The 72,089-nt window shown below is 34.7% G+C and overlaps 4 protein-coding genes and 2 pseudogenes across 5 annotated transcripts in view; 2 read left to right on the forward strand and 4 right to left on the reverse strand.

Moving 5' to 3' along the window:
- Positions 1–1,454: 1,454 nt before the first annotated feature.
- On the reverse strand, positions 1,455–8,778 carry LOC138900887 (eukaryotic peptide chain release factor subunit 1-3-like; annotated as a pseudogene).
- Positions 8,779–12,233: 3,455 nt separating this feature from the next.
- Positions 12,234–13,405, reverse strand: LOC138901005 (eukaryotic peptide chain release factor subunit 1-1-like; annotated as a pseudogene).
- A 2,705-nt stretch (positions 13,406–16,110) lies between these two features.
- LOC104104737 (autophagy-related protein 18b) lies at positions 16,111–22,985 on the reverse strand. The gene is made up of 11 exons (XM_009612888.4): positions 22,776–22,985; positions 22,588–22,661; positions 21,503–21,576; positions 21,290–21,399; positions 20,488–20,579; positions 20,002–20,114; positions 19,685–19,804; positions 18,933–19,078; positions 17,789–17,899; positions 17,236–17,301; positions 16,111–16,620 (listed from the first exon to the last, which is right to left on the reverse strand). The coding sequence occupies exons 1-11, from the start codon at positions 22,832–22,834 to the stop codon at positions 16,485–16,487; spliced, it is 1,101 nt and encodes a 366-aa protein (XP_009611183.1). The 5' UTR covers positions 22,835–22,985; the 3' UTR covers positions 16,111–16,484.
- Positions 22,986–27,456: 4,471 nt separating this feature from the next.
- On the reverse strand, positions 27,457–33,563 carry LOC104104738 (probable LRR receptor-like serine/threonine-protein kinase At4g30520). The gene is made up of 11 exons (XM_009612889.4): positions 33,302–33,563; positions 33,063–33,195; positions 32,486–32,557; positions 32,241–32,384; positions 31,431–31,502; positions 31,158–31,217; positions 30,822–30,919; positions 30,602–30,736; positions 30,169–30,513; positions 28,858–29,237; positions 27,457–28,070 (listed from the first exon to the last, which is right to left on the reverse strand). Exons 1-11 carry the CDS (start codon positions 33,381–33,383, stop codon positions 27,720–27,722), a joined length of 1,872 nt encoding a protein of 623 aa, XP_009611184.1. The 5' UTR covers positions 33,384–33,563; the 3' UTR covers positions 27,457–27,719.
- A 23,317-nt stretch (positions 33,564–56,880) lies between these two features.
- Positions 56,881–59,256, forward strand: LOC104110545 (S-adenosylmethionine decarboxylase proenzyme-like). 2 transcript variants are annotated; one of them, XM_009620066.4, is made up of 3 exons: positions 56,881–57,032; positions 57,169–57,332; positions 57,761–59,256. In XM_009620066.4, exon 3 carries the CDS (start codon positions 57,877–57,879, stop codon positions 59,005–59,007), a length of 1,131 nt encoding a protein of 376 aa, XP_009618361.1. In that variant the 5' UTR covers positions 56,881–57,032; positions 57,169–57,332; positions 57,761–57,876; the 3' UTR covers positions 59,008–59,256. The 2 variants fall into 2 exon arrangements, with proteins under 2 accessions (XP_009618361.1, XP_009618362.2); XM_009620067.4 differs by having other exon boundaries at positions 56,889–56,995.
- Positions 59,257–63,726: 4,470 nt separating this feature from the next.
- LOC104110543 (oxysterol-binding protein-related protein 1B-like) overlaps positions 63,727–72,089 on the forward strand; it is a 10,399-nt gene continuing 2,036 nt past the window's right edge. The window contains exons 1-8 of the mRNA XM_009620065.4: positions 63,727–64,524; positions 65,628–65,984; positions 68,083–68,182; positions 68,312–68,751; positions 69,342–69,497; positions 70,198–70,365; positions 70,443–70,583; positions 71,779–72,009. Of these exons, the coding sequence (XP_009618360.1) occupies positions 64,009–64,524; positions 65,628–65,984; positions 68,083–68,182; positions 68,312–68,751; positions 69,342–69,497; positions 70,198–70,365; positions 70,443–70,583; positions 71,779–72,009 (2,109 nt within the window). The 5' untranslated portion in view covers positions 63,727–64,008. The remainder of the gene's footprint in view (positions 64,525–65,627; positions 65,985–68,082; positions 68,183–68,311; positions 68,752–69,341; positions 69,498–70,197; positions 70,366–70,442; positions 70,584–71,778; positions 72,010–72,089) is intronic.

A 72,089-nucleotide genomic window follows, 5' to 3' on the forward strand; every position in this document is an offset into this window, starting at 1 on the left:
TAACTTAGGAATTGTTCGAACTTGTCTTCTTGGTGATAGTGAACAATTGTAGCTAAACTTTAGTTCTCTGTGGGATTCGACTCCGGACTTTTAGACCGGATTATATTTGCAGCGACCGCTTATCCTTTTTAGGACTAGAATTGGGCGTGATCAGAATCCCACCTTCTGAAAGAGTCGAGATATCCAATGATGAGCGATGAGCATCTATCTGCATCTTTTATAAGGGTAATCGAGATAAGATTATTCACTTTGTTCTGTATGAACCGATTGGATATTTAGGGAACAACACTTACATTACACTGATAGCCCCGTGCACAAACCATCTCGCATTCACGCTGGATCCGGGGAAGAACCGCACCCAAGGGGCGTGATGTAGAAAGTCTACCCTAATGCAAATATTAGTAGCTGCTTCCACGGCTAGAAACAATAGTAACCATAGTATACCTAAACAGTCCAATATCCCAATGATACTGTACTTGTATTGGTCAATCTCAAGAACCAGCAGTCATTCAGATCACACAATACTGAATCATAATGCATATAAGTTTAGAACTCCCATATTACTGACTACATTACATACTACTGACGTCAATGAAATCATACTGCATATTAATTAAAACTTCTTGCTTCCTAGATAACATGATACTACTACTACTTAACAATTAGACTACTCGAAGGCAGGGTCGGATTTAGGGGGCGGAAGGGGTTCATCCGAACCCCCTTCGTCGAAAAATTACACTATATATATAAGGTAAAATCTGTTTTTTACCTCTATATATTAAGTTTTGAATCCCTTTGACATAGCTCAAAAGTGTAGTTTAGTGGTCAAGGGGGTTCAAAACCTTTGTAAGGTCATAGGTTCAATTCCTACTAGTTACAATCTTTTTTAACTTTTTTCTTTTTGAACCCCCTTAGCCATGATCCTGCCTCCGCCACTGTTCGAAGAAGCATAGCGTAAAGCTCCCAATCAACTCCAAAGGAACAGATTAAGTTCTTGATTATCTGGTAAACCGCTATATGGATCTTGTCTCCGTTCTTTCAGCAAACACGCCACTTGAGGGATGAACATGACCTTCAGATTGCTCAGACAAACGTGAAGAAATTACTCGCAACTTCATTTCTTCATGCCGATCATCCATCTAGTAAACCACGAAAAAAGAAAAGATTATTAGAAAGGAAATCACTACAAAAAGAAGAAAAAAACTAGAATTAGCTACAAACTTTGTCACTAAATCGCTCATAGCTAACAAGAGTTTTTGATAATTTGTTGTTAATCCATCGCTAAGTAGGATTAGTGACAGATTTTGCTGTTTAGCTACAGAATTTGTCCAGTCTATTTTTTTTAGTAGTGAATGATGAAGATAAGTTTGATCTTCAAGAGACATTTTGCACGCAAAAGAAGATAGATTATAACATTGGAGAATAAGACTACATCTTTGCTCACTTACCTGAAGAGCTCCCACTAATTTGTGGCTAAGCACATCAGCGGCCGAGTCAGGCATGAGTCCTCATCGCGCACCAGTGCAACATTCCTGCTCCATTACTAAACTGCCATTTTTGAAGTTGGATGATTGCTATTCAGAATCAACATAAACTTCTTCATAAACTTCACCGTCGTCACAAATATCATCAAAAACTCGAACATCTACCTTGTAACGAAGAAATAGCGCCAATGCCACCAAAACCATGACAGAACTGAGATCCTTCTTGTGATTTGTTTGTAACAAATTCCAGAGTACAACCAAATTTCTTGTACTCATTAGCAAACCACTCAAGTAAAGGCATTTTGTTGCGGAAGCCAAATGTTTATAGTGTGAATGAGTCATAACTACTATACCAAAAATTATGACAACCACTAAATAATAAATAAGACAATAAGATAACAATAAAAGAATACCAGAATTTATGAGGTTCGGCCAATTTTGCCTACTTCCTCGGACACAATCAATATTTTATTCCACACCAAAATTACAAGTGAAATAATACTAAAGAGAGAAGATACAAATGCCTTAAGAAGATAAAAAAAAAAGGCAAATGAGAGGTGTATTTAAATCCTAAACATTAGGCCTCCTTTTATAGGGTGAAATTCTCATTCAAAATTGTCATCCACCGATGTGGGACTTTTGACAATTTCAACAAATCTCCACCTTGGCAAAATTCCACATCTTTAATTTTCTCTCAATAACAAATTTTGGTTGTATCTTCATCTTCAATCTTTAGTATTCAACAATGTTGATCAAATCCAAACAATGTTGAAACTTGACCGCAGTCACCACTTTTGTCAGCATATCAGCAGGGTTCTCCGTAGTATGAATTTTCTTCACCGTGATTCCACCTTCTTCTATGATTTCTCGTACAAAATGATACCGAACATCAATGTGTTTCGTCCTTGCATGATAAACTTGGTTCTTCGCTAATTGAATAGCACTTTGACTATCACAAAAAATTGTAATATTTTTTTGTTCAATACCAAGCTCCTTTAGCAACCCCTGAAGCCAAATTGCCTCCTTCACAACCTCTGTAATAGCCATGTACTCTGCCTCTGTAGTTGGATATTGTGACTCAGATTTTGCGGGTGATCTAGACAAACGAAGGTCAACTATTGGTATCAGAGCACTAAACATTTCACAGCTTGCCAATGCTCCTTTCCTGGATTATGCATATATATATTTGTGACTCATTCACACTATATATATTTGGCTTCCGCAACAATTGGTATCAGAGCCAGGTTACTGTCTAAGTATGCTCTGTGGTTGCAGCATAGTCTGATCTTCCACATTAGAAAAGATCTATCTTGGTAACTGAGTCAAGGTTCTGTCTGAGTATGCTCTGTGGTTGCAGCTTAGTCTAATCTTCCACATCAGAAAGGAAATAATCTTGATTTGTGTCGTCAGCTACTAAATAATATTTGTGTCAAAATGGGAGACAATAAACAAGAAGAATCTATATCAAGTGTCAATAATACGTCATCGTTGGCATCTTCGCTTATGACAAGAATTGTGTCAAATGCAAAATTTGCGGTAGAAATTTTTGACGGGTCAGGACATTTTGGGATGTGGCAAGGCGAGGTTCTAGATGTTCTTTTTCAACAAGGGCTAGATTTTGCCATTGAAGAAAAGAAGCCAGATGTTATTGGAGAAGAAGATTGGAAAATTATCAATCGTGTTGCTTGCGGTACCATTCGATCCTACCTTGCTAGAAAGCAGAAATATCCATACACAAAGGAAACTTCTGCAAGTAAATTATGGAAAGCACTAGAGGATAAATTTTTGAAGAAAAACAGTCAAAATAAATTGTACATGAAGAAGAAACTGTTTCGCTTCACCTATATTCCTGGTACCACAATGAATGAACATATCACCAGTTTCAATAAGTTGGTCACAGATTTATAAAATATGGATGCAACTTTTGATGATGGTGACTTGGCCTTGATGTTGTTAGGATCACTTCCTAATGAGTACGAGTACCTTGAAACTACTCTATTCCATGGAAATGACAAAATTTCTCTCAGAGAAGTTTGTTCGGCTTTTTACAACTATGAACAAAGAAAGGGAGAAAAATAGAAGGGCGGAGAAGGAGAAGCACTAATTGTGAGGGGTCGTACTCAAAATCAAACGAGGACTAAGAAGGGAAGATCCAAGTCGAGATCTAGACCCGGCAAAGATGAATGTACCTTTTGTCGAAAAGAGGGGCACTGGAAGAAAGACTGTCCGAAGTTGAAGAATAAGGCCAGATATAACAATGGAAAGGCCATTATGGATTCAAATGTAGCTGATTGTGATGATTCAGACTTCTCATTAGTTACAACAGAGTTATCAACATCATCAGACATATGGTTGATGGACTCGGCTTGTAGTTATCATATGTGTCCCAACAAGGACTGGTTCGTGAATTTTCAAGAAGGAGAATATGGAGTCATCCACACAGCGGATAACAGCCCTCTTACCTCATATGGCATTGGTTCAATAAGATTAAGGAGCCATGATGGAATGATCAGAACATTAACAGATGTTCGATATGTACCGGGTTTGAAGAAGAATCTCATCTCTGTGGGAGCCCTAGAATCAAAAGGGTTCAAAATCATTGCAGAAAATGGAGTGATGAGAATATGCTCCGGTGCACTAGTGGTAATGAAGGCCAATCGGAAGAACAATAACATGTACTGCTATCGTGGTAGCACAGTTATTGGGACAGCAACAGTGACATCCAGTGATGACAAAGAGGCAGAAGCAACCAGGCTATGGCACATGCGCTTGGGACATGCTGGAGGAAAATCCTTGAAAGCTTTATCTAATCAAGGATTGTTAAAAGGCGTAAAGACTTGCAACTTGGAGTTTTGCGAGCATTGTGTCAAAGGGAAACAGACAAGGGTTAAATTTGGTACAGCGATCCATAATACTAAAGGCATTTTGGATTATATACGCTCTGATGTTTGGGGTTCTTCCAAAACACCTTCATTGGGTGGGAAGCACTATTTTGTAACCTTTGTTGATGATTTTTCCCGAAGAGTGTGGGTGTATACAATGAAGAGGAAATATGAAGTGTTGGGAATTTTTCTCAAATGGAAGACGATGGTGGAGAATCAAACAGGCAGGAGGATCAAGTGTATTCGCACAGACAATGGAGGTGAGTACAAAAATGATCATTTCAATAAGGTCTGTGAAAATGATGGCATCGTCCGACACTTTACTGTCAGACATACACCACAACAGAATGGAGTGGCAGAACGTATGAACCGGACTTTACTGGAGAAGGTACGGTGTATGTTGTCCAATGCTGGCTTGGGCAAAGAATTTTGGGCTGAGGCAATTACATATGCATGCCACCTCATTAATCGTCTACCATCTGCTGCTATTGATGGCAAGACACCATTTGAAAAATGGTATGGAAAACCTGCTGTAGATTATGACTCTTTGCACGTGTTTGGCTCAATTGCATACTATCATATGAAAGAGTCAAAATTGGATCCGAGAGCAAAGAAGGCTATATTTATGGGGATTACTTCTGGAGTCAAAGGATACCGCTTATGGTGTCCAGAGACAAGGAATATTATATTCAGCAGAGATGTTACTTTTGATGAATCTGCCATAACAGATAAGGTGACAGTTGAAGATGTCAAACAAACTGGTGGTGCATCAAAGCAGGTGGAGTTTGAGGGAAAATTTATTTTTCCTACACAAGAAGCAGAGGAGAAAACTCATGAAGATTACCCTCTGGAAGAAGAGCCAGTAGAGAGGGAGATTCCAACTCAGGAACCTCGACAACAACTTGAATCAATAGCAACCAGCAGGCAAAAAAGGACAATAACGAAACTTGTTCGTCTCATAGAGACGGTTGCTTGTGCAACCTCAATTGTAGCTGATGGTGTTCCTACCACTTATAAAGACGCAATCCAAAGTTCAGAAGAAGATAAGTGGAGGATTGCCATGAATAAAGAAATGCAGTCCTTCATCAGAATCATACATGAAAATTGGCCAATCTCCCGAAGGGAAAGAAAATAATTGGGTGCAAATGGGTATTTGCAAAGAAAGAAGGATTTCCTAACCAAGAAGATGTTCTCTACAAAGCAAGATTGGTGGCCAAAGGATATGCTCAGAAGGAGGGAATTAATTACTATGAAGTATTTTCTCCAGTTGTAAAACATTCCTCCATTAGAATTATGTTGGCTTTGGTAGCACAGTTGGATTTGAAACTAGTTCAGATGGATGTAAAAACTGCGTTTTTACATGGAAACTTGGAGGAGGAAATCTACATGAATCAGCCAGAAGGATTCAAAGTTGCTGGAAAAGAAAATATGGTATGCAAACTTGAAAAATCATTGTATGGATTGAAACAATCTTCTAGACAATGGTACCAGCAATTTGACAAGTTTATGTTGCGGCAAGGGTACAAGAGAAGCAAATACGATCATTGTGTGTATTTGCGCAAACTTAATGATGGTTCCTTTGTATATCTTCTCCTATATGTTGATGATATGTTGATAACTTCCAAGAATTCGGAAGAAATTGATAAGTTAAAGATTCAACTGAAGGAGGAGTTCGAGATGAAGGATCTGGGTAAGGCAAAGAAAATTCTTGGCATGGAGATAATAAGAGATAGACGTTCAAAGAAACTTTGTTTATCTTAGAAAGAATATTTGAAGAGAGTACTACAGCGTTTTGGCATAGATAAGAAGACTAAGCCAATTAGTACGCCACTTGCTCCCCATTTTAAGCTAAGTACTACTATGTCGCCAAAGGATGAAACTGAACAGGAGTATATGTCAAGGGTACCATACGCAAATGTTGTTGGTAGCTTGATATATGCAATGGTTTGTACGAGACCTGACATTTCACAAGCCATTGGAGTTATTAGCAGATATATGCATAATCCAGGAAAGGAGCATTGGCAAGCTGTGAAATGGATTCTACGGTATATTCATAGTACTGTAGATGTTGGGTTAGTTTTTGAGCAGGAAGGCAATCGGTCTGTAGTTGGATATTGTGACTCAGATTTTGCGGGTGATCTGGACAAACGAAGGTCAACTACTGGTTATGTGTTTACTTTTGCAAAGGCACCAGTTAGTTGGAAGTCTACTTTGCAGTCAACAGTTGCTTTGTCTACAACAGAGGCAGAGTACATGGCTATTACGGAGGCTGTGAAGGAGGCAATTTGGCTTCAGGGGTTGCTAAAGGAGCTTGGTATTGAACAAAAAAATATTACAATTTTTTGTGATAGTCAAAGTGCTATTCAATTAGCGAAGAACCAAGTTTATCATGCAAGGACGAAGCACATTGATGTTCGGTATCATTTCGTACGAGAAATCATAGAAGAAGGTGGAGTCACGGTGAAGAAAATTCATACTACGGAGAACCCTGCTGATATGCTGACAAAAGTGGTGACTGCGGTCAAGTTTCAACATTGTTTGGATTTGATCAACATTGTTGAACACTAAAGATTGAAGATGAAGACACAATCAAAATTTGTTATTGAGAGAAAATTGAAGATGTGGAATTTTGCCAAGGTGGAGATTTGTTGAAATTGTCAAAAGTCCCACATCGGTGGATGACAATTTTGAATGGGAATTTTACCCTATAAAATGAGGCCTAATGTTTAGGATTTAAATACACCTCTCATTTGCCTTTTTTATAGGGTGAAATTCCCATTCAAAATTGTTATCCACCAATGTGGGACTTTTGACAATTTCAACAAATCTCCACCTTGGCAAAATTCCACATCTTCAATTTTTTCTCAATAACAAATTTTGGTTATGTCCTCATCTTCAATCTTTAGTGTTCAACAATTGTCTTCATCTTCAATCTTTAGTGCTCTGATACCAATTATTGCGGAAGCCAAATGTATATAGTGTGAATGAGTCACAACTATTATACCAAAAATTATGACAACCACTAAATAATAAACAAGACAATAAGACAACAATAAAAGAACACCAGAATTTACGAGGTTCGGCCAATTTTGCCTACTTTCTCGGACACAATCAATATTTTATTCCGCTCCAAAATTACAAGTGAAATAATACTAAAGAGAGAAGATACAAATGCCTTAAGAAGATTAAAAAAAAAAAGGCAAATGAGAGGTGTATTTAAATCCTAAACATTAGGCCTCCTTTTATAGGGTGAAATTCTCATTCAAAATTGTCATCTACCGATGTGGGACTTTTGACAATTTCAACAATTTTATCCATAATCTCTAATTCCACATTTGTAGAAGGTTCTCAAAAGTTACTCATGTGCATCTTGCTCCTTATTCAAGTGTTTGATTATTGTTTCTCCAGTACTGCTATTTTTCAAAACATACCTAGTAACGTCGAGATTTTCCCACACAACAATGGTTTCAATAGTGCCCGTGTTCAGAACTTCCATTGTATCATCAATGCCAACGACTTACTTTCCAGTGTCCTGACTAATCTCCTCAAAATACTTTCCAATAATATCAATCTCGTGAATAAATTTCACATTGGTTAAGTGCTCAGCAGATAACTTAATTGCTTGGCTAAAACCATCTTCCCCTCCATAAGAAACATCAACCACCTTTAATATTTTTTCCCTAAGACGACGATCAAACATATTAGACAGGCTAAGTTCTGTCTTAAACTCTGCTGATCCAGCTAATATCAAGCCCGAAACATTAGGCTGGCAAGTGGATGGATTAATATAAAAATGTGTTGCAAGCTCTGCCGTTTTTCTCACATAGTTATGTCGTTTCTCCATTCTAAGACGATCAAAACGCAGCGATGACTGTCCTCCTCTCCCATGTTTTTTAGGCAGTCAACACTAAACTTGTGAAGGACAATCTTGGTACTGCCACTCAAGGTCCCGAAAAGCGTCCCATGCCCATCCATCACAATAAACCCAAACTTCTCATCACATTCCAAAAGTTCATTCAACGCTTCTGTGTGGAACTTGTTATCACAAAGATATAGAGACGCGTTAATTGGCCTGAACGGCTCAAAATCATATGTAACCTTCTTTTCTTTCCCGTCTTCAGCCATGATTGTTCCAGTGTATAGCACGAGCCCGTTTGGTGGAACCTTGTTGTAGAGTTTAAGTCTTTGTCGAGCAGATGTGATCGCGCCCAATACAGATTGGCGATTCACTCTACTTTTGATGTTTGATGCAGTTCCAAACTCATCTCCAAGCATCTTAGTATTTGATCGCGAGGAGGCATTATTAGAGAAATCATGCCCGTACCATTGCCTCGAGCAGATTCAAGCGCCTTTATTAGTTTCTTAATCTTCCAAATCTCAATATTCTCGTCGCTCTTGTGATCATCTGTCATCATTGTATAACAAACTGCAGTTCAAACAAAAAACCCATAGATTATTTAGTGCACAAACAAAGACAAGATAATACCAAACACAGTCCGCTATGTTGATCAAATATTATTCCTGAGCCGAGGGTCTATCAGGAAGCGTCTTTCTATCTCCACAAGGTAGAGGTAAAGTCTGCATACACACTAACCTCCTCAGATCCCATTTGTGAGATTACACTGGGTTTGTTGTTATTGTTGATATGTTGATCATACATTATCAAATTAATCAACTAACTCAAATCAACCAGGCTATGGCACATGCGTTTGGGACATGCTGGAGGGAAATCCTTGAAAGCTCTATCTAATTAAGGATTGTTAAAAGGCGTAAAGACTTGCAACTTGGAGTTTTGAGAGCATTGTGTCAAAGGGAAACAGACAAGGGTTAAATTTGGTACAGCGATCCATAATACTAAAGGCATTTTGGATTATGTACACTCTGATGTTTGGGGTTCTTCCAAAACACCTTCATTGGGTGGGAAGCACTATTTTGTAACCTTTGTTGATGATTTTTCCCGAAGAGTGTGGGTGTATACAATGAAGAGGAAAGATGAAGTGTTGGGAATTTTTCTCAAATGGAAGACGATGGTGGAGAATCAAACAGGCAGGAGGATCAAGTGTATTCGCACAGACAATAGAGGTGAATACAAAAATGATCATTTCAATAAGGTCTGTGAAAATGATGGCATCGTCCGACACTTCACTGTCAGACATACACCACAACAGAATGGAGTGGCAGAACGTATGAACCGGACTTTACTGGAGAAGGTACGGTATATGTTGTCCAATGCTGGCTTGGGCAAAGAATTTTGGGCTGAGGCAATTACATATGCATGCCATCTCATTAATCGCCTACCATCTGCTGCTATTGATGGCAAGACACCATTTGAAAAATGGTATGGAAAACCTGCTGTAGATTATGATTCTTTGCACGTGTTTGGCTCAATTGCATACTATCATGTGAAAGAGTCAAAATTGGATCCGAGAGCAAAGAAGGCTATATTTATGGGGATTACTTCTGGAGTCAAAGGATACCGCTTATGGTGTCCAGAGACAAGGAATATTATATTCAGCAGAGATGTTACCTTTGATGAATCTGCCATAACAGATAAGGTGACAGTTGAAGATGTCAAACAAACTGGTGGTGCATCAAAGCAGGTGGAGTTTGAGGGAAAATTTATTTTTCCTACACAAGAAGCAGAGGAGGAAACTCATGAAGATTACCCTCTGGAAGAAGAGACAGTAGAGAGGGAGATTCCAACTCAAGAACCTCGACAACAACTTGAATCATTAGCAACCAGCAGGCCAAAAAGGACAATAACGAAACCTGTTCGTCTCATAGAGACGGTTGCTTGCGCAACCTCAATTGTAGCTGATGGTGTTCCTATCACTTATAAAGACGTAATCCAAAGTTCAGAAGAAGATAAGTGGAGGATTGTCATGAATGAAGAAATGCAGTCCCTTCATCAGAATCATACATGAAAATTGGCCAATCTCCCGAAGGGAAAGAAAACAATTGGGTGCAAATGGGTATTTGCAAAGAAAGAAGGATTTCCTAACCAAGAAGATGTTCGCTACAAAGCAAGATTGGTGGCCAAAGGATATTCTCAGAAGGAGGGAATTGATTACAATGAAGTATTTTCTCCAGTTGTAAAACATTCCTCCATTAGAATTATGTTGGATTTGGTAGCACAGTTGGATTTGGAACTAGTTCAGATGGATGTAAAAACTGCGTTTTTACATGGAAACTTGGAGGAGGAAATCTACATGAATCAGCCAGAAGGATTCAAAGTTGCTGGAAAAGAAAATATGGTATGCAAACTTGAAAAATCGTTGTACGGATTGAAACAATCTTCTAGACAATGGTATAAGCGATTTGACAAGTTTATGTTGCGGCAAGGGTACAAGAGAAGCAAATACGATCATTGTGTGTATTTGCGCAAACTTAATGATGGTTCCTTTGTATATATTCTCCTATATGTTGATAACTTTCAAGAATTCGGAAGAAATTGATAAGTTGAAGATTCAACTGAAGGAGGAGTTCAAGATGAAGGATCTGGGTGAGGCAAAGAAAATTCTTGGCATGGAGATAATAAGAGATAGACGTTCAAAGAAACTCTGTTTATCTCAGAAAGAATATTTGAAGAGAGTACTACAGCGTTTTGGTATAGATAAGAAGACTAAGCCAATTAGTATGCCACTTGCTCCCCATTTTAAGCTAAGTACTACTATGTCACCAAAGGATGAAACTGAACAGGAGTATATGTCAAGGGTACCATACGCAAATGTTGTTGGTAGCTTGATATATGCAATGGTTTATACGAGATCTGATATTTCACAAGCCGTTGGAGTTATTAGCATATATATGCATAATCCAGGAAAGGAGCATTGGCAAGCTGTGAAATGGATTCTACGGTATATTCATAGTACTGTAGATGTTGGGATAGTTTTTGAGCAGGAAGGCAATCGGTCTGTAGTTGGATATTGTGACTCAGATTTTGCGGGTGATCTGGACAAACGAAGGTCAACTACTAGTTATGTGTTTATTTTTACAAAGGCACCAGTTAGTTGAAAGTCTACTTTGCAGTCAACAGTTGCTTTGTCTACAACAGAGGCAGAGTACATGGCTATTACAGAGGCTGTGAAGGAGGCAATTTGGCTTCAGGGGTTGCTAAAGGAGCTTGGTATTGAACAAAAAAATATTATAATTTTTTGTAATAGTCAAAGTGCTATTCAATTAGCGAAGAACCAAGTTTATCATGCAAGGACGAAGCACATTGATGTTCGGTATCATTTCGTACGAGAAATTATAGAAGAAGGTGGAGTCACAGTGAAGAAAATTCATACTACGGAGAACCCTGCTAATATGCTGACAAAAGTGGTGACCGCGGTCAAGTTTCAACATTGTTTGAATTTGATCAACATTGTTGAACACTAAAGATTAAAGATGAAGACACAACCAAAATTTGCTATTGAGAGAAAATTGAAGATGTGGAATTTTGCCGAGGTGGAGATTTATTAAAATTGTCAAAAGTCTCACATCGGTGGATGATAATTTTGAATGGGAATTTCACCCTATAAAAGGAGGCCTAATGTTTAGAATTTAAATACACCTCTCATTTGCCTTTTTTATCTTCTTAAGGCATTTGTATCTTTTCTCTTTAGTATTATTTCACTTGTAATTTTGGAGTGGAATAAAATATTGATTGTGTCCGAGAAAGTAGGCAAAATTGGCCGAACCTCGTAAATTCTGGTGTTCTTTTATTGTTGTTTTATTGTCTTGTTTATTAGAATTTTGCCAAGGTGGAGATTTGTTGAAATTGTCAAAAGTCCCACATCGGTGGATGATAATTTTGAATGGAAATTTCACCCTATAAAAAAGGCAAATGAGAGGTGTATTTAAATCATAAACATTAGGCCTCCTTTTATAAGGTGAAATTCCCATTCAAAATTGTCATCACCGATGTGGAACTTTTGACAATTTCAACAATTTTATCCATAATCTCTAATTCCACATTTGTAGAAGGTTCGCAAAAGTTACTCTGATGTGCATCTTGCTCCTTATTCAAGTGTTTGATTATTGTTTCTCCAGTACTGCTATTTTTCAAAACATACCTAGTAACGTCGAGATTTTCCCACACAACAATGGTTTCAATAGTGCCCGTGTTCAGAACTTCCATTGTATCATCAATGCCAACGACTTACTTTCCAGTGTCCTGACTAATCTCCTCAAAATACTTTCCAATAATATCAATCTCGTGAATAAATTTCACATTGGTTAAGTGCTCAGCAGATAACTTAATTGCTTGGCTAAAACCATCTTCCCCTCCATAAGAAACATCAACCACCTTTAATATTTTTTCCCTAAGACGACGATCAAACATATTAGACAGGCTAAGTTCTGTCTTAAACTCTGCTGATCCAGCTAATATCAAGCCCGAAACATTAGGCTGGCAAGTGGATGGATTAATATAAAAATATGTTGCAAACTCTGCCGTTTTTCTCACATAGTTATGTCGTTTCTCCATTCTAAGACGATCAAAACGCAGCGATGACTGTCCTCCTCTCCCATGTTTTTTAGGCAGATCAACACTAAACTTGTGAAGGACAATCTTGGTACTGCCACTCAAGGTCCCGAAAAGCGTCCCGTGCCCATCCATCACAATAAACCCAAACTTCTCATCACATTCCAAAAGTTCATTCAACGCTTCTGTGTGGAACTTGTTATCACAAAGATATAGAGACGCGTTAATTGGCCTGAACGGCTCAAAATCATATGTAACCTTCTTTTCTTTCCCGTCTTCAGCCATGATTGTTCCAGTGTATAGCACGAGCCCGTTTGGTGGAACCTTGTTGTAGAGTTTAAGTCTTTGTCGAGCAGATGTGATCGCGCCCAATACAGATTGGCGATTCACTCTACTTTTGATGTTTGATGCAGTTCCAAACTCATCTCCAAGCATCTTAGTATTTGATCGCGAGGAGGCATTATTAGAGAAATCATGCCCGTACCATTGCCTCGAGCAGATTCAAGCGCCTTTATTAGTTTCTTGATCTTCCAAATCTCAATATTCTCGTCGCTCTTGTGATCATCTGTCATCATTGTATAACAAACTGCAGTTCAAACAAAAAACCCATAGATTATTTAGTGCACAAACAAAGACAAGCTAATACCAAACACAGTCCGCTATGTTGATCAAATATTATTCCTGAGCCGAGGGTCTATCAGGAAGCGTCTTTCTATCTCCACAAGGTAGAGGTAAAGTCTGCATACACACTAACCTCCTCAGATCCCATTTGTGAGATTACACTGGGTTTGTTGTTATTGCTGATATGTTGATCATACATTATCAAATTAATCAACTAACTCAAATCAATAAAGGCGATTAAAACAAACATAATCCATAGATTATTTAGTGCACAAACAAAGACAAGTTAATACCAAACACAGTCCGCTATGTTGATCAAATATTATTCCTGAGCCGAGGGTCTATCAGTAAAAGCGTCTTTCTATCTCCACAAGGTAGAGGTAAAGTCTGTGTACACACTAACCTCCTCAGATCCCATTTGTGAGATTACACTGGGTTTGTTGTTATTGTTGATATGTTGATCATACATTATCAAATTAATCAACTAACTCAAATCAATAAAGGCGATTAAAACAAACATAATCCACAGATTATTTAGTGCACAAACAAAGATAAGCTAATACCAAACGCAATCCGCTATATTGATCAAATATTATTCCTGAGCCGAGGGTCTATCAGGAAGCGTCTTTCTATCTCCACGAGGTAGAGGTAAAGTATGCGTATACACTAATTTCGTCAAACCCCACTTGTGAAATTACACTGGGTTTGTTGTTATTGTTGATATGTTGACCATATATTATCAAATTAATCAACTAACTCAAATCAATAAAGGAGATTAAAACAAACATAATCCACAGATTATTTAGTACACAAACAAAGACAAGCGAATACCAAACGTAATTGACAAACGAAACAATGCCTAAGCGTTCGAATATTGAGATATGGAATATTAATGAAGAAAAATAGCATCTTACAACAATTGATTTTAATTATGAAGAATAATCTTATTACAAATTTTACTCTTCTTTCTTTCTTTTAAGGGAAAAATCTTTCTTTTATCGCCCAAAAGTCATGATCGGTAGACAGAGGCGGATCCAGGATTTAAAGTATATGGGCTCCTTTAACGATCTCAAATTTATATACAATAACAATTGGATTCAAAGTCTAATTTTTATAAATATTTAATATTTTTTAACATATATAAAGTATAAGCAAAAGTTACTAGGTTCCAATGAACCCGTACATAGAGGTAATCTGGAAATAAAGACGTACTAACTAGGATGATCACAGTATATTCTTTCAACAGGCAAAATTAACGAAACATATTGATAATATATTATTCCTGAGTCGAGGGTCGGGAACAGCCTTTTGTGAGATTACACTAGGTTTATAGTTATTGTTGTTGTTATGTTGATCATAAATTATCAAATTATTCAACTAATCAATAAAGGAGATTAAAACAAACATAATCAATACTTGACAAAGAGAAAGCTAATTCATTCGTTGTCTTCCAAAAAATAACATATACAGAAGTTTAAGATTTAAAGCAAAAAATAAAATTTAAAACGATTTTGGTAAACATACCTTAGAGAGAGCACAACGAGAAAGAGTAACACTATTGTGAAATTCTGGAGCGAAAGGGAGGTATTTATAGGTTACTGTGGGCCCACAAAGAAAATTATTTAGTTTGCTTATAATTAATTTTACGAAGAATTGACTTAAATAGTCGTCACCCAACCGCTTAAATTAAAACAGTAATATATGTATAATTCATGTATTATATATTTATAACCTTGTATAATTAATGTATAAATATGTACACTGGCTAGAAAAAAATAAACAGTTCAGCTGGTTGTTTGTGTAAAGATCCCTAATTTTATTGTTATTTTTTTTCTTAGTGGTTTTTTTTTTTTTGGGGTTGGGGGGGGGGGGGGGGGGCTATAGGTTAGATTTCTTGGTTGGAAAGAATTATAGACTAGCTTAATTTATTTCCGTAAAAAATAGAAGTCTTTTTTCTTGGAAAACAAGTTTTTCTCCTATAAAGATTAATGTAAGAGAACGATAATTTGACATTTTATTGGTCAGAAAGTCAAATTGTGGTGCTAGTTTTATCTATTAACTTCAGTCACTATTCACTAATATCCATGATATTATTTTCTGATCAGTTTTAGTGTAGGATTGGATATTTAAAATTCTTGGATCTTTTTTAAGTGTTAAATTGGATATAAAAGTATGTGACATATGATAACCATCTAATGTTGACAACACTTTCAACCGCTTTTCCACGGCTTGAACATGTGATCTCCGGGCCATACGGTGATAACTCTTACTATGATTACACAGAGACGGAGCTAGAAGCCCCTGTTATGCGTTCGACTGAACCCTGTAACTTTTGCTCGAATAGTGTTTTGTGTTAAAACAAATCATTAAATATATATAAATATTAAATTTAGAACCCAATTATTAGCAATTGAAGTCGTCGTTCTAAAATCCAGAACCCATAAAGTTGAAATCCTAACTATGCCTCTGTAAATTACGAACAAAAGTAAATTTACATATCAATGTATAACAAGGTTAATGTTACAAAGGAACTTCCATAAATATAACTTCAGTTTTTTGGCTGTACATGTGGTCCGGCCCTTCCCCGGACCGCGCATAGCGGGAGCTTAGTACACCGGGCTGTCTTTTTTTTTTGGTTGTACGATTGCTATACAGATGAACTATCAAGAGCAGAATTAAAGGTAACATTAAAGTCATGCACAGTAGATATACATTTTGGACAGTAAAGGATTTCTAACCATCTTATTATCCTATGACACTATAACAGACCAATTAAACGAAATGAAAAAAAAAAATGAATCCGTTGAGAAGTTTACCTGTATCCAAGGTATCTATTCTTACTATAATACTTTGTTTTAACTGTATCGCACTATGTATCATCATTTGTGTTCTACTTCTACTGGACAAGCTATGTAGCCTTTCTTCTTCTAATGTACATTGACCGATAGAGTGGCTGCTCGAGCAGGACAGGCTACAGTCTCAGCTGTAAAGTACGAAGAAGCTGAAGATTGGCGTTCGAAGTCCTTACTTTCATGATAACGAGGACGCTTCTGCTGTTAAAAGATTGAATTCTCGTTCCAAGGTCCACGAAGATTTGTTCTGATGGTTGACATTGTAGACGTACTCCAGGAAGTATCCGCCATACGTGATCATTGATATAGTGGCTCTGCAGAATCAAATGCAGATCGAAGAACGTCAAAAAAAGAGCCATCCATTTTCTAACACAAACTCAAACGATTTACTGAAACTTGGAATACAATGATAGCATACCAATAGATCTTCAGTAAAGCATTCAATACTATAGAAATGTCACATTATGAGTTAACTATACTTATAACCTGAACACTAAATACCCCTTTCTGTTTTAAGAAGCTTCAGATGTTCATGAACTCGAGATGCTTGGATTACATAGCAAGTAGCTTTTGTGAATCTGCAGATCAGATAACTAATAACAAGAGCAGAGCATTATTGACACGTCGAGCTTAGCCTCAGTACTAGTATTTCCAAAAAAAATGAAAAAAATAGGTACTGTGATATTGCATCTCATTGGCACTTCGGCCACTCATTGCTAGAGGCTTATGATTACTAGTGGCAAATATTAATCTTACTAGTTCATGAAATAGGGTAAACTTTACTAGTTCATGAAATAGGGTAAAATAAAATTGACATCTCTGTGGAAGTTCAAAATCTAAAAGTTGATTAACAATAATTAACACAATCCAAATAGATGCGCAATAATTAACTATGCGCCATATAAATGGAAACAGTCACATTTACTCACCTAAGTGAGACATGTTCAGGTGTTGCTGTGTCGTCAAATTTCTCTATTTTGCGGATCACCGTATTACTGCATGACAGTGTTTAAGAAGAATTTTGATGAGAGAGATTTCATAATAATAGGAAGGACAATTTGCAACACCCTTTTCTAGAAAAAAAATCAACAAGTACCATAAAACATTTGGAAATTCAGTAATGAAGTAAGGTCTTTAATCCGAGAAGAGGCTGTAGCCCATTGGTACAGCAACCTACTTGCTGACTAAGAGAACAATGACCAGATAATGTTTTGGAAATCGTAATATCAAAGTAACTGTGGAAAATCTCCATATAATTAATTTTCAAGTATAATCAAAGGATCAAAGTGCAGAATGGTCATCTGAATAATTTTCACGAAAGCAGGAAATATAGATGCAAAAGAACCAACTTCAAGTGCGTGACAAAAAGGTAAGGGGTTTTGATAATTAGCTTGCCTTTGTTAAATATCGACTGAAAGTTGCAAATACTACTTTAGTATACGTCAAATTTAGCTGGTATACTTTGTGGAAAGAATACAATACCTTCTCACTCCAGCTGGAACAGCACGATGCAGTATGCAATGTTGAGCAGGATCCAGGGCATCACTAACAGTATGAGGTATTGGTATTATTGATGCTAAAAGACCAGAAGACCTTGTAAAATTTTACGGTGGAAGTAAGGAGAAGATACAAAATAAGGCAATTGAATAAATCATCAACAGTGCAGCTTTATTTCGCAGTTGAGCAACAAAAAAATATGAGGGCTAATCTATTACGAAATAGAGATGTGCATACTGATGTATCAATAAATAATAAAGAAGGTTTTAAGACTATCTCGGAAAAAATGGCCAGATAAGGATAACAATGGACAAAAGTGGCTAATTTTATGAAAATAGCCCTAAATTACTTCCGGGGAAGGTTTTAAGACTATCTAAGCAAACGGCCGAACATAGGAAGAGAAGTGATGGAGGTCAATCAAATGTGTAACTATAATTAAATAAGCACATAAAGAAAAGATCAATAAGGCAAAACAAACATGATATAGGGGACAGCAACAGTTGGATTATCTGCAAAAACTTCAAACATATCCTAAAAGGAGACAAGAAGGTGAAATGTGGATGAGAAAGTAAAAGGAAGATATTAATTGGCCATTCTTTCGGTGGGCCTGAGGAGAAGTCAAGGTAGGCCGAAGAAGCATTGGGGAGAGGTGATTAGGCAAGACATGGTGCATCTTCAGCTGACCGAGGACATGACCCTTGATAAGAGTGTGGAAGTCGAGAATCAGGGTAGAAGGGTAGTAGAAAGTCGAGCGTCTTTCCTTTCATCCCAGTAGTGGTAGTGTTATTCTCGTATATCCATATTCTCCGATTTCTATTACTATCTGACGATGTTGTGTGCCGTTTTGGTTTTACTATTATCTTGTTGTTGTTACTGCTTCTTTGACTTTTTCACTACTGCATATCTTTTTTTATACCATTGTGATTATGCATGCTTGCTTTGAGCCGAGGGTCTATCGGAAACAGCCTCACTATCTGCACAAGGTAGGGGTAAGGCTGCGTACTCTCTACCCTCCCCAGACCCCACTTGTGGGATTACACCGGGTATGTTGTTGTTGTTCTTTAGCCAATGTTCAAATTCTAGATGTAGGGGGCCATGCTCAATTGCACTTGAGAAATTGAGATCTCACCTTTGATTTGGGAGTGAACCCAAAGAGAAAATATGGACAGAACCAGAAGAACTAGTTGCAAGAAGAATATCCGGAAGTTCTGCTGCTGGCGCGAATGACAAAGAAAAGATATTTGAAGTGTACGTCCCTCTCCTGAAGCTATATGACTGCCAACGGAATTGAATAACAATCAATCAAAAGGCACAATTCAAATGAAGTTGTGACACAGAAGCATCAATTACCTGACAATTGTAATGATACGTAACATATCGCAGGTGAAACAGTACTTTCGCACTAGGTAACGACCTGTTTTGTTTATAGGTAATGTATTAATTACCACCAATAGTTTTCCGTTCTCATTTTTCCCAAATAATGTACACACGCTATTTACTTGTTTGTATCAAACTCAAACTAGTTCTAGAATTTGTAAGTTGGGCTCAACAGTCATCGGTCTACATACCAATGCAGAAGCTCTATGATGGCAGAGAAATACATCTCTCGAAACATATACTCCCTCCGTTTCAATTTATGTGAACCTATTTAACTGGGCACAAAGTTTTTAAAAAAAAAGGACTTTTGAACTTATGGTGTAAAATGAGGCACATATACTTTGTGTGGCTACAAATCATTGCATAAAGATAAATTGCTTCCAAATATGGAAAGGGGTCATTCTTTTTGGCAGAGACTAAAAAGAAAATAGGTTCACATAAATTGAAACGGAGGGAGTACTACTTAGTATCACATTTTGATACAATATGTTCTTGAGGGTTCACCTTAGTTGCATCTGAAACAAGATGAACTCTGATCATGGTCCCTTGTTCAGACGCTGTTGCAATGTGAGTCCCGCCTGATGAAAGTGTCAAGACAGACAATGGCGCTCGATGAGCATCTATCTGCATTTTTATAACAGTAACCGAAATAAGACAAACTCCTCCGTTTTGTAAAGTTAAAAATGTTTGTAAACAGAGTTGGTTCAAGGCTAGGAAAGCGCTAAACTATAAAAAAATTATGATATATAACATCTCAAACCCATTGATCTTATTATAGATGATTTCGTAAGATCAATACACATAACGGTAAGAAACACGACCTCACAGTGTAAACGGAGGTCGGAAACATTATAGACTAACAAAGATCCTTTCGTTGTACTTGCTGGAAGAGCCAAATATGAACCGTCCAAGCTGGGTGAAAATGCACAAAGTCCTAAAATTGGAAACAAGAACTCGTCGATAAGCAAATGTGCTAGGCCAACTGGAACTTTATAGCATCTACTTTCATTAAACAAAAACCTGAAAGTTATAAACCAGTGAGGGCAAGTGCACTAAGCTCCCGCTATGCGCGGGGTCCGGGAAGGGCCGGACCACAAAAGGCTGTTTCCACGGCTCAAACCAGTGACCTCCTGGTCACATGGCAGCAACTTTACCAGTTACGTCAAGGCTCCCGATTATAAAGCAGTGACTTCTTTTATTCTTTTCCTTTTTGGTTGATCTTTTTATGCAGGATGGCATAAGTCACTGCTCCAATGATTATAAGAGTGAAGTCACTAAAACTTGAAAAAAAGATTTTCCGGACAGACCTTTTGGATTCGGCACCGTATCAATAGTGTCCAATATCTTAAGACTGTTTATATCATAAATAAATGTCTTCTCCTGCAATATGACAATCAATCTGCAAATTCGAGGACATTGTTTGAAAAAGAATTGGGAACAAGGGAGAAATAACAAATTAGGAGTCTTTAATCAAAATTGATTACAAGAATTGAATGCATCAAAGTTACAAAGAACAAATATATTCAATCTGTTCTCATTCAAAATCAAGTGCATAGTTCATAGTGCGGGGGAAAAAATTACTAGCTGCCACAAGAAAAGATTATAAGGAAGTCTGATATTTAAACTGGAAAATTTGAACATCAGTATGATCTCAGACTTATTGAGAGTAACCATTGTCAGTTCAATGAGAGCAAACCTGCTAAAGGTTGTGCTATGTTTAGTCTTTCTGCTTCTCAAGATGAATTCTTCTCGCTTGTTTAATTTGTTTATTAAAATAAAGACATAGAGGTTTACGTAAATATGCTATTACTGCAGGTGATACAACAACAACAAACCCAGTGAAATCCGACAAGTGGGGTCTGGGGAGGATATTATGTACGCAGTCCTTACCCCCCTAAATTGAGAAAGTAGAGAGGTTGTTTCCGATAGACCCTTGGCAAATTGGAATAGCTCTATCCAGTCTAACCTACAAACTTTCTTTGAACCAAAATAGTTTATCCCTCTAAAACATCAAGCTTTTTTTGTTACTATGAGCATATCTGACTACGACATGTCAAATGAATAGAAAATTGAACAATGGGAATCTTAAATGAAGCAAATGTAGTTTACCTTTTCTTATTCATGCGAACAGCAAGGATAGAAGTTAAGAAGTTTAAATCATTAAGAGCTACTCCAGTCATTGTATTAAACATACATAGTCTTCGCGGCGACAAAGATGGCTGTTAAAATGACACAAGTAGTAAAGTAACTAAATCAGAAATCTTGTAGATCAATGAATAGTTAAAAGGACTACAACTAGAACTTAGTAGTAAATTGCGGAACCTGTTCACCAGCCCCAACTATTGCGAGAAGGCTTGAGCTAAACAACATTTCTACTATAATGAATGCTCCAGCAGCTAACATAAAATCAATTTGTCAGGATATTGAAGCTAACTTGTATCACTACTTTGTAATGCAAACACAACAAAAAAGATCATGGTTATATATCCCATAGGGTCCCTTTTGACAACAAGTTCTTGAACTTTTAGCTATACTGATTATCAACTACATTGAAGCAACCCAAAAATAAAAGATAGCCAATTTTAACTGTATTTCTTCTAGCTGATCTTACAAGAAAGCAACTACACCTTAAAACTTTTGCAAATTCCAAAATTTTGCATAATATTGAACCAACGATCATCACTTAGAAAAAACACTCTTTTGTTCATAAGAAAATACTGAAGCTGCAGCCAACAAAATAAGTTAAAACCCCAATATTTTGGATCTAAAAAATGAAGGAGGGCCTTGGAGCAATGGTAAAGTTGTTTCCGTGTATAGGTCACGGGTTCGAGTCGTGGAATGAGGCTGCCTACATCACACCCCTTGGGTGCAGCCCTTCTCCGGACCCTGCATGAATGAGGGATACTTCGTGCACCGGGCTGTCCTTTTTTTGGCTCTAAAAATTGTTATATCCCATTGGTTCTGTTTTGACACTAAATTCTTCAACTTTTAGCTGGATATTGATTATCAACTACATTGAAGCAATAAAAAATAAGAATACTACTTTTACAAGAAACTAGTGCAATTTCCACATTTTTCCATAATATTCAATCAACCATCATCTCTTTATAAGCTTTAAAAGAAACCCTTTTTAATTCATTAAAAAAAATACTGGACCTGCAGCCAAGACAATAAGCCCCAAAATTTTGAACTTTTTAACTGGAAATTGATTATCAACTACATTGAAGCAACAAAAAATAAAAATAAAGATACTACTTTTAGCTGAATTTAAAACTTGTACAATTTCCAAAATATTCCATATTTCAATCAAATACTGTCACTTTATAAGCTTTAAAAAAACCCTTTTTAGTTCATAATAAAATACTGGACCTGCAAAAAAAAAAAGAAATTGTAGATTGTTTAAATACCTCTTTCATAAAGGAGTCTTCCAGTATTACAGTCAAAGATTTTGAAGCCTTCCCTTGTTCCAATTGCAAAGCAACTATTTATAAAGATTAAAAACAACAATTAAAACAAAAAAATAAAACAATATTGAGAAATTGGGTATTAATACCCATGATTTTTCTTGTAAAAAAAATGGAGGATTACGGATTACCTGTTGTCTTGATTGAAGGAAGTAGAGAGAATTGGATAAGAAGAGGGTTGATTTGCCATTTTTTTAGTAAGAAATGATTGTATATGATTGATTAAGTAGAGAGAAATAAAATGGCAAATTGCAGAGAAAGCTTGAACGTGCAGTGTAGTTAAAAGTTGTAATTAGTAAAATTCTGTTTTTGTATTAGTTTTGGATTAGACTTTAAAAACAAATTTCAGAAGGTAAAGGAATTAGTAGTTTGTTTGTCTTCGATATGGGTAATGAAATTGGGATTGGAAAAAAACAAGTTGGGTCCTTTTTTTTATTTTTATGTGAGCTGAAATGACATTATATTGTTTAAAATATATTCATAATTTATAATATATTTAAAGATTAACTAATTCGATCAAATTTTAAGATATCGCGTCCTAAAATTCAAAAATTATGCCCAAAAATTCAAATCTTATGTCCTAAATTTTAAATTAGCAGTTCAGAAATTCAGGACACTTAGTCTTGAATTTCAAATTAGCATCTCAAAAATTAAAATTATGCCTAATAATTCAAATCTTATGTCCTGAATTTTAAATTAGCACTTCAAAAATTCAGGACATTTAGTCCTGAATTTCAAATTAGTAGCTCAAAAATTTATGACAGTAAGTCCTCAATTTTAAATTAGGAGCTCAAAAATTCTAGATACTTAATGCAAAAATTTGACGAATTGGTTAATTTTTAAATATATTATAAATTATAAATATATTTTAAATAGCAGACTTAAAAGTGGTTGCTTGTGCACTTCGTCCTTTATATGATTGATTAGTACCAAGTCTTGTCAATCTGGCGGAACTTGTGAACAATTAAGTAATATATTTAGGCAAGTTTTGTCCATCCAAAAAATGTGCGAATTATTTGTACCAAATTAATACTTGTCTCGCATAATTGTGAACAAGACAAGTTTTGTCTATTCGGTAAAACATTTAAGTAATTTGTACCAAAGTTATGATCTGTAGGTGCAACTTGTGAAAGCATAATTTTCATTCTTTCCACTCTACATAATTTATGAAGTAGTTATGACCCGTAATGTTATTTTTGTACAAATTCCTTAAATGGGGTCAAAATTTAAACTGCAGCCGTATATGATCCCATTTGTGCAAATCATCCTATTCTGAAAGGGCCTAATGCTAAAGGACTTGGGCTGAAAACTATGGGCCAAATAACAAAGGCCTCTATTGGGTTGGTAGTAATTGGAGTTGGATAAGTTATATATTTAGCCGGTCAACCAAAAAAAAGAAATATATAAAAAAAAATATACACTAATTATATACTATAAAATATGTATATTATACATTACTATACCAAAAAATATATTTTTCTGACTATTATTTTTTTGGCGCGCTTATTCAACAACAACAATAATAATATACCCAGTATTATCCCACACCGTGGGGTATGGGGAGAGTAGTGTGTACGCAGACCTTACCCCTATCTTGTGAGGATAGAGATGTTGTTTCCAATAGACCCTCGGCTCAGGAAAGCATAGGCACCACGTTAATGAAAATACAAGAAGGGGTAGTACCAAAAAGCCACATAAAAGCATAATAAAAACAACAAGATAGTAAGGTGATCAACAATGAAAGAAAACAACGGTTAATATTACCAACAGAAAATGAGACGGCGTGCCAATACTACTGTTATGAACACTCTAGACTACCTACTATACTACCCTAATCCTCGACCTCCATACCTTTCTATCAAGGGTCATGTCCTCAGTCAGCTGAAGTTGCGCCATGTCTTGCCTAATCACCTCTCCCCACCTCTTCTTTGGCCTACCCCTACCTCTCCGTAGGCCCTCCAATTTCAACCTCTCACACCTCCTCACTGGGGCGTCTGTGCTCTTCCTCCTCACATGACCAAACCACCTAAGTTGCGCTTCCCGCACCGTGTCCTCAATAGTGGCCACATCCACCTTGTCGCTAATAACCTCATTCTTGATCCTATATAATCTGGTGTGCCCGCACATCCATCTCAACATCCTCATCTGTGCTATCTTCATCTTCTGGACATGAGCGATCTTGACTGGCTAACACTCAGCCCCATACAACATCGTTGGCCTGACCACCACTATGTAGAACTTACCTTTGAGTTTCGGTGGCACCTTCTTGTCACACAAAACACCGAAAGCGAGTCTCCATTTCATCCATCCCGCCCCAATTCGTTGTGTGACATCTTCATCAATCTCCATATCCCTTTGAATAATAGACCCAAGGTACTTAAAACTTCCTCTCCTAGGGATAACCTGCGAGTCCATCCTCACCTTTCCTTCCGCTCCTTGAGTCTCGCTACTGAACTTACACTCCAAGTATTTTGTCTTGGTCTTACTCAACTTGAAACCTTTAGACTCCAGGGTCTGCCTTCATACCTCTAATTGCGCGTTCACACTGTCTCGCGTCTCGTCAATCAATACAATATAATCTGCAAATAGCATGCACCACGACACCTCCTCTTGGATGTGGCGCGTCAGTACGTCCATCGCCAGAGCAAACAAAAAAGGGCAGAGTGTCGACCCCTGATGCAACCCCATCATAATCGGAAAATGGTATGAGTCCCCACCCATTGTCCTTACTCGGGTCTTTGCTCCATCATACACGTCCTTAATCAACCTAACGTAGGCAACATGTACACATCTAGCCTCCAAACATCTCCACAAAATCTCCCTCGAAACTTTATCGTACGCCTTTTCTAAGCCGATGAACACCATATGCAAGTCCTTCTTTCTCTCCCTATACTACTCCATCAATCTCCTAACAAGGTGTATGGCTTCTGTAGTCGAACGCTCGGCATAAACCCGAACTGATTCACGAAAATAGGCACACTCCTCCTCACCCTTAGCTCTACCACTCTCTCCCAGACTTTCATAGTATGGCTAAGCAGCTTAATACCCCGATAGTCATTGCAATTTTGGATATCACCCTTATTCTTGTATACAGGAACCATCGTGCTCCACCTCCAGTCTTCGGGCATCTTCTTAGTTCTAAAAATGACTTTGTTTTTGGCGCGTTTATACAGAGTATAAAATATGTATATTATATATTACTATACTAAAAAATATATTTTTTCGATTATTATTTTTTGAAACGGCTATACAGTGTAATCTTTCCATAGGAGTTCGCTTGCTTCAGCTTGCACATTGCGTACCGTTTATGTCTATTTCGTCTTTCCTATTTTCTTTAATCTAGTTTAGAAATTATTTTGCAAGAATTCATTTTTAAAAAATTATTTCAACTGAATATACACTCATTATACAATTTATACAACTGGTCCTTCACGAAAATGCTACTTTTTGCTGGCGTGAAGAAAAAGGAAAAGCAGCAAGCTTTTAGTTTAAAAGGAAATAGTACATATGTTTCGAAAATATACACAAAATACTCCTTCTATTTAAAATCAGATCACTTATAAAATAATTATATGTATATTTTATAATAAAATTAATCGATAACCTCTAAAATAGTTAGCAACCTACATACATATATTAAAGTTCACCGAAAGTGTAAAAATCTTTACGATGTCAATGTATATAACTTAAATTTTAATCAACCAATAGGGAAAAAAAATTCTAACTTTCTTTCACTATTGCCCACCATTTTCCTTATTCTGGTTTTTTCTTTCCTTCCAAAGAAAGCAAAAAAATCAGCAGAAATCTCATGACTCTGCAAAAGCATCAAAGTGGAAAAAAAGACTAATTGGTAGTTTTCCACCAACAGTTAAAACAGTGCATTGTCGCACTTTTAGTCAAAAACTGTCAAAATCTCTTCTTTTTTTTACTTTACCCTTTTACTGTCTCAAGTTCTTTGGAGATTCTAGGCAAGGGCATCTTTATGATGACATCCCCACCCCCCACCCCCACCCCCCAAAATAAATAAAAAAACCAAGAAGAGGGGGAAAAAAGAAAGAGATATAATCTTTGTAGAGCTGTTGTTGTAATGTAATGATTGATTTACCATAGTCGAATTACTTAAATACTTATATGTATTTACGCTAACTCAAATGATTTAACATTCACAACGAAAAATTAAACAAAGATATGTTAAATAATAAACGTACTTATGAGAATGCATTCGATATATATTAGTTTTGGTATAAACATGAGGAGAAAATTTATCTTTTATCTGTGACCTCGTTCGCCACGGAAAAAAGAAATCCACAAGTGTATATATCAAATCAGTTAATTAGACGTAAATACTTTGATAAGACTAGTAGATATTATTTACAATATAGTCAAAAACACCTAGAAATGTATCAAATGAAGCAAAGGTCAATTTCCACACCCTCTAAAACCTAAAGGTAACAACTAGAAAGACCATTTACTCCATAGTTTAACTTTTTTACATTGACCAGTAGATATTATTATTTACAATATAGCCAAAAACACCTAGAAATGTATCAAATGAAGCAAAGGCCAATTTCCACACATTTACTCCAGAGTTAAACTTTTATACACTGTCAATAGTCAAACTTTTATACATTGTCAATGCATACAAGTTAAATACTACAAAAAAGACCAATAGATATTATTATTTACAATATAGCCAAAAACACCTAGAAAGGTATCAAATGAAGCAAAGGCCAATTTCCACACCCTCTACAACCTAAAGGTAACAACTAAAAAGACTATTTATGCCAGAGTTTAACTTTTATACACTGTAAGTGCATATAAGTTAAATACTTTGATAAGACTAGTAGATATTATTTACAATATAGCCAGAAACACGTAGAAAGGTATCAAATGAAGCAAAGGCCAATTTTCACACCCTCTACATCCTAAAGAACAAAAAAACACAAAGAACAACTTTCTTTTGCTTCTCCTAATGCTACTTCAGACAGTTGATTGTGGTACTAAGCTAAATAATTAAAAAGAATATTAAGTACCTATTTTGTTCTAATTTTTTTTTCCTTTTGGATATTTTGCTATTATCTTGGACCTGAAAGCTCCATAGCATGAGTGTCATAGTCATCATCCATCATCCCAAACATGGTCAAATGGTCATGATCATGATCATTGTCATCATTTCCAGGGACCATAGAATGTTTAATCTGAGTTTTGTTACTATCATAGTTATGAGAGGCTGCCCATTTTTCAGCAAGGCCGTCGCCTTCAAGCATTCGGACCACCTCGGACATCTTGGGACGGTGGGACGGCAAGTATTGAGTACAAAGTATAGCCACTTGTAGCATCTCCCCTACATCAATCCTGTCGTAGTTGCTCTCGAGCTCTCTGTCGATGAGCGCTTCAACGTTCTTCTCCTGCTGCATTTTCTTAACCTGCAATTAGTTAAGCAGCCCTTGTTACTAAGCACAGTATTTCTCGTGTCAACCAAACCCTCGAAGTGCAGTAAATTCGCCATGGGGATATTGGATTTGTTGGCATTACAGGCAGCTTTGCTGGCGAAGTGATTAATAATAATTTCGACCATCTCACTTGGTGATGGAAGTTCACCCAAGTTGTGGTGCCACAATCTTCTAACTAGTCGTCCGAGGAATTCTAGATCAAGAATGTATGAAACTAACCACACATCAAGAAAGCTTACTATTCTTGCTAAAGCCACTAAACAAGTGAGAATGTTACCCTTAGACATATTTAAACTTAATTCATCTACTTGACTGCAGTTAAATACCAAAGAGGAATCATTATCTGATAGGTTAATTTCACGTAAAGTCGCTGTGCTTTCCCACTATATCAGTAAAGTCGCAAAACTATTTTTTGTCACATGAAAGAAACTGAACTTTACCTATTATAACACTAAAGTCATGAAATTATTTTTTTATTAAAATAACTGAACTTTACCCACCCTTATAATAAAGTCACTAAACTTTACCAACCATAACGACAAACTTACCTATCAAAGTGACCTTACTGTTATAGTTGGTAAAATTCAGTTACTTTAACGTGAAAAAAAAATAATTTTACGACTTCCTTGTCATAATGGGTAAAGTTGAGTTACTTTCGTGTGATAGGAAGTAGTTTTGTAACTTTATTATTATTGTGAGTAAAGTTTAGTGATCATATATGAAATTTTTTAATAATTGGTATAAGTAGAAAAAAACATACCCATTCAAGTACTGCTCCTTTCTGGTTTACTGTTTTTCCCAACTCAAATGCTCTCATCCCAGTTATAAGCTCTAACAAGAGGATACCAAATCCAAACACATCTGTTTTCTCGGATGATTGACCGGTGGAAAGGTACTCGGGCGCAATGTGACCAACTGTGCCACGAACAGCTGTGGTAACGTGAGAATCTGCATGATCAAGAAGCTTAGCGAGGCCAAAGTCCCCAACAATAGCCTCACAGTAGTCATCTAATAGAACGTTCGCTGCCTTCACATCTCTGTGGATTATCTTCGGATCACATTGTTCGTGGAGATAAAGAAGACCTCTAGCAGCTCCAATTGCAATCCTCTTCCTAGTATTCCAATCTAGTGCCGGTTTTCCTGTCATTGAAAGATAGAAATTAAGAATGTTTAGAGTGCATACATTTTTATTTTTACGTCTAAAATTGTAAGATTGACTTCTAGAAACAGAGCTTTATTCCCTCCTACCTCCTTTATACAACGAGATAAAGGACCTTCAATCGTGCATACTCCACATTTAACAGAAAATGCAGACTCGAAATACTGAAATCCCATTTGCGAGAAAATATTTTCTTCCTAATTGAGCAGGTCATCTAATTTTTTTCAGAAATGTGATAAATGGATACGAGCCTAGTGCAATACACAAGTCTAAGATAACTCATACAGCACAAAGTGTCGTAGAGTTACATTTGAACCAACGAACCAAGAATTTCATTAAATAAAATGCTTCTGTAGCTTAGTGGATGCTAAAAAGGCCCCATATATCATTAGAATGTTTCCTGAGGAGTTCTAATTCCTCAACTCACCGCCGTACTAATAAAATTGCTTGTGCGCGAAATGGGATGCAATTCCAATTCTCAATCTTGGGCCAAGAAACCACGCACTCACACACAGAGAGAATAATGAAAATGCCTAATTGATGGAGAGACATGTCGAATATACTCGTCTTTGCTATTTTAGATTCTTGCAAGTGAAAGTTAGTCATGACTTACAAACATGTATTCCTATTACTTGAAAGAGTCATTATAAGAGTTTGGCCACATCATATTCAAATAGAAAGTGGGGGCATATCACATGTCTTCTTATAATTGCATTATGTCTTTTAGCCATTAGAAGCATGTTGGAATTGCTATCTCCCTCCCAAAAACTTTAGATAAAATCATACATAGAATCTTCAAGAGCATATTTTAAGCAATTAGGCGTGCCGACAAATTGCAGCCAAATTGGTTAGAAACTAGAATTTGAAATGTTACGACCCCATAAAAACAGTGTGGTTTGTTGCAAAATTTACCTCTAAGTCTTGATGCCACACTGCCATTAGACATGTAAGGATATACGAGGAGTCTCTCGTTTGATGTAGCACAGTAACCAATTAACCTGAGCAGATTTCTATGTACTGCCAAGCTAATTAGCTCCAATTCTGTCCGGAACTGTGATTCTCCGGCAGTTCCACTAATATCTTTCAGTCGTTTCACTGCCACGAACGAGCCATCCCCTAGCTTTCCCCGGTAAACATTGCCAAATCCACCCGCACCAAGAATGTTCTTGGAGCTGAAATTGTTCGTTGCACGTTGAAGTTCTTTAAATGTGAAGCTTCTGAGATTTCCTAGTCTAACTAAATCCTCCTCTTGCATATCTGGAATAAAAAGATGAAGCCTAAATATCTTATAACCGTCGTCAAATAGACAAATGTTGTCGGACGGAATAATTTTGAGATGACTCACCATTAATGTTAAGAATTGACTGTTTCCTGTTCTGATTCCTTTTCCAAAATATGAATCCAAAGCCTATGAGGAAAAGAGAGACAAAGCTGATGCTAAGTCCCAGTGCAACAGCTAGTCTTTTCGAGCTGCGTTTATCTGGTTACAGTGGGAAGCAATTTAAGAGGGTTAAATTGTAGTTATGTTTAAACATTCTACAACAAGAAAATTTTCTGAACTTTACCAGTGGAATCAATAGACAATGAAAGTGGCATCGGGTTGACCGATCCAAAGCAAGTCTCAGTCGAGTGATTTCCACAAATCAGAGGGTTACCAACAACACTACAAAAACATTAACGATAAAGAAAATCACAATTAGAACATACCAAGTATATTCCCACAAGTGGGGTCTAGGGAGGGTAGTATGCACGCAGTCCTTACCCCTACCTTGTGAAGGTAGAGATCAGGTTGTTTCCAAAAGAACCTCGGCTCAATACATGATTTCATTGTACATAATATATAACTAAAAAAACATGTTTAATGTAACATAATAAGGAAGAATTAGGAAAAGAACACATACTTGAAAGTCCTGGCAGGAAATTTAGGAATAGGTCCAGTCAGATTATTGAAGGACAAGTCCCTAAAATGACAAGAAGTTCACAAAAACAGAACATACTATTCATTTCCTTTTCACAAAAACAGAACACTATTCATTTCCTTTTAACAACAAACATTTACATAAGGCTGATTCAAGAAAGTGACTAGATAATTGCAGTGAAGATTGTGTGTCTCAATTCTCAGGACATTCAGACAAGAATAAAACAAATCACAAACAGAGAAGAATTATACTTACAAGAAAGCAAGCTGAGGGACCCTTGCTAAAGAAAGAGGAATAGCACCAGACAAGCTATTGTTGTTCAACCTCCTACTCCATTAAATGACAAAAACAACACAACAAGAAAAACAAAAACATAGTCAAAGAAAAGGATAACACTTAAACATAGTCAACATACCAAACCATAATCTAAAGGAAAAGGGTACTTTAAAAAAAAGAATAAATTCTTAATTTTTTCATAACCAAGAAATCCCCGAGAGGCAGTGGCGTGGCTTGGTGCACGGTACGAAACTCGGTGTATAGCGGGCCCACCCCTTTACCCTTCTTTGATGTGCGCCTAACCCTCACATCACATAGCGCAAAGTTCAAAACTCAATAGATAACGGGCCCCGCCCCTTTACCCTTCTTTGATGTGCACCTATCCGACACACCACATAACGCACAATTAGAAACTCAGATAGATAATGGGTTTCGCCCCTTTACCCTTCTTTGATATGCGCCTAACCCACACATCACATAACACACAGTTTGAAGCTTAGATAGATAATGGGCCCTGCCCCTTTACCCTTCTTTGATATGCACCTAACCCACACACCACATAGCACACAGTTCGGAACTCGATAGATAATGGCCCCGTCACTTTATGTGCGCCTAACCCACACATCATATAGCTCACAGTTCGAAACTCGATAGAAAATGGGTCCCGCCCCTTTACCCTTTTTTTGATGTGCGCCTACCCCACATATCACAAGCTACGCTCTTAGCACTAGAGATAAAAAATTCTTAATAATCACACAGAAACTAAAATAATGAATATCTCTTACTTACAGATATTGAAGACTGTTTAGTAGACCCAAAGATTCAGGCACATGACCAGAGAAATGGTTATTAGACAGATCCAATGTTTGAAGATTGGGCAGTTTCCCTAACTCCTTTGGAATATGCCCAGAAATATTGTTGTTTTGCAGTAAACTACAAAATTAAAAACACAATTATCAAAAACTTAAAAAATTAACCAAAATGGGGTCATTAATATTTAAATTCTTGTACAACAAATGAATGTTGTCTCTTACACTTGTTTAAGGTTTGTAAGGTTTGATATCATCCCAGATAAAACCCCAGATAAACCTTGACTTGGTGCTCCTCTGCACAGTAAAAAATAACAGTAAAAAAATAATATCTTGACTAAAAAAATCATGATATATCATAAAAATTATTTACTAACTACAACAACAAACCCAGTGTAATCCCACAATTGAGTGTGTAGGAAGGTAGTATGTACCAGTATAGACCTTACCAAGGCGGAGAATTTATTTCCGGTAGACCCTTGGGCCTTGTCTCAATAAAAATAAAAGGAAGGGCCAACAACGAGCAAACTAATCGAAAAAACGAAGCGAAAATATAAAACTAACACTAAGTAATGCAATTAGAAAACCGAAACACCGTAAAAATTATTATATAACAACAAATCCAGTGTAATGGGTACGAGGAAAGCAGTGTGTACACGGCAGAGAGTCAACAGAAACCATACAATGCAGTGACAAGATTTCCAATGGTAAAACCAAGCGAAAATATAAGACAACACTAAGTAATGCCATCAGAAAACCGAAACACCATAAAAATTATATAAAAGAAAAGACAATAGCATACAGTGCAGTGACAAGATTTCCAGAAGAGCAAGTGATCATAGCCCAACTACAAGGATCAACAGAATCTTCATCCCAATTACTTAAAGCTCCATTTGGGTCATTTAAACTTCTCCTTATAGCAATTAAAGCTTCCACTACACCAACAAAAACAAAACAAATAATGAGCCAAAAAAAAAGTATTTTTCTTACAAAATATGGAAAAATAATAAATGGGGTTTATTCTTTTTTCTTATTTTTTACCTTCATGATTTCGAGCTTCATAAGAGAAAGAAACAGTAGCAGAAAACAGAAGCAAAGAGAGAACTAAAAACATAGTAGCCATAATAGCAAGAAAGTGAAATGTTCCAACAAATATATTAAGCAAAACCCATAAAAAAACAGTCAAAAATAAAAAAGTAAGGAAAGCTAAAGAAAGAGAGAAAAAGAGTAGTGCAGAACATGAGAAGGAAGAAAAGAAAGCTTCTTTATATGTCTGTCTATTTTGTTGGTATTTGTACCAAATACACTTTTTTTTTTGCTTTATCTATTGGAGTATTTTTTTTATAATTATTTTTTGGATATTTGATTTTCCTAGTTTTTGTACTAAGCGAATCAGGTGGAGATGATATGATACGAGAAGTCTGCAGTGGCAGAGAGAGGACTCAGAGAAGAGCTGGTTTGAAGCTCAGAATTTGAGAGCGACAGCAATATATTGTTACTGGAAACACACACACACACAGTGCACCCCCCTCTCTCTCTTAAAAAAACAATTGTTTTTCTTTTAGAAATATACTATATTTTTAGTCGTACTCAAAAATAATAACTTATAAAATATATAATTTTATATATATCAATAATAATAATAACAAACTCAGTATAATGTCATAAGTTAGGTCTGAGGAGAATAATGTGTAAGCAGATATTATTCCTACCTTGTGAAAATAAAGAGGTTGTTTTCGAAGAATTTTGGCTCAGGGAAAACAAAAAAAGGTGCAGAAATAAACAAGCAGTATATACATATATATAATACACATAAGTATATTTTATACTCTATGTTTTTTGGCTAACGGATGTAGTTAGTTTTAGCTGATTAGCCAATTTTATATTTACTCTTCTTCTTTTTTAAATGTTTAGTACTTGCTTTGGGCTTAATTAATATAAATGTGCACGGCATAAGATCTATTAAAAGTGAAAACGCTTCTTGAACCGAAGGTATATAGAAAACAGCTTCTCTAAATCTCACTTTGTGAGATTTCACTGAATTTTTTATTATTATTATTGTAAAAATAAAAATGCTAGCTATAGGATTTTTTATATATATAATTAAAGGATTTAATTCATCTCACTACAATTAATAAAAAATAACATATTTTTACTAGTTTATAGCAAGAAAAAGGGAGAAAGGAATGAAAAAAATGTGTGATATTGTAGAAAAAGCAGAAAACACATTGTTTTGGTTCTGAAAATACTAGTCTATGTGCATTTTGTTCTTTCTGATAGCCTACTAAGATAAGACTTGACAATATAGGGAGTAATTATTAAGGCTATGATCCATTTCCAAATGTTAAGTAGTAAAAGTTTTATTTTCTTTTTTCTTTTTTTTCCTTTTTTATAATTTTGAATTTTGGGTGAAATAAAAGGTAATAAAAGGAATAGCCATGTCAGTGTTAGGTGTCCAAAGACTTTATTTACATAGATTTGGTTGTATATTGATTATTAGGGATTATTAGGTTTAGTTTCTTGTATCTTTCAATCATATAAATGAGTATTACAAAATTAGAAATATTCTCCCTTTTCTAGAAATTTTATCACTATTTCCTCTTTGAAGTAATATTCGGTTACTGCCTCATTGGAATTATTTACACTATAGAATAGTTAGTCGGTATTTGTCCACTCAGAGGCCGTTTGGTTCATTGGATTAAGTGAATTATTTCGATATAAATTTTGAAATTAAATGTATTTCGTGCTTGGCCGTAAGTATAAACTAAAATTCGTATTTTTTATATACTAAAATCTTGGTAATATCTCAGATAAAAGATGAATAAATTAATTATTTAGGGGTCGTTTGGTTTGAATACGGCTTATGACGGGATAAGTTATGCTGAGATTAATTATGCTGGGATTAGTTTTTATCCATTGTTTGGTATATTGTATTAAAAATGACAATTGTATAATTTTTAGGAAGAAGGTATAAGTTATCTTGGCACTAATTACCCCACCCTCTACAAGGTATAAGTTACCCCGATACTAATTTTAATTCTGGGATAACTTATACCAGGTTTGCTAACCAAATAAATTATTAAGGTGATATTAAATTTTTATACCAACACTATACCTTCTTATACCTCATACCAAACGACCCCTTAGATTATAATCCGAGTTATAATCATAAAACAATCCTGATTTTAAACGAAGAAATAAAAAAATATTATCCACCAAGAAGGTAGTAGTAGCCAAGTAGGAACTTTTAACTTATTGAGGTGGGAAAATAATTAGCCAAAAAAAAAGGGTGGGGAAATAATTAATTTCGAAAGAAATCATTACAAAATTTATTTTAATAGCTTATTAGAATAAGCTTAATATTTAAGACAAAGTCCAAAGCAATCATGTCATGTAAAATGAAAAAAAACACGAGTTTTATCTTCTTTTTTCCTTTCTAGTGTTAATTTGTTGAGTTCTATTTATGAAATCTTGGCTTTAGGTTTTGTTGTTCTTTTGTCGTTGTAAATTTGGAGCTGAAGTTCTAATTAGGGATTCGGCAAAATTCAATAGTTTTAACTAAAATATTGTTACATTGAAAATGTATTAAATTTATATTATACAAAATCCAATAACTATGTTATTGAGGATTCAGAACTCATAAATTTAAAATCTAAAATTCGCCGTCCATAACTGGAAAAGCCATGCAAATTGTGTGTTTAAAGCAGAAAATTATTGTGTAAACCTCATTTCACACGTAAAACACATTGCTTCTTCAATTAATGAAGCTCAGTTCATCAGTTGGAAAGCAGGTTATAATTGAAGTCATTAATCACTTGTCATTATCATTTTTATTCATCATTTTTTTGTTACTTTACTCATAAGTTTTGAAACTATTAAAAAGAGAGGAGGAAAAAAATTTACCTAACACTTTTACCATCAAGTTAAGAATAATTGTCACACACACACACAGACACACACACACACATATATATATATATATGACAATAAAAAAAAAAACTTACAGTATAATTATACCGATGTATATTGTTGAATTTTCGGATTATTCTTATCGGTATAATTATACTGTAAGTCTTTTTTTTATTGTCATATATATATATATATATATATATATATATATATACACGACAATAAAAAAAAATTACAATCTAATTATACCGATCAGAATAATCCGAAAACTCAACAACATGCTAACTATTCCCATTTGATAAAATTCCATCTTTTTTGTCCCCTTTGAATTAACTTTTAGCCACAAGCTAAAGTTTTTTTTTTTTTTTTTTTAAAAGAAGATTTGTACAAAGAACGTTCGTCCTCAACTAGAGTTGATCATATTTTGTGGGAATATTCGTAAACTCGTGATCAGGGGCGGACCCAAGAAGGATCAAACGGGTTCAGTTGAATCCGCTCTGTTGAATTCGCTTCGTTGAAAAATTGTATTGTATATAAAGATAAATTGTATTTATAACAAATTATTTTTTTTTATATAAATGATAACTTGAACCCACTTGTCACAAATTACGTTGTCTGTTGAGTTGGTCTAGCGTAGGGGTGTTCAAAATCGAACCGAAACTGAAACCAAACCGAAATCGAAACTTAATGGCTTATTAGTATTGGGTTAACGGTTTAACGGACGGAAAACGGATTGAAATTTTTTTCACTTCTTCCAGTACTCTATCTCTAAGTTCTAACGCCTAATTCCTAAATAATCAGAACCCTTGCGTACTATGCATCAGAAGATCCCAGGCTTGGCTTAGCTTAGCTTATTCTCCCACCCTACAACAAGATTGTTTAAGCGGCTGTCTATGGTTCACCTCTGCTTTTATTTTTTTAAACTAATGCATGTTGTCTATGTTTAATAGAAGAACAACAGTGTTGTGCCATATCTTTTTTCACTCTACAATACATGACACACTACATCAGTCTTATGTAGGCGTTAACAGACATGTATGTCTGGACTCAATTTGTAATTTTCTATTCTGAATTTGTATGCTAGGCGGTCAGCAAACAATTGGTGCATGCAATATAGATTGAATTAGGCCGATAAACCGCTCGATAAGAGCTAAATCGATATCAATCTGCCCGATATCTTATCGGGTGGCTAGCGGATTAATACATTTAAAAGCCGATAACCGTTAAGCCAAACCGTTAAGAGTAATTAACCGCCCAATCCGCTCGATAAGCAGCCCTAGTCTAGTGGTTTCAAAATGTATGGATGGTACTGAGGAGTGAGTTCGAATCCATTCGGCGTTTGGTCCAATATATCTTTAGGGGAAGGAGTTTCACGTACTACCATAAGGCAAAGACACTTGGTCCCTTCTATAGTTTATTTTATTTTCTATTTTACTTTATTTTAAAATCAATAATAATTATTCTATAGTTTAGTTTGCTTTAAAAAATTAAACCTATCTACAACATGAATTTTGATTCAAATTTTAATGATATTTATTCAAATTATGTATTTGTTAGTTTAATTTAATTTTAGTCTATGTTGAAATGACTATTTGTTATACTAAAATTTCGGATTTGATATATAACTCCTTTTCGCAAATTATTGGAATTATTTTAGTATTTAGTAAAAATGTTATTCTCTTTTGTTTAGAATTAACAACCTCTAACATAATAACAAGAAAAAATCTTGATTTTATACGAATATCTTAGAACTAGTACTATTTTTAAACTTTATTTCTTGAAGTAAAATTTGTTAAATTAAATAGATAAATTGCTAAAAATAGAAACATATAACTTTTGTATCTTTTTAAAAATATTTTTAACTTTGTTAAAATTATAGAGCACGACTTTAAAATGAGTTTATTTTGAGATTTTTTTTGAGAAAAAAAAAGTGATCAAACCTTATATGTTTGTCATACAACACTGCTTATATTAATGTCTATCGCTGTATTATTTTTTTTGAACCCGCTTGTGTAAAATTTTGGGTCCGCCACTGCTCGGGTATGCAAAATCCTAGCGAGAGGACTTAGCTTCGAGCCCCAAGAAATAGAAAACATGTCGGTAGAAAGTGATTTACTAATTTTCAATGTGAATCCGAATTAATAGAACTTGTGACTTTTAAGAACCAAATGGTTAGAAAAATAAGTTTTTCCTTTCTTTTTTTTTTTCTTGAAAATGTTTGGGAGTACAACTAATAATGAAGTGTTGTTGGAGTACAAATCTTTAAAGAATAAATTCCTCAAAAGAGGACCACGGTTTTAGAATCTTTACTCTTATAGGAGATTTTAGGATCTTATTTTCATTTGTCAACTATATATTCTTTATCCACCACTCCTTTTTTTTCTCCTTTTAGATTTTTTTTTTCTTATTTGGTGTGTGTTATGCATTCGTATTGGGGTTTGACTAAATTTAAATTCGTCCCGAAAAGTTTCATATTGGGGTACCCCGTTCTCTAACAAATACGACTTCATACTCAAAATTCAAACCCAAAACTTCCGATTAAATAGGAAGAAGTACTTATCGTTCTACCATAATCGTTCTTAGTTTTGTAAGAATTGGTTGTTCTATATGTAATCATATTAGTTTTGTAAGAATTGGTTGTTCTATATGTAATCATAATAAAACTAGAAAATCCCTTTAAAATTCATGTAGTCTGACACTCACAAATATTGTTCAAGTTTTCAGAGAATCATTTTTTGTTGGTAGTTTTTAAAATGGCGATATCACATTCGATTCTCACCAAAATGTCCTTTCCAATCCATTCTGACTATATTAAGGGCTGCCTTTCCTATCCCAAAAAAAGTTTTAGAATTAAATAAACTAAAAAGGGAACCTTTTAAATTTAATATTCTCCTCTCTCTCTATATATATTTTTTTTTTGTAATTGGTGGATTAATTTCCTTCTATTTAAATGCTTGCCCAACCAAAGATGACTAATTCCAAATATCTTAGGTAATTGGTAGATTAATTTCCTTCATTGTGAAATAGATAGATTTCTTCATCTTAATCAAATGTCTCAAATTTGTATCCTAGGATTGGATAAACCCATGATAAGGAGCATTTCCTCTTTAGTTGGCCATAATCAATGCTGTCGAGCTAATATTTTTCGAATAGCGAATGCATAAACCAAAAAATAAGTGTTGACTCGAACTCATATCATCTTGTATTAATAAAAATCTATTGATACACCTTGTTCCCTTGAAAAGTTTTTAGAATGGCAAATAGAACACTAAACTTTTGCATGTTGTATATATATTAGGGTGGTGGGATTATGTTGTAACTGATTATGCATGTTTTTTTTTTAGCCGAGGGTCTATCGAAAACAACATATCTGACTACATAAGGTAGGGGCAAGGCTGTATATACACTACCCTCCCTAAAAATCATATGTGAGATTAGGGGTGGCAACATGGTTAAAAGAAAAAAACAGTTAACCACCCATATTATTCATTAAAAATGGGTTTGATAATGAACTATTTAAAAACGGATCAAATATGGATAAAAATCATATTATCCATTTAGAAAATGGATAACCAATGAATTTAACTTTTACATTTGTAAAGCCTCAAATTGGAGGTTCCTCAAGTTTGGAAGACTAGAAATTCTTCCATAAGTGATCATATTCATGAAATCATGAATAATATGGTTACCCATATTATCCGCCGGTTAACCCCTTTTTTATCTGTATCAAATATGGATCAGTCGAATAATTTATCCGTTTTTTCATTACCCGTTTCGACACGCCCTATACCCGACCCGATCCGCCAGTTTGACACTGACACCCCTATATGGGATTATAACGGGTATATATATATTATTGTTGTTGTATATTAGGATGGTGGGAGAGGAATGATCCTATCATAGAATAATGTTTCTTTGTTGAAGGTGGAAATTTGGAACTTCAGAATATTGACTTGAATATAATAAGGTCACAAAAACTAAATGGACAAGAATATATCTAAAGAAACCAATCAAAATCCAACAATTAGAGCATGATAAAATTAAACCATCTCTTTGGTTTCCCTAAAGTCACAAAGTAGGTAAAGTGGTGGCTCAAAGGTATGTTCTGTCACCATTTTAGTACATAAAGATAGTATCAATATTCCTTAATTCTTCAATTAGAATAATTACTATATTTTAATATTTCCTTCCCTCTCGTAGTAATTACTATATATTTTCTCATTCGGTGTTCGTAATTGTATTGAAACCTTAATTAATTCGAATCGCGCCGCGTAAAACTTACTAAAAGAGAAAACGCTTCCTATCAAATATTTTTCATTCCTGAAGCTCGATCCCGAAACCTCTAGTTAATAGCAAAGAAATATTATTCATCCTTTGATGGTTATATCCTTTGACTTCACCTATTAGTAAACAACTCTTTATGTATTCTCAAGCTCTCATGTTCAATACAATATATCTTATTTATTTTTGTTTTTTGTTTTCCCAATGATAAGGTCAGATTGTTATATACAACATCAACTCAATGATATGACTAATTTTGATTCATGCCGTATAAATTTCCAGAATATGAGTAAAATCAGATATTAATAGTAAAATAAATGATGAATGATATATAAATTTAAACTTAAAAAAAACTAACTTAATATGATTCACAATATCAAATGGAGTTTCATGTGAAGTTCAAAATGTAATTACATTAATTAGGTTTTATTTTATTTATAGCTAGTCACTCGTGTCGTAGTTTTCAGCACAGTAATTAACTTTAATAAATCTTTTAGGTGGTGAATGATTTGTCCTTCGATTATCCTCTAAATACAAAGGATAAAAATCAAATTTACAAACAAGTTTTAATTCCCTCTGCTCCATTTTTTTCTTAAGATTTTTTTATTATTCAGAAATTTCATAATATCTGACACTATAAATAATTCTTCATAAAGTTTCATCCGATACGCAGGAAGAATCCGGCTAGAAAGTCATTTTTCTGATGCGATAGTTCACCGGGTGTGGTCGCATTCGTCTCAACAATAGGAAGTGAACAAGAAAATTATATAGACAAGTTAGATCAATCAATAATCGTTTTATTCTTTTATCAATTTTGTCTGGATCTCACCTTTCTTTCGGAAAAAAAAGGAAGAGTGTTTTGGCGCTAGTTGAGGACCTATATTTCAATAACGATGAAGGAAATTGTGTTTATCTAACAAATAAAAGTAAAAAATTAATATGATATTTATTCATCTTATTCCAATCATTCTTCTAATAGCTACCCTCCCAAACAACCAAATAGATTTGAACAAGTATGATAGCCTCCCATGAACTTATAAATATATTAATTAAATTGAAAAATTTATTTAAAAGAACTTATGTGTATAAAAGTTATTAGAAAATACTCCCACTCTAAGCCCATTTGGTCATCATTGGAGAATATAAAAATTGAACAATGAGAATTGAAAATAATAATAATAATAATAATAATAATAATAATAATAATAATAATAATAATAATAATAATAATAATAATAATAAGTGAGCTAGTGAGTGACTTTTTTTACATTTCTAAAACCCAAAGCTTTTATTGAAAAGTGTGTGTAAAGAATAAATTACTACCATAAACTTTGCAAAAGCACACAAATAAAATAACAATAGTTATGGGAATTGCCAATAATCCAAATCTTTGTTGGAATTCGTTTATTCTTCTTCTCCTTCTATTCTACTAGTACTTGTTACATGAATAAGAATTGATTCTTCCACGTTGGATGCTTGCTTTATCAATAGTCCAAAATATGAGGGGCCACTTTGAAATATAATAAACTTTAAAAAATTAAAGGGGCCAAAATATAAAGCCAAAAAGTTAATTGGGAATAGTGGTGAAAAAGAAAAAGGTATTCACCCGTGCCTTCACATTTTCAGTCCTTTGCAGTTTGCCCCCACCTTTTTTTAATACATATCCTTTAACAATTATCAATTGCTTTTTAGAATTTATTTTTCATAAATATTGTATTTTGTAGCAAAGTGTTGTCTTTTTAACTTTTTTACTTTTTCTTGTTTTCGGAGAAGAATATAAAAGACACTATGCAAATTGCCTTTTCCTTACCTTTGGCAAAAAGAGAATGTGCTAACTCCCCACTTGAAAAAGAAGGGAAAAGAAAAGAAAGAAAAGAAAAAGAGAAATTCTAGATGGAGTTCTACGAGGTTAAGAGTAATTTTGATATTTTTCCAAAGTACAAGTGACAAAAAATATTGAGAAATAAAATCGAATATTATGGTATTTTTACTTTACTTTTGCCTCCCTCTCTCCCTTCACATTGGGAGTCGTCTTAGCCATAGGGTTTTCTTGCTCGCATATAACTCCTCTATTGGTATTAGTTCATTTTCGGTATGGCTACTAAGAATTTGATTTAAGAAAAATCCAGCAACCTAATTATGTGTATTAGGAAAATTAGCTCTTTAGGGATAAGGAATAATAAGAGGTGAAGTTTTTGCTATGTATATAGTAATAGCGTACACATGATTTTATGCATATCGATATAATTCAACAAGTACACAAGTTTAGATTTGAAATGGCGGAGTTTTAAGATTTTACTCCATATGCCAAATTGATGTTTACTTTACAATATTTTTCAAACGGTCTATAAATTTCTACAAAAATGTATCAAAATGATACAACTCCATCATCCTTTTCACTTCATAGTTTCTCCGAGGTTTATCGAGGAAAAAAACAATCAAGTTTTTTTTAAAAATTAAATTATAAAGATTTTTCCCCCTTTAAATTGATGATAGTAGGTAGTGAACTTAATCTTATGTTTGCCAAAGCCCAATTTTACAACGAGGCTTACGGCTTGTTTGGATTGTTGTTACATGTCGTTTTATAATGTATCATATTGTATTGTATTGTATTGTATTGCTTGATAAATACAACATTTAGATAGATTGTATCGTTTGCCGTCGTGTCATGATGTCACGCACTAACAATATGAAGAATAAACTTGTAACATTACTAAGAAAAAATAGGATACGGAGTAGAATTATTATATAAAAAGTAGAATAAAGAATAAAATATGATTATTTAATAATAAAGAAGGGCAAGATGAGAGAAAAAAAAGTAAAGAAACGACGCTACCACACCAAATCCGTCATTTCATAACGATGGATTTAAATATACAATACAATAAAATTAAAATAATAATCAAAACAAACATTGTATTTAAAGTAACAATACGATACAATACGATAGGTAACAACTATCAAAACAAGTTGTTAAGGACTAACGGTAAGAGTAATAAGTTATACCATATGAGCTTATCATTACTTATTGCCAAAGACAAAAACCAATTAGTATTTAATAGATTACGTAAATGCATGTATTGTTCTTCAATGATGAAAAAGGAAGTTGATAAATTCAAAATTATGAGATTGTGTTGTTAGTCATATATTAATCCAACCGGTGTCATGATTGTTTTAATTTAATGTTTTAGTGTCATATATTAACTTATTTATTTTTTCTAAGCATATTTGTTTGTTCAAGCTAATGTTCTAATAATTTTGATTTTTACATATGAAAACATCATGTTTGCTTTGTGAAATTGTCAAACAAGAAATTTTATCTCAGCACTTGTTTCTTGTTTCTTAGTCTGGTTTTTATAAAAAAAAAAAAAGAGTGAAAATGTTCCAACCAAATTTACTTTTGCACCGAAGGACGTGGCCTTATGGTCAACGAAGTGATTTTAGAATAATGAGGTTTAATGTTCAACCTTTAGCGGAAAAACAAAGACTACGTAATTTTTTCTCATCACCTATTCAAGTCTAGGTGTACAGAGTTAGTCGATTCCTATGCTGGTATCATGTTCAACTTTTAGCGGAGTCACAAACACTACGTAATTTTTTCCTACCTATTAAAGTCTAGGTGTATAGTATTAGTCGGTTCCTGTACTGGTAGGAGGTAGCAGGTAAAAGGGATAATTCGATGTACAAAGTATCTCGCTAAGAACCACATCTTAATGGATGTGATGTAGACAACCTACCCTAATGCAAATATTAATGGTTGCTTTCACAGCTCGAACCCGTGACTTATAATCACACCGAAACTACTTTACAAGTTGCTCCAAGACTCCCCTTCTAATGGGAGGTAGCAAATATTGAAATTAGTGAAAGTACGCGCAAGTTGGCCCGAATGTCATGGTTATAAAAGAATCAAGAATTTAGATGGGGAGAAAAAAGAAAAGAAAAACCAACAAATCTGAAAATTTCGTTTCCTTTTGTTCTCACTCAAGTGGTTTAGGCTATTAATTCCCTTTATTTTGCTTTGTGATTATTTCTCGTACTTTGGTCAATGATAATGCTTCTAATTTCTTCCTAGATGATAGGTTTGTATATACTTGTCATAGTATTTTACAATATATTTTTTTGCAAAATAAACTTAACGTAAATTCTGAATTATAAACTTTACCCATTTCTCTTGAACCTAATATATTGTGTTATATTTCAATCTTCCTTCTAATTTGCACGGTCATGGGCCAATTGTGTGCTTTTCTGCAGAAACGGCCCGGGGACTTTACTGGGCCCTGATCCACTTAAAGAATAAAGGGGTATTATCACTTCTAGCCTGCGCCATAAACTATTTAGATTGAGTAGCCGCAAAAGTATATAATTTTTGTATATAACATATAAAATGTATATATATATATATATATACATAAAATATATATTTTTAGCTATTATTTTAAGAGCGGCTATACAATATCATTTTTTCAAGAATAAATCCCGGCCCATTTACATCGTCTTGCCTAATATAGGCCTATCTTGTTTTGAGAACGCGGAAGCTGTTCTTTGAGTAGTTAATTTATGACATTTTTTAGTTCCTATACAATATTTGAAATTTATTTACCAAAATTATTTTAATTTTGTATATTACCCGTCCTAAATAAGGTTTGCTTACAATTTGTATACAATCTATTATTAGTACCTTAAATTAGGGAATTCAATTACACCCTATTCCTTTTTTCTCTCCCGTCTTCTTTCCCTATTCTCTACTGCCTCTTTTCACGTACAATCCTTTATCAGTGCCTTAAGTTAGGAGATTTTGTTACACCCTAAAACTAATGTATTTTATTTTGTTATACTAGATAAGGTATGTATCATGTCAATTTAAATGTCACCTGGAATAATGCTCTCCTCTAGGCAAGAATTTAATATATTAGAAATTATCTTCCTGATTTAAGAGAAAATGCCAGCATCTGTTAAGGTGGAGTTACCCTCGTTTGAGACTACACAACATGTTTTTCTGTATATATAAATTAAAAACAAATTTTATACAATTGACTATATAGTATACAACTTAGTTATAACTTTTCTATAATTTTTATATATCATTTTTACCTAGTTAAATACGACTACAACATCATACAAGTTAAATATAATTTTCATATAAATTTTAAACAATATGTATTTTATATGTGTTTTGTATATATTTTGTATGTAATGTGCTCTTCTTCCTCTCTGAAATTCTAATCAAAACTTTCTCTCTTAATACAATTTCGATACATATAAATATTTTATGTAAAAAGATAGTATTTAGAACTCAAATACAAATTTCATACAATGATTCATACATTATACAACTATTTTTTAACTTTCATACAACATATAAATAAAAAAAATATAACTACAACAGAATGTAACTTAAATACAATTTACATTACAACTTTAATATAATTTTATATGTATATTGTATGTCATATGTTGTTTCAATCTGATATCCACCAAAATCAAGTCTAATCTTCGTCAAACACCCTAAAAATTGAGATATAAACTCTAATGAATATTTCAAATTGTTTGCAACAACACTCAATCCAAACAAATAATATTTTTTCATGAAAAACCGAATTCGAATTCAAAGCTTCAAAATTTTTTAATAGCTGCCAATGGTAGAGAGTCAAACACCTTCAAAATTTATTAACTGACAATTTCAATTCGAACACCAATTGTGCAACATGAAATGAAATTTCTAAGTTAAAACTCTATAGTAAAACGATTGAAATCCACTAATAAATTCTGTTAATACTCTATACAACATGAAAGGATAAAAAGCAGATAACTCGAAGAAAATAATTGGGGAAAGAACAGAGAAGGAGAGAGAGAGAGAGAGAGAGAGAGAGAGAGAGAGAGAGAGAGAGAGAGAGAGAGAGAGAGAGAGTATAAAGGGATGGGAAAATAACTAATATTCCATATTCAATTCCTAATATAAAGGATACTCATTTATAGTAATTTGTATATAATTAGTAAATTGTATATCAACTTGTAATTAAGTTAAAACCTAAACGGTGATAGTAAATAAATTTCTAATGTAGTACATATAGATAAAAATTCTCTAATTTATTGGGCAAAAAGAGGTTCGGTTAAATTCCTTCATCTCAAAATTTTATGTATACTAATTTTACGGTACGCGCGTTGCGCGTGTACCCTATATTTTTTTTATGAACAAAGAATGACAATCAAATACTGGGCAAATACGTTAATAAGAAACAATATGCCTAGAACAAAGAAATTTCATAATCTATAAGTATAAATATTTTATTATTATATTTAAGGAAAAATATTTAAATTTACCTCTCGGTGCAAATATCATTTGTAAACTATACATGCACTAATCTGTTAAATAACTTAACACAATTCACCATCTCATCTGAAATGCAACAGCACGTCTCATTTTAGATCCTATCAGTAAGTGGAGGATTTGTAGAAGTGATATTTAGAAATTTTTTGTGGGGTCCATCTCATAAATTAAGGAAGAAATTGATTGACAACCATCTTTTCTTTCTTATTGTCAAATAAGGTAGCCTGCAGAAGGAAAATGTCAAACTTCTTGGGCGGAAGAAAGAAAAAATTTGCATTATTTTTAACCAATCCTTCATTCTGATTGGTTGAAGAGGTAGGCTATTTCTCCTATAAAAGGAGAGATTCGGCTTCTTCATTTTATCACACAGAAAGAAAAGCAACACAATAGTTGCAGAGAGTATTTCTCAGGCATTGTGAAAAATAGATTGTGTAGAGAAAAATAGAGAGTGAGCGATATTGTAGTGAGGTGGGAATATCAAAAGAGGGTTATTTCTTTTAAGTGTTGTAGTGGTCTTTGGAGTATTTTACTCGGACCTACAAAGTGTAAAATTCCTTGCTATAGTGATATTAGTTGCTCGTCTCGGGGCCGTGATTTTTTTTCTTATTCAAAAGGGTTTTTCACGTAACAATCTTGGTATCGTTGTCACTCTTTTATTCTTGTTAATTACTGTATCTCGGTGCTACATTATTATTTCGCTTTTAGTACCGTGAATATTATTTTTGTGGAGATTTATTCCCAATAACTGGTATCAGAGCACAGGTTCTGCTCGTTCACAAGAAATACTATTCACTATCGGTAGTACTATACTCGGTGAAAAATAAAAATATCCGGAGTAAACTACGAGGTAGCAAAATTTAACGGAGATAGCGGTTTCTCAACATGGCAAAGAAGGATGAGAGATCTGCTCATCCAACAAGGATTACACAAGGTACTAGATGCTGATGCCAAAATGCCTGATACCATAAAAGCTGAGGATTGGGCTGACTTAGATGAAAGAGCTGCTAGTGCAATCAGGCTGCACTTATCAGATGATGTGGTAAATAACATCATTGATAAAGATACCGCATGTGGAATTTGGACAACGTTGGAAAGCCTATATATGTCCAAAACACTAACAAATAAATTGTACCTGAAGAAGCAGCTATACACCCTACACATGGGTGAAGGTACAAATTTTTTGTCACATTTAAATGTGTTTAACAGACTAATCACACAGCTCGCCAATCTCGGAGTGAAAATCGAGGAAGAAGATAAAGTCATCTTGTTGTTGAACTCGTTGCCATCTTCGTATGATAATCTGGCAACAACCATCCTGCACGGTAAGATTACCATTGAGTTGAAAGATGTCACATCAGCTCTTCTACTCAATGAGAAGATCAGAAAGAAGCCTGAAAATCAAGGACATGCTCTCATCACAGAAGGTAGAAGCAGGAGTTATCAAAGGAGTTCGAGCAACTATGGTAGATCCGGAGCTCGTGGGAAGTCTAAGAACCGATCCAAATCAAGAGTTAGAAATTGCTACAATTGTGATCAACCAGGTCACTTCAAAAGAGATTGCCCAAATCCAAGGAAGGGCAAAGGTGAAACTAGTGGCCAGAAGAACGACGACCACACAACCGCCATGGTGCAAAACAATGATAATGTTGTCCTTTGTATAAATGAGAAAGGGGAATGCATGCACTTATCAGGTCCAGAGTCGAAATGGGTAGTTGATACAACATCAACTTACCATGCCACACCGGTAAGAGATCTTTTTTGCAGATATGTAGGAGGTGATTTCGGCCTTGTGAGAATGGGTAACACAAGTTACTCAAAGATTACGGGGATTGGTGACATTTGTATCAAGACAAATATCGGATGCACATTAGTTCTGAAAGACGTGCGACATGTACCTGATTTGCGGATGAACTTGATCTCGAGAATTGCTTTAGACCGAGATGGATACGAGAACTATTTTGTAAATCAAAAGTGGAGACTCACCAAGGGATCATTGGTGATTGCAAAGGGAGTTGCTCATGGCACGTTATACAGGACAAATACATAAATATGCCAAGGTGAATTGAACGCAGCACAAGATGATAATTTTGCAGATTTTTGGCACAAAAGAATGGGTCATATGAGTGAGAAGGGATTGCAGATTCTTGCCAAGAAATCACTCATTTCTTATGCCAAAGGTACAACGGTAAAACCCTGTGACTACTGTTTATTTGGTAAGCAGCATAGAGTCTCATTTCAGACATCATCTGAAAGAAAATTGAATATACTTGATTTGGTATATTTTGATGTTTGTGGTCCAATGGAAATTGAATCGATGGGCGGTAACAAATATTTTGTTACTTTTATTGGCGATGCTTCACGAAAATTATGGGTTTATATTTTAAAAACCAAAGATCAGGTGTTTCAAGTTTTCCAGAAGTTTCATGCTATGGTGGAAAAGGAGACATGCCAAAAGCTAAAACGTCTCTGAAGTGACAATGGAGGTGAGTACACTTCAAGGGAATTTGAAGAGTACTGTTCGAGCCATGGAATCAGACATGAAAATACAGTTCCTGGAACCCTACAACACAATAGAGTAGCCGAAAGGATGAACCACATCATTGTGGAGAAGGTGAGAAGCATGCTCAGAATGGCTAAACTGCCTAAGTCATTCTGGGGTGAAGCAGTTCAGACAACTTGTTACCTGATCAATAGGAGTCCATCAGTTCTGTTGGCGTTTGACATCCCAGAGAGAGTTTGGACCAACAAGGAGGTGCCCTACTCTTATGCAAAGGTGTTCAGTTGCAAAGCTTTTGCACATGTACCAAAGGAGCTGAGAACAAAGCTGGATGATAAATTTGTTCCTTGCATATTCATAGGATATGGAGATGAAGAATTCAGATACAGATTGTGGGATCCCGTAAAGAAGAAGGTCATCAGAAGCAGAGATGTAGTCTTCCGAGAAAGTGAAGTTGGAACTGCTGATGATATGCCAGAGAAGGCCAAGAAAATGGTACTATTCCTAACCTTGTTACTATTCCTTCTACTTCTAACAATCCCACAAGTGCATAAAGTACGACCGGCGAGATTGCCGAGCAGGGGAGCAACCTAGTGAGGTTATTGAGCAGGGGGAGCAATTTGATAATGATATCGAGCAAGTGGATCACCCCACTCAGGGAGAAGAACAACCTTAACCTCTGAGGAGATCAGAAAAGCCAAGGGTAGAGTCTTGCAGGTACCCTTCCACGGAGTATGTCTTCATCAGTGATGGGGGGGAGGGGGGGGAGCCAGAAAGTCTTAAGGAGGTGATGTCCCTTCCAGAAAAGAACCAGTGGATGAAAGCCATGCAAGAGGAGATGAAATCTTTGCAGAAAAATGGCACGTACAAGCTGGTTGAACTTCCAAAGGGTAAAAGACCACTCAAATGTAAGTGGGCCTTTAAACTCAAGAAAGATGGAAATGACAAGCTTGTCAGATACAAAGCTCGATTGGTGGTAAAAGGCTTCGAGCAGAAGAAAGGTATTGATTTTGACTAAATTTTCCTACATGTTGTCAAAATGACTTCTATTCGAACAATCTTGAGCTTAGCAGCTAGCTTAGATCTTGAAGTAGAGCAGTTGGACGTGAAAACTGCATTTCTACACAGAGATTTGGAAGAGAAGATCTATATGTAGCAGCCATAAGGATTTGAAGTAGCTGAAAGGAAACACATGGTGTGCAAACTGAATAAGAGTCTTTATGGGTTGAAGCAGGCACCAAGGCAGTGATACAAGAAGCTTGACTCATTCATGAAAAGTCAAACATACACAAAGACATATTTTGATCCATGTGTATACTTCAAAAGATTTTTTGAAAATAACTTTATTATATTGTTGTTGTATATGGATGACATGTTAATTGTTAGAAAAGACAGGGGGTTGATCGCAAAGTTGAAGGGAGATTTGTCCATTTCATTTGATATGAATGACTTGGGCCCAACACAATAAATTCTGGGTAGGGTATGAAGATAGTTCGAGAGCGAACAAGCAGAAAATTGTGGCTGTCTCAGGAGAAGTACATTGAACGTATACTGGAATGCTTCAACATGAAGAATGCTAAGCCAAGTCAGCACGCTTCAACATAAAGATGTGTCCTACAAGTGTGGAGGAGAAAGGGAACATGGCTAGAGTTCCTTATCCTTGAGCAGTCGGAAGCTTGATGTATGCAATGGTATATACCCAACCTGATATTGCTTATGCAATTGGTGTTGTTAGCAGATTCCTTGAAAATCCTAGAAAGGAACATTGGGAAGCAGTCAAGTGGATACTCAGGTACCTGAGAGGTACCACGGGAGATTCTTTGTGTTTTGGAGGATCTCATCCAATCTTGAAGGGCTATACAGATGCTGATATGGCAGGTGACATTGATAACAGAAAATCCACTACTGGATATTTGTTTACATTTTCAGGGGGAGCTATATCATGGGAGTCTAAATTGCAGAAGTGTGTTGCACTTTCAACAATTGAAGCAGAGTACATTGCCGCTACAGAAGCTGGCAAGGAGATGGTATGACTCAAGCGGTTTCTTCAAGAGATGAAATTGCATCAAAAGGAGTATGTCATCTATTGTAATTGTCAAAGTGCAATAGACTTGAGCAAGAACTCCATGTACCATGCAAGAACAAAGCATATAGATGTGAGATATCATTGGATTCGTGAGCAGGTGGAGAACGAATCTTTACAAGTCAAAAAGATTCACACGAGTGAAAATCCTGCTGATATGTTGACCAAGGTGGTACCAAGAGACAAGTTCGAGCTATGCAAAGAACTTGTCGGCATGCACTCAAAATAGAAGACACTGCTACCTCCTTCAGGTGAATGGGACTGGAGGGGGAGTTTTGTGGGGTCCATCCCATAAATTAAGGAAGAAATTGATTGGCAGCCATCTTTTGTTCCTTATTGTCAAATAAGGTAGGCTGCAGAAGGAAAATGTCAAACTTCTTGGGCGGAAGAAAGAATTGCAAATTTTTAACCAATCCTTCATTCTGATTGGTTGAAGAGGTAGGCTATTTCTCCTATAAAATGAGAGCTTCAGCTTCTTCATTTTATCACACAAAAAGAAAAGCAACACAATAGTTGCAGAGAGTATTTCTCAGGCATTGTGAGAAATAGACTGTGTAGAAAAAAATAGAGAGTGAGCGATATTGTAGTGAGGTGGGAATATCAAAAGAAGGTTATTTCTTTTGAGTGTTGTAGTGGTCTTTGGAGTATTTTACTCGGACCTACAAAGTGTAAAATTCGTTGCTATAGTGATATTAGTTGTTCGTCTCGGGACCGTGGTTTTTTCCCTTATTCAAAAGGTTTTCCATGTAAAAATCTTGGTGTCGTTGTCACTCTTTTATTTTTGTTAATTACCGTATCTCGGTGATATATTATTATTCCGCTTTTAATACCGTGAATATTATTTCTGTGGGGGTTTATTTCCAACACCTTTTACTTGTGATATGATAAAAATTTGATATTTTGCATCAATTTACTTTGATTAACTGAAAAATTGTCTTTTATAAGCGTTTTGTTTAGGATATACTCTCAATTACACTGACTGATTATGCAAACACTTTATTGCATTCAAAATCTGAACCTAACTTCAGTCTAATTGCATTGAATCTACATATTTTAAGACTTCAACCTCATGCAGAATAATCCGAAGAAAATCTAACGTATACGATTTTACTACGTATTTATTTATCATAAACCAGAACATAACAAAATGAGAAAAATAAAGAAGAAGAAACAATGATTATCCGATAAATGAAATGAAGAGCATATATAGGGTAGAAAAGTCCTTTCTCACTTATCTTAATGAAAAACTGGTTATCTTTCAACTAATTTTTAAATGGTTATTAAATAGTAATTAGCGCCACAAAAACTAGCTAGCCTATGCCATTTTTACAATTTTTTCATCCGAAAAGAGGATGTGATACTCTTGAAAGAAAATTATTGTTAAGTAATTTATGGAAGCAAAAATACTTGAAAGCATAGTTTATTACTTATGGAAATTATTTCTTGAATTTATTTTGTTTATTTCACTTTGAACAATTCTTAAGTTGTTAGTTCTATTCCATTAACGTGTGTATTTAGCATCCACAATTGGCCCTTTCCATTTCTTTTCTTTTTCTCGTTCTAAAAATATATATATTTTATTTTCAATAATTAATTGTAGGACCAATGCCTATAATTCTATCCATGCACCCAGTAAGCAAAACGTCTGATTTCCTAGTGACTTTTATCCTCGTATATTTGTGAAAATGACCAATTATACTATTTAAAGCCGTCATTATTCTCGAATAATTCATTATTATAGGGAAAATAGAATTTAGGGCAGGGAAACTTTTATTTTATTTGATAAAAAGAATGAGAACATATTTAAAGGGAAAAAAGGACCATGAACACATGAAAAGATTGATGCTTAAGCATGCATAATAAAATAAAATAAAATAAATGCGGACTATATTGAAGCACGCGCCAACCAATATTCGGTACCTATATTAAGGCTTGATTGAAATTAGATTCGTGCCGGAATATTTCACAAGGGTTAAAGCATTTTTTAACCCAGGCGACTTCATATATACTCAGGACTCAAATACAAGATCTTTGATCAACAAAACTCTCTGTAATAGCCTAGCCCGCTAGTGATATTGTTTGCTTTGGGCCTAGGCCCTCACGGGTTTAAAACGCATTGCTTGTTAACTTATATACCTAATATCCCTCTTGTATTTTGCCTATGTGGGACTCTGTCTAAATTCTCTCTCCACTAAATACAATTCTAAAATTCTAGTTAATTGCTGGCTTTGATCCAATATGTATAATTTGAATATATTATTGACAAAATTTGGATATTTTTAGCTTTTGGTGTTAGCCAATAGGCACCATTCTTTGTGAGTTTATAGAATTGTTTCCTGACTAGTGACTACTTGCCAATAAATATTATCTTTTCTCAGATTGGAGATTAAAGTCCAACCAATTATTATGACAGCTCCATTTTCTTGAATTAGATAAACTGATTTTAAAATATTAAATTCCCTATTGCATGTTTGCAAACTAGTGCAGTATTACCTAAGTGATTATGGAATAGGTTAAAATTCTATTTTCTTATTTGTCCATTATTTCATTAAAAAAGAAGCAGAATTTTTTTTTATAACTCAATTCATATTCACACTAACTCGATTAATTCGGGTTCCATTGCAGCGGACAAGTTGCCGTTAGGGTAATTAGGGCAAATTATTTTGAAAAGTATAATGAAGGTTAAATATAAATTATTTTAAAGGTACAAAGATAAATTAGACTATTTTCCCTATTTAGAAACTAAAGGGATAATCTCACCTACCCATAAGTTGGGAAACAAAATTAACCTTTCAACATTTAAGAAAAGTAAAATATACTTGCTAAATTAAAGAGGAAGGTGGAAAAGAAATATACAACTTTTCAAAGAAACGTACAAATTAACCAATCAAATCTTAATGATTATAAATATATAGTGGAAGCTGAGTCTCTGCCTAGGAGGATGCACAATATAGAACATGAGTGCTAAAAATTTTAAAAAATTACATTATACTTTATTAACTTGGTGGTCTATTTTATCTATCCAAACCTTAGTAGATTTAGTAACCCGGTATCTGTCGTACTAGTGGGAGATAGCAGATAACTCGTAAAATTAATCGAGGTGCACGTAAGCTGACTCGAATACCACAATTATCAGTAAAATATTTGAAATTATATTAACTGCATAAACCATGAGATTAGGTTATTAACTTATTATTAGGGGCCACAATTAGCTATAGTTGACTTCAGACTTCATAGTAATATGAAACAAATTTAATAATAAACTTAAAATAAGGAGAGAGTATGCAATAAATTTCTTGATTAGCCTCGTGTGTTTCCAAGATCTCCTTAAGAAACTAATTATTCTCTTTGTTTTCTCTTATCTCAATGATTAAAAGTAAATAAATAAAAATTATATTCATTGTTTATCATGTTCATACTTCTTTTTTTCCTACTGATTTTTGGTTCTATTGTGTAATAATGTTTACTCGTTAATTCTCTCGTGTCCCAAAATATATGGCTTTGTTTATATGGGTAGAATATGTTAATTGTTAATGCCACTTAATTATGATCAAGGGAATCTTTAATGATAAATTTTACGAACTTATTCCATTACTTTGACTAAGTTAGTTAAAAAGTTATATCACGTGATTAAACATAAAATAGTAAAACAGAATTTTGAAATTCAAATAGCCAAATTCTTTTGGTCCTCTAGACATTAAAAAATACCATTTTGATTTAATGAAAGTCAACATAATTTAAAGTTTATGAGTTTTATATTTGTCATCGAACTCACATCTCGTTAAAATAATCAAAATACAAAAAATCCACTTAATACTTACTCGTAGAGGCAGAAAAAAACTCACGTCTCGTTCTCGCAATTGCGTAAGCTAATTAAATATTTATATATGTTTTAGAGTAAAAGGTAAAATATATTAACTCATACATCCCCAAACTTTGATATTTAGAAATAAAAGTTATAGTCCCAATTAAACACTCTCTTAGAGCTAAGATTAACATTTAGTATGATATAAGAAAAGGAGAGGCCTATTAATTTCAATTTTCCACAAAATTAGTTTGTACTCCCTCCGTTCACTTTTATTTGTCAATTATTGACTTGTACCCTCCTTAAAAAATACTAATACATAAAGTGCATAATTTACCATGGTACCCATATTAATTGGTGTATAGTATTAATGGATTTAGAATGAGTTATTAATGCTAAGGGCAAAACAAAAAAATAATAATAAAAAATTTAATATGCGAAAAGTGATAAGTAAAAATAAAAATTTATTTTTAAAATACTTTGATAACTAGAAGTGAACGGACTAAGCAGTATAATTTATTATGAACCAGCAAGAGGAAATGTATATTAAATTCATCTTTCCACAAATAGAAAAAGGAAAAAACAGTTAGATACGTGTCGAAATATTGAAAGGCATGCAGAATCAAGAGATGTGACTATTACAAGGAGACAAAATTAACCTCTCTTCCCACTTTAAGCCTAAGCGTCAGCTTATTTTGAGAAATATTTTATTTTTAAGTATTTTTTTTAAAAGTAATTTTGGTGAGAAATAACTTGTGTTTGGCTAATTATTTAAAAAATATTTTTAAGCAACAATTAGTATTTGACCAAGCTTTTAAAAAGTGATTCTAAGTGTATTTTTCTCAAAAGTACTTCTCAAAAAAGTATTTCCGGAAAGACGCTTATTTTTTCAACTTCTCCAAAACTGATTCTGCTTCTCATCAGAAGCACCTTTTTTCTCCTAAAAGTTTGGCCAAACACTTCAAATTTGAAAAAAAAGAAGAAGAGTTTTTTGAAGTGCTTTTGAACTTGAAGAAGCTTGGCCAAACAAGCTATTAGCTTCTCTCCAAAATTACCTTTTTGAAAAATACTTTTAAAAAAATTATACTTAGAAGCAGTTTTTAAAAAACTTGACCATATGCTAATTGTTGTTCAGAAGTGCTTTTCAAATAAATTAGCCAAACACATATTGTTTCTCGCCAAAAGTACTTTTGAGAAAAAACACTTCTTAAAATAAAGCTAATTTTTGCAGCTTGGCCAAACATGCTATAAGTCTTATTGGAATATTGAATAAAATTAAGCCATGCTAGATATTTAAACCAAACGGAATAATTTAATTTTAGTAGTTAAATATTAAAGTGAAAATACATAACTCTTATGCGACCCTTACATACTCCATATATTAGAGTCTCATCTATTTTTACCTTTGTGATTATGCGTATTTTGATTCGAGGGTATATCGGAAATAACATTTTCACCTACATAAGGTATGAGTAAGATGGCGTATTTACTACCCTCCTCATCGAATCCCACTTGTGAGATTACACTGAATTTATTATTGGTGTTATTGTTGATTCTTTTTAAAAGAATAGATAATTATGTGGTAATTGACCCATTTTATTGTAAAAGTAAAAATCAGATTACTTATCCAAGAAAATAAAAAGGAAAAAGGAGTAATTGGAGTCCTAGCTTTTTCCCCCTCTGCCCTATCGATAAATACTCCCACTCCCTTCATTTCTCTTCCTCACCCAATTTCCAAACAACAAATTCCTCTTCGTTGCTTTGTTTTGCTACTTTCACAGTCATTTTTCACTTGCATAGCAAAAAAAGGAAACAGAAAAAGAAAAAAAGAAGTAAGAAAGCTCTGCTCTCTAATCTTCAATCAGAAATGTAAGAATTCTTTTTCAAACATATCCATGTCTATTCCTTTTTTTTTTTTTTTAATGTCTAAGATAATTGAGGAGATTTTATATTAATTTGAGTAATATGAAATTGAGATTGATAAAGTTCTTGAATTTTATTGCAGAAAAGATTGATGTTGTAATGGAAACCAAAGGTGGTAAGAAGAATTCTTCTTCTTCTAATAATAATAATAGCCATATCCAATACGAAGCTCCTCTTGGTTATATTATTGAAGACGTTCGTCCCAACGGTGGGATCGAAAAATTCCGTTCTGCTGCTTACTCTAACGTAAGTTTATTTTCCATATTTATAGAATTTATGGTAAAAATTTACTCGCATCCGTTGTTTATACCAACTATTAATACACATAACATATATCTTCACACACACTTTTATCACTATAACTCTGAGTACGTGTTGGATCTTCCAAAAATATTGTATTTTTTGAGGATCCAACACGGGCATACAACATTCTGGAGAGTCCGTGCAACATATACTATACCATAGTTAGTTAATATTTTTACTACGGCGCATTAATATGTTTACATAAATCAAATGAATACATGACATGTGTTTTCGCATACACAACTAACACTAGACCATAATTAGTATAGTTGGTGTAAATATGGATGCGATAAATTCTTATCTAGAATCTACATCATTTTCTGTTTTCTAATTTTTTTTTTGTTTTTGTTTTTGTTTTTTTGTGTGTGCAGTGCGTGAGGAAGCCATCCTGATAATCCCTTTATTCAATTATTTTCGCCAATAATCCGTAACTTTTTAAAATAATTCTCATTTTTAAAAATTCTGTTTTTCATCTTTTACTACTAAAATGGCTGGTGCTACTACTGTTTCTGTTATTGGTTTCGAAGGCTATGAAAAGCGCCTAGAGATCACATTTACCGAGCCACCTATGTTCACTGACCCAAACGGGCTCGGTCTCCGAGCCCTGACTCGGTCACAACTTGACTCAATCCTCGAACCCGCTTGTTGCACCATCGTGTCACACCTCTCCAACACTGAGTTTGATTCCTACGTACTCTCTGAGTCGAGTTTATTTATTTACCCTTTAAAAATAATTTTAAAAACTTGTGGGACCACAAAATTGCTTTTGTCAATTCCTCGGATTTTAAAACTCGCCGAGAAACTTTCCCTCGGCGTTGACTCGGTCAAGTACTCACGTGGGACCTTCATTTTTCAAAATTACCAACTTACCCCTCACCGTAGTTTTTCCGAAGAAGTGGCATTTTTGAATTTGTTTTTCAAAAACGGCCATGCTTATGTACTCGGCGATCTGAGCTCGCTAAGTCGGAACTGGCATGTGTACGTGGCAAATGTGGGCCCACGTAAGTTGACCAATCGGACGGATGAGATTAATGTGGAGATGTGCATGATGTGTTTAAAAAGAGAGAAAACGGCCGTCTTTTTCAAAAAATCGGGAGAGGATTTTTATGAAATGACCAAAATGTCCGGGATAAGTGAAATAATTCCGAGCCATGAGATTTGTGATTTTGAGTTTGAGCCTTGTGGATATTCTATGAATGGGATTGATGGTGCAGCGTACTCTACGGTGCACGTGACACCAGAGGATGGGTTCAGTTATGCCAGCTATGAAGCCATGGGGTTAGACCTCGGGTCCATTGGGCTTGAGCCGTTGATCAAGAGGGTGCTGACGTGTTTCGAGCCAGCTGAGTTCAGCGTGGCCGTCACGTGCCATGGTGGGTCCCAATGGGATATTTTTGCTGACGTGGATGGATACTCGTGTGACAATTGTGTCAAGCAAGATTTGCCAGGTGGCGAGTATATAGTCTATCGGTGTTTCACCATGGCGGCCGAGGCGGAGGGAGGATGCGCGGTCCACGCGGCCGCCAACTCCGATTCCAAGACAGCGGACCACTCCGATTCGATGATGGTGGCGCATTGCTGGAAGGAATTGGTGGAGGCGGAGGCGGTTAGGGTCTAATGATTGGCATGTTGTTATAGCAGCAGTTTGTTAATATTTTCATTTTAGTTTAATTAGGTCCTTGTGTTTTGGAGTAAATGGACTTGTAGTCCTACTCAATCAAGTGCAGTCCAATCCAGTCCAGTCTTCTCTTTGTAGTAATTGTTTGTCTGTGCCTTGATATGAGGCTACTCAAATAGTGGAGTATTTGTTACTGCAAAAACTATGCCTGTTCTCATGAATTAAAATTTGTAAACTTTTAAAACGCAATTGTTAGAAGGAGAGCCTTGAAGCAACAACAATGCGTATTAAGGTAGATTATCTATATCACACCCTTGGAGTGCGACCATTTAACGAACCCTACGTGAATGCAGGATGTCTTGTGAACCGAACCGCCCTTTAAAACACAACTACTACCCAAAACACCCCTATTTTTAGAAACTGATAAAACGATATTTATATTCAAAAATAAGATACCTTCATCAACAAAGATGTTTAAAATTCTTGAACGAAAGGCGATAAATAATCCAGGCGATTCAAAGCGACTAACTGGAAAAAATGATATACAAGGTTTACAGTGAATGTTATATATAATACTGCTGGAGCGAAATTTAATAGTAGAATAATGTAATACCCATTGAAGAATGAAGATTAGAATTAAGACAAAAAATGATTCTCAGCGGACAAAGGTTATTCCCTCCACCTGTGGATAATTAAGTTGTAATTATATATTGGGAAAATGATACCGTATGGCCGCTCTAAAAATAATAGCGAAAAAATGTATATTTTTTGTATATATATATATATATATATATATATATATATATATATATATATATATTACATGTTATATGCAAATTTTATACACTTTTTCGGCTACCGAATGTAAATAGTTTATGTGACATGCTAAAAGTGATAATACCCCTTATATTTTTTAATTGTATAATAATATTCACCATTAATATTATTTCGATTTGTAATGTCCATAACAAGGAGTTTGTAATTCATTGCTTCCCTCAAGAAAAAAGAAAAGAAAAGAAAAGAAAAGCTAAAAGAGGTCCAAAATTATAGGCTTTGAATAATAATAATTTCTCTTAATCGTGTCATTCAATTATTTCATTGATGGAAAATCAAAAGTGACAAGAATAAGGTAAAATTGGACCAAATATATTGCTCTTTTTGCTTTAATAATTGGGATATATAGTTGACAATCTACGAACCTGAGTATACGTGCACTTTCCTTCCAATATTTTTCTTTTTATTGGAAAGCAATTATAGGTATAAGCATATACTATGAGGATAAAATACAATAGCAAGTAGAGCGGTCAATATGGGTCGGGCCAGGTTAGCCCGGCCCACGTGGGTTTTAGCATTTGAAATATTGGGTTGGGCTAGCCCATCATTTTGATGGGTCTTATAATAGTCGGTCCACCCCATCCTCTGTGGGTTGCGGACTCCCACAGGCCGGCTCATCATTTTTTAAAATATAATTTTATATTTTTTCTTTAAACTCTAACCTAAAAAAAAAGATAAATATTTAAAAGTTAAAAAATATTTTATTGAAAAAATTTCGCAAAACTTAATAACTTTTTATATTGTTCCAATATATCACAATAAACACTAAAACGTAAAAGACAAGGCTACAGTTCATTCACTAATAGTCAAAACTCAAAATAAACTATTCAAGCGAACGTCCATGACGCTTATGGGATATCCAATACTTCATCTTCATCAAATACATTTGAATCCGCTTGTGACAAGGTTGTTTTAACATGTTCACTTTTATCTACATCTACAATTCATATGCAATATTAATTAGTTAAATATTAAGAATAATTAAATTTTAAAAACTAATAATATTTAAATTCACATTAAAAAATCACCACTTTGAGTTTGGGAAAAGCCGTGCAGGCAAATTCGAGTAGTAACAAGTGTTTGGACATTTATACGATGGATGCAACTTCTGTACGTTGTAAGAACACGCCCACCAATACCAAATGTTGATTTTGATGCTATAATGGTATTAGGAATACTAAGATCATGTGCCATCACTAAAAGATAGGGATATTTTCTAGAATGGTCCTTCAAATACATGACAACATCCATCTCTTGGAACTTCTCAAGATCAAACTTTAGTTCCTCTAAGTAAAGATCTAATTATGACTTTTCATCGCTAGAGGCAATATACTTTTTATATTTTATATATTTTAAATAATTATTTTTATTAGGCCCACGGGCCGGCCCAGACCAGCTTCAGTCAAGCCTCGCGGATCACGGGCTAACTCGGACCGGGCTTAAAAGCCTCGTTTTAAAATGGGCTCCAAAACTCTAGCCCCAATCCTGCCAAATCATGGGATGGGCTAACGGGCCAAGCTCATATTGACGGCTCCGGAACAAGTACTAAAATTACTAGTTTATAATCATGTTCTAAATGACAAGATAAATTGATACGGAAAACAGGAAAAAGATACTACTTTGGTTTTTAAGATACTTCTAAAGCCCAAAATAAATTGTTTTGCTTCAATATGGAGTACTATTATAATGATATAAGATTTGTTATATTATACAGAAGACTTAATCTAAATAATCGCTCACCTAACCATTTAAATTAAAATTAATTAATGAATATATATATATATATATATATATATATATATATATATATATATATATATATATATATATATATATACTACACAAGCCCATCCCACTTAGAGACTATCAGATCTTTATAACACAAAATCCTAATAACACCCCTCACTTCTCAATTATCAACCGCCCCACTCATATCTCCCTCTCCTAAATTATCTCATCTCTCAGGGGGGGGCAGAACAAAAATTTGACTCCTAAATAAGAGGTTCTTTTTTCCTTAATTTAGTAGCTCACTTCTTTGTTAGGTTGCTTATTCAAGTTTCTTGATGATGTACCTTTTGCAAATGGATATATGTTACTCAATCGGTAGTCAAATGTGATATATTCAACATCTTTTTATCACTTCCCTCTTCGATCAATCGGGAAGGCATTTCCTTTCGTAAAATGTTTCATAAATATTTTCATAACATTAATTTTTCTTAAGTAACATTAATATTTTACACAATACAAACTAGGAAAAATACTACTTTCATACCTCAACATGCATCTTATTTTCTTTTTGCAACACATCTCTACTAAAGTAGAAGGGAAATGATAAACCATCCACGGAGTTTGGGGCGGAGCTAATGTACATGTTACGAGTTTGCACTATTAGAAATTCGGTAAAAATCGACCAAGGTAGACCGACCAATTTTGATCGGTCAAAAAATCGACCAAAGTTGGTCGGTTTTTCAAAATATTTTATTTTTTAATTTTATTTTTATGAAACCGACCAACTTTGGTCGGTTTTCCTTGGTGCAAAAATGCGGAAAACTATTTTTGAGTCCCGCAAAATTTATTTTTCAAGAAATCGACCAACTTTGGTCGGTTTTTCAATTAAAATAAATAAAAATTAATATTAAAAAAACCGACAAAAATTGGTCGGTTAATTCGACCGGCCATTTTAAAAAACCAACCAAAGTTTTTTTTTTAATAAAACTGACCAACTTTGGTCGGTTATTTTCGTGCAAAAATATAATTAAAGTGTATAAATTAAATAAAAAACAATCTTAAATCAAAATGCACCAATGGTCTAGTGGTAGAATAGTATCTTGCCACAGTATAGACCCCGATTCGATTCCCAGATGGTAAATCTTTTGATTACATAATTAAAAAACCGACCAACTTTGGTCGATTTTTTTTGCAATATTTGTTTTTTGAATTTAATTGATCGACCAACGTTGGTCGGTAGTTTCCGACCAACTTTGGTCGGTATGCCTTTCCGACCGTCAAAATACCGTCCACACATAAATTATCGCGTTTTGGTCGGTAATTGGCCATAACCGACCAACTTTGATCTTTTTTTGGTCGGTGTTTAGCGGATTTCTAGTAGTGTTGCCCAAACCTAGTAATTTGGTTCAAACATTATATTTATCTTAAAAAATCCGTTGAAATGTATAAATTCTTAATTTAAAATCTAATAACTTAAACCGTTGAAATGTATAAATTCTTAATTTAAAATCTAATAACTTAAACGAATTAGAATTCTAAATCTAGTAACTTGAAATACTAGCTTCACCTATGCACAAAGTGTACTGATATAATGAATGAGATTCCTCCATTTAATAGTAGTGTAAAAGGTAAAAAGGGGTTCAATTAAATCCCTTCATCCGAGAATTATATTGTGATAAACATAATTCTTTATATAATAAATTATTGAATCCCTTTAATATAGGAATAGTAAATATGCATTATTTAAATTTAATTGTTAGGATTCTTAACTACTCTGATTGTCTCAATTCTTAATTAAAGGTCTTGACTTCAGGCCTAAAAGTTAATCGTACTGAAAATATTAGATGCATATAGAGAAAAAAAGAGAAAAAAGAAAGGAAAAATTACATAATATAGTGGTTTTAAAGATAATAATCGGTAAAATAATTATTTATATATTTAACTAGCGAATATAATTATTTTTTGACCGACAATATATGTAACTTGAGCTAGAGGATAGCACGTACATCCTCATTTGGCCCCACATAGATTTCCTCCGTGACATCAACTAACTAAACCGTGTTTTGAAAAATTCCATTTTCCAAAAAAAAAAAAAAAGGAAAATAAAATTCCCTTTTCCTTAATCTTTACAAATCTCAGCCGCCGTATCTCCGTTAATCATTCTCCTCTTTCGCCGCCGTCACTGCCGCCGTCTTCTCCCCCTTTTCCCCATTCATAACATTTTCATGCCTTTTTACGAGCAATAATAATATTCTTTTTTTATTGCGGAAAATGATGAGAGTAATTATCTTTGAATATATCCAAATTACATTTCAAAGCTCCGATTTTCGCGGGAAAAACCGCCTCTTAAACAAATTCAGATAAATCCACAATTTTCTCCTTAGGAAGAATTACAGTGATTTTTTTTTTTTAATAATAATCTCAAAAGCAAAAAAAAAAATGCATTCTCTTTGTTGTAACACCGACGTTGCTGATCAGAACACGCCGGCAGCAATGCCGGCGACTATATCCTCTTCCTCAAATAATATACCACTAGCTAAATTCCTCAACATGCAACAGCCGCGGTCACCTCCTTCCCATACTTCCAAATCACGCGCCGCCGTCAATAACGGCGAAACCGAATTCTCCAGCGATCAACTCCGCCCGTCCAGCACGACGTCGTCGGAATTTCATTCGGCGAGGATGAATGATATTAATGTAGGCAATGGCATTTCGGGAATTTTATATAAATGGGTGAATTACGGAAGAGGATGGAGGCCGCGGTGGTTTGTTTTACACGACGGCGTTCTTTCGTATTACAAAATTCATGGGCGGCATAAGATTGTGACGAATTTAGAAACGGAGAAAGGATCGATGATCGTTGGGCAAAAATCGTTTCGGAGGATTAATACTTCGCCGATGAGCAGCTCTTCGCGATCTCACCGGAGAAAACCGTTCGGAGAAATCCACCTCAAGGTATATAATTATATTTCCTTGATACGAAGCTTTTTTGGAGAAATATTTAGTTGTAATTAAATCATATAACAAGTTCTCATTTAATGTGATGTTATTCGAATAATAGCAAAGTCTATGAGGACAATTTGAGTTAAATTTTTCCACCAGCGTCCAAGGGTGTGGCCTAGTGATCAATGAAGTAGGTTGAGAACTTGAGGTTCAAATCCTAGCGAAGACCAAAACACTAGGTGATTTTTTTCCATTTGTCCAAGACTTGGTGGTGTTACGTGGTACCTGCCGGTGGTGATAGGTTATTTGAGGTGTGTGCAAACTGGTAAGTACACCACAATTATCAAAAAGAAAAAAGAAATTCCCTCAAGGCTTTGATCAAGTGGTAAGAGCATCGTGCGTGATGTGTGGGTTAGACGGACGTCACGAGTTCGAATTTTGTCGAAGCTTGGTATTTAAGTGAAAAAGGGTAGATTTTAAAACTTTTTCAGTTATCAAGATAAAAAAATTTGAGTTAAACTTTGTGGCAAAAATTAGCTGTTTAACTTTCTGTTTTAGGTTTATCTTAAAATTGTCTTCGTAATTCTACAATGAAAACTTTTCCTCTGCATTAATCCAAATTCTAAAATATTTCAGCTTTCAAAGGATTTTTGGCACCTACTTTCTACACAATGTTCATTTTTTTTTAAAAAAAGTCAAATTTATCAAACACAAGTAAATTTTCAACTGTTATCTTAATAATTTACGTCCAGATCAAACGGGAGAACTAAATTGAACAAAGGGAGTCACTTAATTAAGTAGTGTATTGGTAGAGTCGTCACATTACTGTTTAAAGTTAAATAGTTGAAAAGGTTTGAATTTTAGAAAATTTATCTTTGGGAACATCAAAAATAAAAAATGTCATATAAACTGAGACAAGTACATTATGAGCGCACGTATCAAAAGTGCCCTAGTGGTTAATAGCGGAATTCCTATTTGTAGAAACTGTGCTGTTTCTGAATTTTTGTTTGTGTGCCATAGAAAAGATCAATTTGTAACATGGATGTTTGTTTTGTTTGTCCAATTGCTTTGATTTCGGAGTTGGATATTCTACTAACCGTTTAATGTTTTTATAGGTCTCATCAGTAAGGGAAAGTCGATCAGATGATCGGAGGTTTTCTATAAATACTGGCACAAAGAGGCTGCATTTGAGGGCAGAAATAAGGGAGGACAGACATACTTGGTTGGAGGCATTGGTTGCGGCCAAGAAGATGTTTCCAACAAGCGATCCTGTTCTTGAGACTCAAATGAATGAGAATGTGGTTTTGTCAACTGAAAAGTTGAGGCAGCGACTCTTGGAGGATGGTGTAAGTGAGGTTGTGATTCGGGACAGTGAGCAGATTATGAGGAATGAATTTGTAGCATTGCATAGTCATCTACTGCAGCTAAAGCGGAAGCAGATGCGACTGCTTGATAAATTGGGACAGTTGGAGGTATGACCTGCTAGAAAATGACACGATCTTGCTATTTCTGTAGCAACTTCTACTTGCTAACCATTTCGTACGTTTTGCCATTAGAGAATAACACTTATGGAGTCAAATGGTTATCGAATGAAGTTCCACAGTTATCGAAAGGCTTAGGAAGATGAGATATACTGAGCAGCTCTTATTCACACTAGTGCTTCTCATAATATAGAATAGCCTACAAGGAGTGCTCTGTATGGAAAAATCTTAACTAGTAGCAGTATAGAGCAAAAATCATTCACTTGAAGAGTCTCGTCAATGAGAAAAAAGTTTCAAATGTAGAATTTTATTTTGGTCTACACCAAAGTGGATGACTTCAATTTGGCTTGAAGAGTTGTATAAACACTAGCGCTTCTCATAATAGAGTATGGCTTACAACAAGTGCACTTTAGGTGAAAAAATCTAAAATACTAGTAGCAAATAGAGCATAAATCCTTCATTTGAAGAGTCTTGTCAATGAGAGAAAACTTCAAACATATCTTGAATTCCATTTTGTTGTGAAACCGAATAGGAAAACTTCAATTTCACACGAAGTGTTTGGCTGATGAGAGATATATTACATTTACGCTCAATTGAATTGAACTAGTCTAAGGAGTTTCTTTCTTGACTCTACAGCATATTGTAAGAAATTTCTTCGACTGTACTCTTGTTGAATCTCCATTCTAGTTGACTTAGCTAATTAACTGATGAATATGGTTCATGCTTTGCTTCTGCCTTAATAATAAAGCTGGCGGTCATCAATTACTGGGCTTTATTTGAATTACCATCAGGCCTGTATTACGATTACATGCTAGATGAGAAGAACTAAATAAACATTTCTGCAGAAGTTGATGAGCTTGAAGTGCAACAAGATGGTCCTACCCCTACCTATTTAGTACAGATTCTTCACGCACGAAGGATCAGAGAGAAAGAGGATTCTAAAAGCGAAAAGCCTAGAAGACTAGATTGTCAGACTCGGAGGTAGCAGTAAGATCTCTGTCTCCAGAGAAGGCATGAGGGTTTTCTAAAAGTCTCCTTTCATTACTTATGGATAAAGCTCTTAAGCTTAAGCTTTTACGAGAGTTTGTTTCGGAGTAACATTAAGAAGAGCACTTTGAAGTTCCAAGCAGTGCCAATTCTGGTTATGAGGATGGTGCAAGCAGATTATCACTACAAGAAGAAGCTTCTGTTATCTTCAACTTCAGGAGCTGATTGGAGCACTTACACTGTTAGTTCTGTTAATAGAACGGAATAGAAAGAAGAAAATTGCATAGTGTAGATATATCTTTTTTGGGGAGGGCTCATAATTAGGGAAAAAATTAGAACAGAACAGGAAGACAGGAGTGAATCTTGACTTTAAAATGAAATATATTGTAGTGGCTCTGGTAAAGTTAGACAGAGGAAGAATGAGAAAACGATGACAAAAGACCAGCTGAAGGAGAGGAGAGGAAGTGGAAAGTTTATGACTTATTATTTGCAAAGGCAGGAGTAACATCCTTCTATAATGGGCTAAAAGTTACTAAAATTTAAAGCTTGTCCGAATATGTCGTTGTATTGCATGAGAAATCATCAGGTGCCAGATTAGCTTCTTTCTCGACAGCAAAATGGAAATGCTTTTCTCTGTCTAATAAAATGAAAAATCATGATTAAGAAGTTATTTGGAACATACCAGCATTTTTATGACTTACGAGAGTTTCGGCTGAATAATGTCTGCTTTTGGTGTGTACTACTACTGCAATTTAGGTAACAAAAGGTTTCTATGCATTTGACGTACAACTGGAATTACTAAACATCAGATCTCAGATAAGCAATACGAGCGCATATCTTCTCTCTTTACGCCCCAAAATGGTTCTTCTTCTATGTTTTCAGTAATGCCAGTTGAACTTATTTTTATTTGATTTACTTGCTGAATCCCGATGTTGGTGTCAATCTGAAAGCCATTATGACTTTTTACGATATTGAATTTAGGTTGTAGTTGAGGTACTTACAATTTGTTTGTTGAATTCTGCTTAGTTGAACCTCAGAGTCACATATGAGACTCATGTGCTTTATGATACACTAAAACTGCTCTTATTCTGCCCACCCACAGACAGAAAAAGTCGACCTCGAGAACACTCTTATTGATGAGGGTCACAGACAAGCAAAAGATCGTCAAACTTCTTCTGAAGTATCCCTGGATAAATTCAGAGGTATGCATAGTTAGACAGTTTTTCTCATTGCTGCAGTGCAACTATTTGAACTTCACTTATTGTATTTTTCAGTTTGTATCTCTTACCATTTGGAGAAAGTTTACTTACTAAATGTCTTTCATCTGGTAGTATTTCTAGGAGGAAGTGTAAGTGGATCTGACAACGAAGAGGAGGAAAGTGATGATGATGTAGATGCTGATAACTTATTTTTTGATGCTAAAGATATTCTTTCTTCGAGTTCCACAAGAAGCACCGATTCTGATGATGGAAGATCATCATTTGATTCTGCAGTCATAGAGTTCCATCCTTCTGAGGATGGTCTTAGTTCTGGTACTAGATTTGCCACATCTGATTATCCTTATGTTAAGCGGAGAAAGAAATTGCCAGAACCATCTCAGAAGGAAAAGGGAGTAAGCCTTTGGTCAATGATCAAAGATAACATCGGCAAGGATCTAACTAAAGTTTGTCTACCAGTGTTCTTCAATGAGCCACTCTCTTCTTTGCAGAGATGTTTTGAAGATTTTGAATACTCTTACCTTCTTGACCAAGCTTATGAATGGGGAAAAACGGTAATCGTTTTGTGGGCCTTTTATCTTTTTGTTTATCTTTCTTCGTTGTTTCCATGCATTTATTATACATCATATATTTCTTGTTATATTTGGCAGTATCGCTGTTAAAAATTCATCCAACCTAATGCTTGCAGCTCAAAGGATTAATAAAATGTTGGGAAATTTGTAATTTATGAAATTTAATTGAGTTGTCTTCTTTTCTCCTTAGTTTGAGGATCCCCATATTTCAGTTGGCATACTCGCAATGATTGCTTATTTCCTCTTATAGATGACAATATTAACAAAAAGTATTCATCTTTTGTAAATTTAAAATTGAACATGTGGAAAAGTTTACTCGCTGTTGCCTGCAATTAGTAGAAAGATAAAAGGTAGTATCTGACACTTTTTCTCTTAAAGTATTTTTCTATTTTCCAATCATTAGATTGGAAATCAGGAACCTATTAACTCGTATTTAGACGATAATTAATTAAGCAATACTCTGTTGCTGTAAATACTTTCTCTTCGGGATTCTGTCACCTGTTATGCATGTCATAGTTTGCCATCTTTTCGCATATGAAAATGTAACCACTTTTGTTAGCAAAACTTTGTAGGGAAATAGCATTATGAGGATTCTTAGCATTGCTGCATTTGCTGTATCTGGATATGCTTCGACCGATGGAAGAATTTACAAGCCATTTAATCCGTTACTAGGAGAGACATATGAAGCTGATTACCCAGACAAGGGAGTACGTTTCATCTCAGAAAAGGTACTCTTAAAAGAAGCTGGTTTTAAATGGTCCCCTTTTACTTATAGAGATCATTGTCTTTTGCTTATGTTCTCCAAATATGGACTTACTATACACATGTAGAAACATGCAAGGGGCTAAAAGGATTTTTTTCCTGATGCAAACATCATCTTCTGAATGTTAGCTGAAGTAGTGTTATATATTTCATTTTACTATCAAATTGTAGCATTCAATTCCTGATAGTTTTCCGAGGATTAAATAAAATTTCTTCCAAAGGTTGTCATTTTGCTCCTCTTTTTTGCCTTCAGCTGCACCTTGGAATTTTTCTGTTGATATCATTTTGAGGTAGTGTCTAACAGATATGTAAAAACGGAGGTGCATCTAAGGCAAGAGATAGGACTAGAGTTGAAGCAAAGAGTAATATCGAAAATTAGACGAGCGGAAGGATTAGAGGAAGAGAAGAGGAATAAATTGGAAATTTTTCTGATAAGTCCATATTTTGTTCACATTTGGTCAGACTACAAGGCAAATAGAACTATTATTTGTATACCATTCTTAAATCTCCAATGCTCATTATTACTTAAATTAGCAATAGAAAGGTTTGTTTATTTCCCTTTTGCGGCTATCAGTTAATCATTTTGACAGAAATTAATGGCACAAGGGAATAGATTGGCATGCTTTCTTTTCTGAATGTGTAATAAAGTATTTCCTGTTGACATAGGTAAGTCATCACCCCATGATTCTTGCATGCCTCTGTGCGGGTCGAGGTTGGAAATTTTGGGGAGATACAAATTTAAAAAGTAAGTTCTGGGGTCGATCAATTCAACTTGACCCTGTTGGTGTCCTTACCTTGGAGTTCGACGATGGAGAAGTTTTTCGGTGGAACAAGGTATGTATATTATACTGAAAAGACTGCAACTCCTTTTGTCGCGCTTGCTGCTGAACTGTTAAACTGAATTATATCAGGTTACGACTTCCATCTACAACATCATTATAGGAAAACTCTATTGTGACCACTATGGTACGATGTATATCCGAGGGAATCGAGATTACTCCTGCAAGCTAAAATTTAAGGAGCAGTCTATTGTGGAAAGAAATCCTCACCAGGTGCAGTATTTTCACTTTATCAGTGCTTGTCTTCTTCCCACAGTATTGGGTTCAATTCAATAAGCGTTCTTGTGATCTTCTGCTGGATGATGATATCTGGAGCTCATAGTCTTTTTTGTGGTGATTTTGGTTTAAAATGCTGCATACTTTCTTACTCAATGCTAACTTTAGAAGGACTCAAACAGCCCCCAATTTTATCGTACTCCCTCATCTAGTGGCAGAGCTAGGATTTTCACTAAGGAGAGTCAAAATTTAAAGAAATAAATACACAAAGAAGTTAAGGGGATTCAACATATAGTATATATATGTGGTCCTTGGTGTTATATATATATCTCTTCTGTGGACTTCTGTGTTAGTCGAACCATGCTTATCATTCTTTCTTGCCCATAGTTGCCACAAATCTAGAGATGCACTCTTCAAACTTTTATTTCGACATTTTCTCCTTTCTTGCTTTACATATCTTTTCTTTGAAATTTGGATATAATTACATGACTAAGATGAGATAGAGCTAAATCAACAATTCTTGTTGTGCTGTATATGGCATTTCCCACCTCCAAGATATACCCAGCAGTTATTCTCCCCCAGAAAATCTCCAACCAAGAATATATATTAACTTTGAAAGCACACAATGGTGCAAAATCATTGTTGGTCCAAATCATGCTACCCACCCACTACTCTCCTCCCCTTTTCTTCTTCTGTTGTTCTGTTCATTGTTTCTACCACGAATACACGACCGCTGAATCAGCACTACTTAGTTATACACTGGGATGAAATAGTACGTAATTTCAAACTGAGTGTCCTCCTTTTCTTTCTAGACCTTCCCAAAATATCCTGGTTTCCAAAAAAGAAAGTTTCATCGTACCTGGTATAATCCAAGAAGTTCACATGGCTCTTACTTTTCCTTTTCTTTTGTTACAAATTAAAAAGTTACCCGGATACCACATTTTTACTCGTTAAGCACTAAATATTTTGTCTTCATTTTCATGCCAAGTCAAGCATGAACTTTTTTTTGTGGCAGGATGAATGGAGAACTTAATTTTACCTCTGCTCTTAGTAGACATATTATTGCCGTGGTTTGTAATGTAATATGAGTGGATATTCCATAGGGAAATTCCGTAGTGTAATAGGAGTGGATATTATTCTAAAAGGATGGTTAAGTTTCCATCAATCATCTCATTTCAAATTATTTTTGCAGGTACATGGAGTCATACATGATAAGAATGGAAAAAGAGTGGCAACAATATCTGGAAAATGGGATGAGAGTTTGCATTACTCCATGGGCGATAGTTCATCAGAAGATGTAGGACAAGATTCTGAATCGAAGTCACATTTGCTTTGGAAGCGGAGCAAACCATCAAATTACCAAACAAAGTACAACTTTACGCGTTTTGCAATCACCTTGAATGAGCTCTCCCCTGAGCTTAAGGTAAAGGGATATTTTAATAGACACGTCATTTTTTTGTGTCATGGACATCCATATCTTTCAAATGTATTCTAATATCAGTA

This window comes from Nicotiana tomentosiformis, chromosome 11, assembly GCF_000390325.3.
Source record: "Nicotiana tomentosiformis chromosome 11, ASM39032v3, whole genome shotgun sequence".
Classification (NCBI taxonomy): Eukaryota; Viridiplantae; Streptophyta; class Magnoliopsida; order Solanales; family Solanaceae; genus Nicotiana; species Nicotiana tomentosiformis.

Coding starts and splice junctions, on each gene's coding strand:
- LOC104110545 (XM_009620066.4), top strand. CDS start 57,877: ATGGCTGGTGCTACTACTGTTTCTGTTATTGGTTTCGAAGGCTATGAA.
- LOC104104737 (XM_009612888.4), bottom strand. CDS start 22,834: ATGGCAAATCAACCCTCTTCTTATCCAATTCTCTCTACTTCCTTCAAT. Junction 19,079..19,684: donor TTGTTTCAGATGCAACTAAG/GTGAACCCTCAA, acceptor TTCCGTTGGCAG/TCATATAGCTTCAGGAGAGG. Junction 17,302..17,788: donor GTTCCAGCTGGAGTGAGAAG/GTATTGTATTCT, acceptor ACTGTCATGCAG/TAATACGGTGATCCGCAAAA.
- LOC104104738 (XM_009612889.4), bottom strand. CDS start 33,383: ATGGCTACTATGTTTTTAGTTCTCTCTTTGCTTCTGTTTTCTGCTACT. Junction 33,196..33,301: donor TGAAGCTCGAAATCATGAAG/GTAAAAAATAAG, acceptor TTGTTGGTGTAG/TGGAAGCTTTAATTGCTATA. Junction 29,238..30,168: donor TGTGGCATCAAGACTTAGAG/GTAAATTTTGCA, acceptor TTTCAATGACAG/GAAAACCGGCACTAGATTGG.